Here is a 70,762-nt window from a genome sequence, read left to right as displayed (position 1 = left end):
GGATCAGAGGAGCATCAGAGGAGCATCAGAGGAGCATCAGAGGAGCATCAGAGGAGCATCAGAGGAGCATCAGAGGAGCATCAGAGTAGCATCAGAGTAGCATCAGAGGAGCATCAGAGGAGCATCAGAGGAGCATCAGAGGAGCATCAGAGGAGCATCAGAGGAGCATCAGAGGAGCATCAGAGGAGGATCAGAGGAGCATCAGAGAAGCATTAGAGGAGCATCAGAGGAGGATCACAGGAGCATCAGAGGAGCATCAGAGGAGCATCAGAGGAGCATCAGAGGAGCATCAGAGGAGCATCAGAGGAGCATCAGAGGAGCATCAGAGGAGCATCAGAGGAGCCTCTGAGGAGCATCAGAGGAGCATCAGAGGAGCATCAAAGGAGCATCAGAGGAGCATCAGAGGAGGATCAGAGGAGCATCAGAGGAGCATCAGAGGAGCATCAGAGGAGCATCAGAGGAGCATCAGAGGAGCATCAGAGGAGCATCAGAGTAGCATCAGAGTAGCATCAGAGGAGCATCAGAGGAGCATCAGAGGAGCATCAGAGGAGCATCAGAGGAGCATCAGAGGAGGATCAGAGGAGCATAAGAAGAGCATCAGAGGAGCATCAGTGGAGCATCAGAGGAGCATCAGAGGAGCATCAGAGGAGCATCAGAGGAGCATCAGAGGAGCATCAGAGGAGCATCAGACAGCATCAGAGGAGCATCAGAGGAGCATCAGAGGAGAATCAGAGGAGCATCAGATGAGCATCAGAAGAGCAGCAGAGGAGCATCAGAGGAGCATCACAGGAGCATCAGAGGAGCATCAGAGGAGCATCAGAGGAGCATCAGAGGAGCATCAGAGGAGCATCAGAGGAGCCTCAGAGGAGCATCAGAGGAGCATCACAGGAGCATCAGAGGAGCATCAGAGGAGCATCAGAGGAGCATCAGAGGAGCATCAGAGGAGCATCAGAGGAGCATCAGAGGAGCATCAGAGGAGAATCAGATGAGCATCAGAGGAGCAGCAGAGGAGCATCAGAGGAGCATCACAGGAGCATCAGAGGATCATCAGAGGAGCATCAGAGGAGCATCAGAGGAGCATCAGAGGAGCCTCAGAGGAGCATCAGAGGAGCCTCAGAGGAGCCTCAGAGGAGCCTCAGAGGAGCATCAGAGGAGCATCAGAGGAGCATCAGAGGAGCATCAGAGGAGCATCATAGGAGGATCAGAGGAAGATCAGAAGAGCATCAGAGGAGCATCAGAGGAGCATCAGAGGAGCATCAGAGGAGCATCAGAGGAGCATCAGAGGAGCATCACAGGAGCATCAGTGGAGCATCATTGGAGCATCATTGGAGCATCAGAGGAGCATCAGAGGAGCATCAGAGGAGCAACAGAGGAGCATCAGAGGAGCATCAGAGGAGCATCAGAGGAGCATCAGAGGAGCATCAGAGGTGCATCAGAGGAGCATCTGAGGAGCATCAGAGGAGCATCATAGGAGCATCAGAGGAGCATCAGAGGTGCATCAGAGGAGCATCTGAGGAGCATCAGTGGAGCATCAGAGGAGCATCAGAGGAGCATCAGAGGTGCATCAGAGGAGCATCGAGCAGGAGCAGGAGCATCAGAGGTGCAGGAGCAGGAGCCGGAGCAGGAGCCGGAGCAGGAGCCGGAGCAGGAGCAGGAGCAGGAGCAGGAGCAGGAGCAGGAGCAGGAGCAGGGGCAGGAGCAGGAGCAGGAGCAGGAGCAGGAGCAGGAGCAGGAGCAGGAGCAGGAGCAGGAGCAGGAGCAGGAGCAGGAGCAGGAGCAGGAGCAGGAGCAGGAGCAGGAGCAGGAGCATCAGAGGAGCATCAGAGGAGCATCAGAGGAACATCAGAGGAGCATCAGAGGAGCATCAGAGGAGCATCAGAGGAGCATCAGAGGAGCATCAGAGGAGCATCAGAGGAGCATCAGAGGAGAATCAGAGGAGCATTACAGGAGCATCACAGGAGCATCAGAGGAGCATCAGTGGAACATCAGAGGAGGATCAGAGGATCATCAGAGGAGCATCAGAGGAGCATCAGAGGAGCATCAGCGGAGCATCAGAGGAGAATCAGAGGAGCATCAGAGGAGCATCACAGAGGCATCAGAGGAGCATCAGAGGAGCATCAGAGGAGCATCAGAGGAGCATCTAAGGAGCATCAGAGGAGTATCAGAGGAGCATCAGAGGAGCATCAGAGGTGCATCAGAGGAGCATCAGAGGTGCAGGAGCAGGAGCAGCAGCAGGAGCAGGAACAGGAGCAGGAGCAGGAGCAGGAGCAGGAGCAGGAGCAGGAGCAGGAGCAGGAGCAGGAGCAGGAGCAGGAGCAGGAGCAGGAGCAGGAGCAGGAGCAGGAGCAGGAGCAGGAGCAGGAGCAGGAGCAGGAGCATCAGAGGAGCATCAGAGGAGCATCAGAGGAGCATCAGAGGAGCATCAGAGGAGCATCAGAGGAGCATCAGAGGAGCATCAGAGGAGCATCAGAGGAGCATCATAGGAGCATCAGAGGAGCATCAGAGGAGCATCAGAGGAGCATCAGAGGAGGATCAGAGGAGCATCAGAGGAGCATCAGAGGAGCCTCAAGAGGAGCATCAGAGGAGCATCAGAGGAGCATCAGAGGAGCATCAGAGGAACAGCAGAGGAACAGCAGAGGAACATCACAGGAGCATCAGAGGAGCATCACAGGAGCATCAGAGGAGCATCAGAGGAGCATCAGAGGAGCATCAGAAGAGAATCAGAGGAGCCTCAGAGGTGCCTCAGAGGAGCATCAGAGGAGCATCAGAGGAGCATCAGAGGAGCATCAGAGGAGCATCAGAGGAGGATCACAGGAGCATCAGAGGAGCATCAGAGGAGCATCAGAGGAGCATCAGAGGAGCATCAGAGGAGCATCAGAGGAGCATCAGAGGAGCATCAGAGGAGCCTCAGAGGAGCATCAGAGGAGCATCAGAGGAGCATCAGAGGAGCATCAGAGGAGCATCAGAGGAGAATCAGAGGAGCATCAGATGAGCATCAGAGGAGCAGCAGAGGAGCATCAGAGGAGCATCACAGGAGCATCAGAGGAGCATCAGAGGAGCATCAGAGGAGCATCAGAGGAGCATCAGAGGAGCATCAGAGGAGCCTCAGAGGAGCATCAGAGGAGCATCAGAGGAGCATCAGAGGAGCATCAGAGGAGGATCAGAGGAGCATCAGAGGAGCATCAGAGGAGCATCAGAGGAGCATCAGAGGAGCATCAGAGGAGCATCAGAGGAGGATCAGAGGAGCATCAGAGGAGCATCAGAGGAGCCTCAGAGGAGCATCAGAGGAGCATCAGAGGAGCATCAGAGGAGCATCAGAGGAGGATCAGAGGAGGATCAGAGGAGCATCAGAGCAGCATCAGAGGAGCATCAGAGGAGCATCAGAGGAGCATCAGAGGAGCATCACAGGAGCATCACAGGAGCATCACAGGAGCATCAGAGGTGCATCATTGGAGCATCAGAGGAGCATCAGAGGAGCATCAGAGGAGCATCAGAGGAGCATCAGAGGAGCATCAGAGGAGCATCAGAGGAGCATCAGAGGAGCATCAGTGGAGCATCAGAGGAGCATCAGAGGAGCATCAGAGGAGCATCAGAGGAGCATCAGAGGAGCAGGAGCAGGAGCAGGAGCAGGAGCAGGAGCAGGAGCAGGTGCAGGAGCAGGAGCATCAGAGGAGCATCAGAGGAGCAGGAGCAGGAGCAGGAGCAGGAGCAGGAGCAGGAGCAGGAGCAGGAGCAGGTGGAGCAGGAGCATCAGAGGAGCATCAGAGGAGCAGGAGCAGGAGCAGGAGCAGGAGCAGGAGCAGGAGCAGGAGCAGGAGCAGGAGCAGGAGCAGGAGCATCAGAGGAGCATCAGAGGAGCATCAGAGGAACATCAGAGGAGCATCAGAGGAGCATCAGAGGAGCATCAGAGGAGCATCAGAGGAGCATCAGAGGAGCATCAGAGGAGCATCAGAGGAGAATCAGAGGAGCATTACAGGAGCATCACAGGAGCATCAGAGGAGCATCAGTGGAACATCAGAGGAGGATCAGAGGATCATCAGAGGAGCATCAGAGGAGCATCAGAGGAGCATCAGCGGAGCATCAGAGGAGAATCAGAGGAGCATCAGAGGAGCATCACAGAGGCATCAGAGGAGCATCAGAGGAGCATCAGAGGAGCATTAGAGGAGCATCTAAGGAGCATCAGAGGAGTATCAGAGGAGCATCAGAGGAGCATCAGAGGTGCATCAGAGGAGCATCAGAGGTGCAGGAGCAGGAGCAGCAGCAGGAGCAGGAACAGGAGCAGGAGCAGGAGCAGGAGCAGGAGCAGGAGCAGGAGCAGGAGCAGGAGCAGGAGCAGGAGCAGGAGCAGGAGCAGGAGCAGGAGCAGGAGCAGGAGCAGGAGCAGGAGCAGGAGCAGGAGCAGGAGCATCAGAGGAGCATCAGAGGAGCATCAGAGGAGCATCAGAGGAGCATCAGAGGAGCATCAGAGGAGCATCAGAGGAGCATCAGAGGAGCATCAGAGGAGCATCATAGGAGCATCAGAGGAGCATCAGAGGAGCATCAGAGGAGCATCAGAGGAGGATCAGAGGAGCATCAGAGGAGCATCAGAGGAGCCTCAAGAGGAGCATCAGAGGAGCATCAGAGGAGCATCAGAGGAGCATCAGAGGAACAGCAGAGGAACAGCAGAGGAACATCACAGGAGCATCAGAGGAGCATCACAGGAGCATCAGAGGAGCATCAGAGGAGCATCAGAGGAGCATCAGAAGAGAATCAGAGGAGCCTCAGAGGTGCCTCAGAGGAGCATCAGAGGAGCATCAGAGGAGCATCAGAGGAGCATCAGAGGAGCATCAGAGGAGGATCACAGGAGCATCAGAGGAGCATCAGAGGAGCATCAGAGGAGCATCAGAGGAGCATCAGAGGAGCAGCAGAGGAGCATCAGAGGAGCATCACAGGAGCATCAGAGGAGCATCAGAGGAGCATCAGAGGAGCATCAGAGGAGCATCAGAGGAGCATCAGAGGAGCCTCAGAGGAGCATCAGAGGAGCATCAGAGGAGCATCAGAGGAGCATCAGAGGAGGATCAGAGGAGCATCAGAGGAGCATCAGAGGAGCATCAGAGGAGCATCAGAGGAGCATCAGAGGAGCATCAGAGGAGGATCAGAGGAGCATCAGAGGAGCATCAGAGGAGCCTCAGAGGAGCATCAGAGGAGCATCAGAGGAGCATCAGAGGAGCATCAGAGGAGGATCAGAGGAGGATCAGAGGAGCATCAGAGCAGCATCAGAGGAGCATCAGAGGAGCATCAGAGGAGCATCAGAGGAGCATCACAGGAGCATCACAGGAGCATCACAGGAGCATCAGAGGTGCATCATTGGAGCATCAGAGGAGCATCAGAGGAGCATCAGAGGAGCATCAGAGGAGCATCAGAGGAGCATCAGAGGAGCATCAGAGGAGCATCAGAGGAGCATCAGAGGAGCATCAGAGGAGCATCAGTGGAGCATCAGAGGAGCATCAGAGGAGCATCAGAGGAGCATCAGAGGAGCATCAGAGGAGCAGGAGCAGGAGCAGGAGCAGGAGCAGGAGCAGGAGCAGGTGCAGGAGCAGGAGCATCAGAGGAGCATCAGAGGAGCAGGAGCAGGAGCAGGAGCAGGAGCAGGAGCAGGAGCAGGAGCAGGAGCAGGTGGAGCAGGAGCATCAGAGGAGCATCAGAGGAGCAGGAGCAGGAGCAGGAGCAGGAGCAGGAGCAGGAGCAGGAGCAGGAGCAGGAGCAGGAGCATCAGATGTCATCAGAGGAGCATCAGAGGAGCAGGAGTAGGAGAAGGAGCATCAGAGGAGCATCAGAGGAGCATCAGAGGAGCATCAGAGGAGCATCAGAGGAGCATCAGAGGAGCATCAGAGGAGCATCAGAGGAGCATCAGAGGAGCATCAGTGGAGCATCAGAGGAGCATCAGTGGAGCATCAGAGGAGCATCAGAGGAGCATCAGAGGAGCATCAGAGTAGCATCAGAGGAGCATCAGAGGAGCATCAGAGGAGCATCAGAGGAGGATCAGAGGAGAATCAGTGGAGCATCAGAGGAGCATCAGAGGAGCATCAGAGGAGCATCAGAGGAGCATCAGAGGGGGATAAGAGGAGCATCAGAGGAGCATTAGAGGAGCATCAGAGGAGCATCAGAGGAGGATCAGAGGAGCATAAGAAGAGCATAAGAGGAGCATCAGAGGAGCATCAGAGGAGCATCAGAGGAGCATCAGATGAGCATCAGAGGAGCAGCAGAGGAGCATCAGTGGAGCATCAGAGGAGCATCAGAGGAGCATCAGAGGAGCATCAGAGGAGCATCAGAGGAGCATCAGAGGAGGATCAGAGGAGCATCAGACAGCATCAGAGGAGCATCAGAGGAGCATCAGAGGAGAATCAGAGGAGCATCAGATGAGCATCAGAGGAGCAGCAGAGGAGCATCAGAGGAGCATCACAGGAGCATCAGAGGAGCATCAGAGGAGCATCAGAGGAGCATCAGAGGAGCATCAGAGGAGCATCAGAGGAGCCTCAGAGGAGCATCAGAGGAGCATCAGAGGAGCATCAGAGGAGCATCAGAGGAGCATCAGAGGAGCATCAGAGGAGCATCAGAGGAGGATCAGAGGAGTATCAGAGGAGCATCAGAGGAGCATCAGAGGAGCATCAGAGGAGAATCAGATGAGCATCAGAGGAGCAGCAGAGGAGCATCAGAGGAGAATCACAGGAACATCAGAGGAGCCTCAGAGGAGCCTCAGAGGAGCCTCAGAGGAGCATCAGAGGAGCATCAGAGGAGCATCAGAGGAGCATCAGAGGAGGATCAGAGGAGGATCAGAAGAGCATCAGAGGAGCATCAGAGGAGCATCAGAGGAGCATCAGAGGAGCATCAGAGGAGCATCAGAGGAGCATCACAGGAGCATCAGTGGAGCATCATTGGAGCATCATTGGAGCATCAGAGGAGCATCAGAGGAGCATCAAAGGAGCAACAGAGGAGCATCAGAGGAGCATCAGAGGAGCATCAGAGGAGCATCAGAGGAGCATCAGAGGTGCATCAGAGGAGCATCTGAGGAGCATCAGAGGAGCATCATAGGAGCATCAGAGGAGCATCAGAGGTGCATCAGAGGAGCATCTGAGGAGCATCAGTGGAGCATCAGAGGAGCATCAGAGGAGCATCAGAGGTGCATCAGAGGAGCATCGAGCAGGAGCAGGAGCATCAGAGGTGCAGGAGCAGGAGCCGGAGCAGGAGCCGGAGCAGGAGCCGGAGCAGGAGCAGGAGCAGGAGCAGGAGCAGGAGCAGGAGCAGGAGCAGGGGCAGGAGCAGGAGCAGGAGCAGGAGCAGGAGCAGGAGCAGGAGCAGGAGCAGGAGCAGGAGCAGGAGCAGGAGCAGGAGCAGGAGCAGGAGCAGGAGCAGGAGCAGGAGCATCAGAGGAGCATCAGAGGAGCATCAGAGGAACATCAGAGGAGCATCAGAGGAGCATCAGAGGAGCATCAGAGGAGCATCAGAGGAGCATCAGAGGAGCATCAGAGGAGCATCAGAGGAGAATCAGAGGAGCATTACAGGAGCATCACAGGAGCATCAGAGGAGCATCAGTGGAACATCAGAGGAGGATCAGAGGATCATCAGAGGAGCATCAGAGGAGCATCAGAGGAGCATCAGCGGAGCATCAGAGGAGAATCAGAGGAGCATCAGAGGAGCATCACAGAGGCATCAGAGGAGCATCAGAGGAGCATCAGAGGAGCATCAGAGGAGCATCTAAGGAGCATCAGAGGAGTATCAGAGGAGCATCAGAGGAGCATCAGAGGTGCATCAGAGGAGCATCAGAGGTGCAGGAGCAGGAGCAGCAGCAGGAGCAGGAACAGGAGCAGGAGCAGGAGCAGGAGCAGGAGCAGGAGCAGGAGCAGGAGCAGGAGCAGGAGCAGGAGCAGGAGCAGGAGCAGGAGCAGGAGCAGGAGCAGGAGCAGGAGCAGGAGCATCAGAGGAGCATCAGAGGAGCATCAGAGGAGCATCATAGGAGCATCAGAGGAGCATCAGAGGAGCATCAGAGGAGCATCAGAGGAGGATCAGAGGAGCATCAGAGGAGCATCAGAGGAGCATCAGAGGAGCATCAGAGGAGCATCAGAGGAGCATCAGAGGAGCATCAGAGGAGCATCAGAGGAGCATCATAGGAGCATCAGAGGAGCATCAGAGGAGCATCAGAGGAGCATCAGAGGAGGATCAGAGGAGTATCAGAGGAGCATCAGAGGAGCCTCAAGAGGAGCATCAGAGGAGCATCAGAGGAGCATCAGAGGAGCATCAGAGGAACAGCAGAGGAACAGCAGAGGAGCATCACAGGAGCATCAGAGGAGCATCACAGGAGCATCAGAGGAGCATCAGAGGAGCATCAGAGGAGCATCAGAAGAGAATCAGAGGAGCCTCAGAGGTGCCTCAGAGGAGCATCAGAGGAGCATCAGAGGAGCATCAGAGGAGCATCAGAGGAGAATCAGAGGAGCATCAGATGAGCATCAGAGGAGCAGCAGAGGAGCATCAGAGGAGCATCAGAGGAGCATCAGAGGAGCATCAGAGGAGCATCAGAGGAGCATCAGAGGAGCATCAGAGGAGCATCAGAGGAGCATCAGAGGAGCATCAGAGGAGCATCAGAGGAGCATCAGAGGAGAATCAGAGGAGCATCAGATGAGCATCAGAGGAGCAGCAGAGGAGCATCAGAGGAGCATCAGAGGAGCATCAGAGGAGCATCAGAGGAGCATCAGAGGAGCATCAGAGGAGCATCAGAGGAGCATCAGAGGAGCATCAGAGGAGCATCAGAGGAGCATCAGAGGAGCATCAGAGGAGCATCAGAGGAGCATCAGAGGAGCATCAGAGGAGGATCAGAGGAGCATCAGAGGAGCATCAGAGGAGCATCAGAGGAGCATCAGAGGAGCATCAGAGGAGCATCAGAGGAGCATCAGAGGAGCATCATAGGAGCATCAGAGGAGCATCAGAGGAGCATCAGAGGAGGATCAGAGGAGCATCAGAGGAGCATCAGAGGAGCCTCAAGAGGAGCATCAGAGGAGCATCAGAGGAGCATCAGAGGAGCATCAGAGGAACAGCAGAGGAACAGCAGAGGAGCATCACAGGAGCATCAGAGGAGCATCACAGGAGCATCAGAGGAGCATCAGAGGAGCATCAGAGGAGCATCAGAAGAGAATCAGAGGAGCCTCAGAGGTGCCTCAGAGGAGCATCAGAGGAGCATCAGAGGAGCATCAGAGGAGCATCAGAGGAGAATCAGAGGAGCATCAGATGAGCATCAGAGGAGCAGCAGAGGAGCATCAGAGGAGCATCACAGGAGCATCAGAGGAGCATCAGAGGAGCATCAGAGGAGCATCAGAGGAGCATCAGAGGAGCATCAGAGGAGCCTCAGAGGAGCATCAGAGGAGCATCAGAGGAGCATCAGAGGAGCATCAGAGGAGGATCAGAGGAGCATCAGAGGAGCATCAGAGGAGCATCAGAGGAGCATCAGAGGAGCATCAGAGGAGCATCAGAGGAGCATCAGAGGAGGATCAGAGGAGCATCAGAGGAGCATCAGAGGAGAATCAGAGGAGCATCAGATGAGCATCAGAGGAGCAGCAGAGGAGCATCAGAGGAGCATCACAGGAGCATCAGAGGAGCATCAGAGGAGCATCAGAGGAGCATCAGAGGAGTATCAGAGGAGCATCAGAGGAGCCTCAGAGGAGCATCAGAGGAGCATCAGAGGAGCATCAGAGGAGGATCAGAGGAGCATCAGAGGAGCATCAGAGGAGCATCAGAGGAGCATCAGAGGAGCATCAGAGGAGCATCAGAGGAGCATCAGAGGAGGATCAGAGGTGCAGGAGCAGGAGCAGCAGCAGGAGCAGGAACAGGAGCAGGAGCAGGAGCAGGAGCAGGAGCAGGAGCAGGAGCAGGAGCAGGAGCAGGAGCAGGAGCAGGAGCAGGAGCAGGAGCAGGAGCAGGAGCAGGAGCAGGAGCAGGAGCAGGAGCATCAGAGGAGCATCAGAGGAGCATCAGAGGAGGATCAGAGGAGCATCAGAGGAGCATCAGAGGAGCATCAGAGGAGCATCAGAGGAGGATCAGAGGAGCATCAGAGGAGCATCAGAGGAGCATCAGAGGAGCATCAGAGGAGCATCAGAGGAGCATCAGAGGAGCATCAGAGGAGCATCATAGGAGCATCAGAGGAGCATCAGAGGAGCATCAGAGGAGCATCAGAGGAGGATCAGAGGAGCATCAGAGGAGCATCAGAGGAGCCTCAAGAGGAGCATCAGAGGAGCATCAGAGGATCATCAGAGGAGCATCAGAGGAACAGCAGAGGAACAGCAGAGGAGCATCACAGGAGCATCACAGGAGCATCACAGGAGCATCAGAGGAGCATCAGAGGAGCATCAGAGGAGCATCAGAAGAGAATCAGAGGAGCCTCAGAGGTGCCTCAGAGGAGCATCAGAGGAGCATCAGAGGAGCATCAGAGGAGCATCAGAGGAGAATCAGAGGAGCATCAGATGAGCATCAGAGGAGCAGCAGAGGAGCATCAGAGGAGGATCAGAGGAGCATCAGAGGAGCATCAGAGGAGCATCAGAGGAGCATCAGAGGAGCATCAGAGGAGCATCAGAGGAGCATCAGAGGAGCATCAGAGGAGCATCAGAGGAGCATCAGAGGAGAATCAGAGGAGCATCAGATGAGCATCAGAGGAGCAGCAGAGGAGCATCAGAGGAGCATCAGAGGAGCATCAGAGGAGCATCAGAGGAGCATCAGAGGAGCATCAGAGGAGCATCAGAGGAGCCTCAGAGGAGCATCAGAGGAGCATCAGAGGAGCATCAGAGGAGCATCAGAGGAGCATCAGAGGAGCATCAGAGGAGCATCAGAGGAGGTTCAGAGGAGCATCAGAGGAGCATCATAGGAGCATCAGAGGAGCATCAGAGGAGCATCAGAGGAGCATCAGAGGAGGATCAGAGGAGCATCAGAGGAGCATCAGAGGAGCCTCAAGAGGAGCATCAGAGGAGCATCAGAGGAGCATCAGAGGAGCATCAGAGGAACAGCAGAGGAACAGCAGAGGAGCATCACAGGAGCATCAGAGGAGCATCACAGGAGCATCAGAGGAGCATCAGAGGAGCATCAGAGGAGCATCAGAAGAGAATCAGAGGAGCCTCAGAGGTGCCTCAGAGGAGCATCAGAGGAGCATCAGAGGAGCATCAGAGGAGCATCAGAGGAGAATCAGAGGAGCATCAGATGAGCATCAGAGGAGCAGCAGAGGAGCATCAGAGGAGCATCAGAGGAGCATCAGAGGAGCATCAGAGGAGCCTCAGAGGAGCATCAGAGGAGCATCAGAGGAGCATCAGAGGAGCATCAGAGGAGCAGCAGAGGAGCCTCAGAGGAGGATCACAGGAGCATCAGAGGAGCATCACAGGATCATCGGAGGAGCATCAGAGGAGCATCAGAGGAGCATCAGAGGAGCATCAGAGGAGCATCAGAGGAGCATCAGAGGAGCATCAGAGGAGCATCAGAGGAGGATCAGAGGAGCATCAGAGGAGCATCAGAGGAGCATCAGAGGAGCATCAGAGGAGCATCAGAGGAGCATCAGAGGAGCATCAGAGGAGCATCATAGGAGCATCAGAGGAGCATCAGAGGAGCATCAGAGGAGCATCAGAGGAGGATCAGAGGAGTATCAGAGGAGCATCAGAGGAGCCTCAAGAGGAGCATCAGAGGAGCATCAGAGGAGCATCAGAGGAGCATCAGAGGAACAGCAGAGGAACAGCAGAGGAGCATCACAGGAGCATCAGAGGAGCATCACAGGAGCATCAGAGGAGCATCAGAGGAGCATCAGAGGAGCATCAGAAGAGAATCAGAGGAGCCTCAGAGGTGCCTCAGAGGAGCATCAGAGGAGAATCAGAGGAGCATCAGAGGAGCATCAGAGGAGAATCAGAGGAGCATCAGATGAGCATCAGAGGAGCAGCAGAGGAGCATCAGAGGAGCATCAGAGGAGCATCAGAGGAGCATCAGAGGAGCATCAGAGGAGCATCAGAGGAGCATCAGAGGAGCATCAGAGGAGCATCAGAGGAGCATCAGAGGAGCATCAGAGGAGCATCAGAGGAGCATCAGAGGAGCATCAGAGGAGAATCAGAGGAGCATCAGATCAGCATCAGAGGAGCAGCAGAGGAGCATCAGAGGAGCATCAGAGGAGCATCAGAGGAGCATCAGAGGAGCATCAGAGGAGCATCAGAGGAGCATCAGAGGAGCATCAGAGGAGCCTCAGAGGAGCCTCAGAGGAGCATCAGAGGAGCATCAGAGGAGCATCAGAGGAGCATCAGAGGAGCATCAGAGGAGCATCAGAGGAGGATCAGAGGAGCATCAGAGGAGCATCAGAGGAGCATCAGAGGAGCATCAGAGGAGCATCAGAGGAGCATCAGAGGAGCATCAGAGGAGCATCATAGGAGCATCAGAGGAGCATCAGAGGAGCATCAGAGGAGCATCAGAGGAGGATCAGAGGAGCATCAGAGGAGCATCAGAGGAGCCTCAAGAGGAGCATCAGAGGAGCATCAGAGGAGCATCAGAGGAACAGCAGAGGAACAGCAGAGGAGCATCACAGGAGCATCAGAGGAGCATCACAGGAGCATCAGAGGAGCATCAGAGGAGCATCAGAGGAGCATCAGAAGAGAATCAGAGGAGCCTCAGAGGTGCCTCAGAGGAGCATCAGAGGAGCATCAGAGGAGCATCAGAGGAGCATCAGAGGAGAATCAGAGGAGCATCAGATGAGCATCAGAGGAGCAGCAGAGGAGCATCAGAGGAGCATCACAGGAGCATCAGAGGAGCATCAGAGGAGCATCAGAGGAGCATCAGAGGAGCATCAGAGGAGCATCAGAGGAGCCTCAGAGGAGCATCAGAGGAGCATCAGAGGAGCATCAGAGGAGCATCAGAGGAGGATCAGAGGAGCATCAGAGGAGCATCAGAGGAGCATCAGAGGAGCATCAGAGGAGCATCAGAGGAGCATCAGAGGAGCATCAGAGGAGTATCAGAGGAGCATCAGAGGAGCATCAGAGGAGAATCAGAGGAGCATCAGATGAGCATCAGAGGAGCAGCAGAGGAGCATCAGAGGAGCATCACAGGAGCATCAGAGGAGCATCAGAGGAGCATCAGAGGAGCATCAGAGGAGTATCAGAGGAGCATCAGAGGAGCCTCAGAGGAGCATCAGAGGAGCATCAGAGGAGCATCAGAGGAGGATCAGAGGAGCATCAGAGGAGCATCAGAGGAGCATCAGAGGAGCATCAGAGGAGCATCAGAGGAGCATCAGAGGAGCATCAGAGGAGGATCAGAGGTGCAGGAGCAGGAGCAGCAGCAGGAGCAGGAACAGGAGCAGGAGCAGGAGCAGGAGCAGGAGCAGGAGCAGGAGCAGGAGCAGGAGCAGGAGCAGGAGCAGGAGCAGGAGCAGGAGCAGGAGCAGGAGCAGGAGCAGGAGCAGGAGCATCAGAGGAGCATCAGAGGAGCATCAGAGGAGGATCAGAGGAGCATCAGAGGAGCATCAGAGGAGCATCAGAGGAGCATCAGAGGAGGATCAGAGGAGCATCAGAGGAGCATCAGAGGAGCATCAGAGGAGCATCAGAGGAGCATCAGAGGAGCATCAGAGGAGCATCAGAGGAGCATCATAGGAGCATCAGAGGAGCATCAGAGGAGCATCAGAGGAGCATCAGAGGAGGATCAGAGGAGCATCAGAGGAGCATCAGAGGAGCCTCAAGAGGAGCATCAGAGGAGCATCAGAGGAGCATCAGAGGAGCATCAGAGGAACAGCAGAGGAACAGCAGAGGAGCATCACAGGAGCATCAGAGGAGCATCACAGGAGCATCAGAGGAGCATCAGTGGAGCATCAGAGGAGCATCAGAAGAGAATCAGAGGAGCCTCAGAGGTGCCTCAGAGGAGCATCAGAGGAGCATCAGAGGAGCATCAGAGGAGCATCAGAGGAGAATCAGAGGAGCATCAGATGAGCATCAGAGGAGCAGAAGAGGAGCATCAGAGGAGGATCAGAGGAGCATCAGAGGAGCATCAGAGGAGCATCAGAGGAGCATCAGAGGAGCATCAGAGGAGCATCAGAGGAGCATCAGAGGAGCATCAGAGGAGCATCAGAGGAGCATCAGAGGAGCATCAGAGGAGCATCAGAGGAGAATCAGAGGAGCATCAGATGAGCATCAGAGGAGCAGCAGAGGAGCATCAGAGGAGCATCACAGGAGCATCAGAGGAGCATCAGAGGAGCATCAGAGGAGCATCAGAGGAGAATCAGAGGAGCCTCAGAGGAGCATCAGAGGAGCATCAGAGGAGCATCAGAGGAGCATCAGAGGAGCATCAGAGGAGCATCAGAGGAGCATCAGAGGAGCATCAGAGGAGGATCAGAGGAGCATCAGAGGAGCATCATAGGAGCATCAGAGGAGCATCAGAGGAGCATCAGAGGAGCATCAGAGGAGGATCAGAGGAGCATCAGAGGAGCATCAGAGGAGCCTCAAGAGGAGCATCAGAGGAGCATCAGAGGAGCATCAGAGGAGCATCAGAGGAACAGCAGAGGAACAGCAGAGGAGCATCACAGGAGCATCAGAGGAGCATCACAGGAGCATCAGAGGAGCATCAGAGGAGCATCAGAGGAGCATCAGAAGAGAATCAGAGGAGCCTCAGAGGTGCCTCAGAGGAGCATCAGAGGAGCATCAGAGGAGCATCAGAGGAGCATCAGAGGAGAATCAGAGGAGCATCAGATGAGCATCAGAGGAGCAGCAGAGGAGCATCAGAGGAGCATCGGAGGAGCATCAGAGGAGCATCAGAGGAGCATCAGAGGAGCCTCAGAGGAGCATCAGAGGAGCATCAGAGGAGCATCAGAGGAGCATCAGAGGAGGATCAGAGGAGCATCAGAGGAGCATCAGAGGAGCATCAGAGGAGCATCAGAGGAGCATCAGAGGAGCATCAGAGGAGCATCAGAGGAGGATCAGAGGAGCATCAGAGGAGCATCAGAGGAGCCTCAGAGGAGCATCAGAGGAGCATCAGAGGAGCATCAGAGGAGCATCAGAGGAGCAGCAGAGGAGCCTCAGAGGAGGATCACAGGAGCATCAGAGGAGCATCACAGGATCATCGGAGGAGCATCAGAGGAGCATCAGAGGAGCATCAGAGGAGCATCAGAGGAGCCTCAGAGGAGCATCAGAGGAGCATCAGAGGAGCATCAGAAGAGCATCAGAGGAGCATCAGAGGAGGATCAGAGGAGCATCAGAGGAGCATCAGAGGAGCATCAGAGGAGCATCAGAGGAGCATCAGAGGAGCATCAGAGGAGCAGCAGAGGAGCATCAGAGGAGCATCAGAGGAGCATCAGAGGAGCATCAGAGGAGCCTCAGAGGAGAATCAGAGGAGCATCAGAGGAGCCTCAGAGGTGCCTCAGAGGAGCCTCAGAGGAGCCTCAGAGGAGCATCAGAGGAGCATCAGAGGAGCATCAGAGGAGCATCAGAGGAGCATCAGAGGAGCATCAGAGGAGGATCAGAGGAGGATCAGAGGAGCATCAGAGCAGCATCAGAGGAGCATCAGAGGAGCATCAGAGGAGCATCAGTGGAGCATCAGAGGAGCATCAGAGGAGCCTCAAGAGGAGCATCAGAGGAGCATCAGAGGAGCATCAGAGGAGCATCAGAGGATCAGCAGAGGAACAGCAGAGGAGCATCACAGGAGCATCAGAGGAGCATCACAGGAGCATCAGAGGAGCATCAGAGGAGCATCAGAGGAGCATCAGAAGAGAATCAGAGGAGCCTCAGAGGTGCCTCAGAGGAGCATCAGAGGAGCATCACAGGAGCATCAGAGGAGCATCAGAGGAGCCTCAGAGGAGCATCAGAGGAGCATCAGAGGAGCATCAGAGGAGCCTCAGAGGAGCATCAGAGGAGCATCAGAGGAGCATCAGAGGAGCATCAGAGGAGCATCAGAGGAGAATCAGAGGAGCATCAGGTGAGCATCAGAGGAGCAGCAGAGGAGCATCAGAGGAGCATCACAGGAGCATCAGAGGAGCATCAGAGGAGCATCAGAGGAGCATCAGAGGAGCATCAGAGGAGCATCAGAGGAGCCTCAGAGGAGCATCAGAGGAGCATCAGAGGAGCATCAGAGGAGCATCAGAGGAGGATCAGAGGAGCATCAGAGGAGCATCAGAGGAGCATCAGAGGAGCATCAGAGGAGCATCAGAGGAGCATCAGAGGAGCATCAGAGGAGGATCAGAGGAGCATCAGAGGAGCATCAGAGGAGCCTCAGAGGAGCATCAGAGGAGCATCAGAGGAGCATCAGAGGAGCATCAGAGGAGCAGCAGAGGAGCCTCAGAGGATAATCACAGGAGCATCAGAGGAGCATCACAGGATCATCAGAGGAGCATCAGAGGAGCATCAGAGGAGCATCAGAGGAGCATCAGAGGAGCCTCAGAGGAGCATCAGAGGAGCATCAGAGGAGCATCAGAAGAGCATCAGAGGAGCATCAGAGGAGGATCAGAGGAGCATCAGAGGAGCATCAGAGGAGCATCAGAGGAGCATCAGAGGAGCATCAGAGGAGGATCAGAGGAGTATCAGAGGAGCATCAGAGGAGCATCAGAGGAGCATCAGAGGAGAATCAGATGAGCATCAGAGGAGCAGCAGAGGAGCATCAGAGGAGAATCACAGGAACATCAGAGGAGCCTCAGAGGAGCCTCAGAGGAGCCTCAGAGGAGCATCAGAGGAGCATCAGAGGAGCATCAGAGGAGCATCAGAGGAGGATCAGAGGAGGATCAGAAGAGCATCAGAGGAGCATCAGAGGAGCATCAGAGGAGCATCAGAGGAGCATCAGAGGAGCATCAGAGGAGCATCACAGGAGCATCAGTGGAGCATCATTGGAGCATCATTGGAGCATCAGAGGAGCATCAGAGGAGCATCAAAGGAGCAACAGAGGAGCATCAGAGGAGCATCAGAGGAGCATCAGAGGAGCATCAGAGGAGCATCAGAGGTGCATCAGAGGAGCATCTGAGGAGCATCAGAGGAGCATCATAGGAGCATCAGAGGAGCATCAGAGGTGCATCAGAGGAGCATCTGAGGAGCATCAGTGGAGCATCAGAGGAGCATCAGAGGAGCATCAGAGGTGCATCAGAGGAGCATCGAGCAGGAGCAGGAGCATCAGAGGTGCAGGAGCAGGAGCCGGAGCAGGAGCCGGAGCAGGAGCCGGAGCAGGAGCAGGAGCAGGAGCAGGAGCAGGAGCAGGAGCAGGAGCAGGGGCAGGAGCAGGAGCAGGAGCAGGAGCAGGAGCAGGAGCAGGAGCAGGAGCAGGAGCAGGAGCAGGAGCAGGAGCAGGAGCAGGAGCAGGAGCAGGAGCAGGAGCAGGAGCATCAGAGGAGCATCAGAGGAGCATCAGAGGAACATCAGAGGAGCATCAGAGGAGCATCAGAGGAGCATCAGAGGAGCATCAGAGGAGCATCAGAGGAGCATCAGAGGAGCATCAGAGGAGAATCAGAGGAGCATTACAGGAGCATCACAGGAGCATCAGAGGAGCATCAGTGGAACATCAGAGGAGGATCAGAGGATCATCAGAGGAGCATCAGAGGAGCATCAGAGGAGCATCAGCGGAGCATCAGAGGAGAATCAGAGGAGCATCAGAGGAGCATCACAGAGGCATCAGAGGAGCATCAGAGGAGCATCAGAGGAGCATCAGAGGAGCATCTAAGGAGCATCAGAGGAGTATCAGAGGAGCATCAGAGGAGCATCAGAGGTGCATCAGAGGAGCATCAGAGGTGCAGGAGCAGGAGCAGCAGCAGGAGCAGGAACAGGAGCAGGAGCAGGAGCAGGAGCAGGAGCAGGAGCAGGAGCAGGAGCAGGAGCAGGAGCAGGAGCAGGAGCAGGAGCAGGAGCAGGAGCAGGAGCAGGAGCAGGAGCAGGAGCAGGAGCAGGAGCATCAGAGGAGCATCAGAGGAGCATCAGAGGAGCATCAGAGGAGCATCAGAGGAGCATCAGAGGAGCATCAGAGGAGCATCAGAGGAGGATCAGAGGAGCATCAGAGGAGCATCAGAGGAGCATCAGAGGAGCATCAGAGGAGCATCAGAGGAGCATCAGAGGAGCATCAGAGGAGCATCAGAGGAGCATCATAGGAGCATCAGAGGAGCATCAGAGGAGCATCAGAGGAGCATCAGAGGAGGATCAGAGGAGTATCAGAGGAGCATCAGAGGAGCCTCAAGAGGAGCATCAGAGGAGCATCAGAGGAGCATCAGAGGAGCATCAGAGGAACAGCAGAGGAACAGCAGAGGAGCATCACAGGAGCATCAGAGGAGCATCACAGGAGCATCAGAGGAGCATCAGAGGAGCATCAGAGGAGCATCAGAAGAGAATCAGAGGAGCCTCAGAGGTGCCTCAGAGGAGCATCAGAGGAGCATCAGAGGAGCATCAGAGGAGCATCAGAGGAGAATCAGAGGAGCATCAGATGAGCATCAGAGGAGCAGCAGAGGAGCATCAGAGGAGCATCAGAGGAGCATCAGAGGAGCATCAGAGGAGCATCAGAGGAGCATCAGAGGAGCATCAGAGGAGCATCAGAGGAGCATCAGAGGAGCATCAGAGGAGCATCAGAGGAGCATCAGAGGAGAATCAGAGGAGCATCAGATGAGCATCAGAGGAGCAGCAGAGGAGCATCAGAGGAGCATCAGAGGAGCATCAGAGGAGCATCAGAGGAGCATCAGAGGAGCATCAGAGGAGCATCAGAGGAGCATCAGAGGAGCATCAGAGGAGCATCAGAGGAGCATCAGAGGAGCATCAGAGGAGCATCAGAGGAGCATCAGAGGAGCATCAGAGGAGCATCAGAGGAGGATCAGAGGAGCATCAGAGGAGCATCAGAGGAGCATCAGAGGAGCATCAGAGGAGCATCAGAGGAGCATCAGAGGAGCATCAGAGGAGCATCATAGGAGCATCAGAGGAGCATCAGAGGAGCATCAGAGGAGGATCAGAGGAGCATCAGAGGAGCATCAGAGGAGCCTCAAGAGGAGCATCAGAGGAGCATCAGAGGAGCATCAGAGGAGCATCAGAGGAACAGCAGAGGAACAGCAGAGGAGCATCACAGGAGCATCAGAGGAGCATCACAGGAGCATCAGAGGAGCATCAGAGGAGCATCAGAGGAGCATCAGAAGAGAATCAGAGGAGCCTCAGAGGTGCCTCAGAGGAGCATCAGAGGAGCATCAGAGGAGCATCAGAGGAGCATCAGAGGAGAATCAGAGGAGCATCAGATGAGCATCAGAGGAGCAGCAGAGGAGCATCAGAGGAGCATCACAGGAGCATCAGAGGAGCATCAGAGGAGCATCAGAGGAGCATCAGAGGAGCATCAGAGGAGCATCAGAGGAGCCTCAGAGGAGCATCAGAGGAGCATCAGAGGAGCATCAGAGGAGCATCAGAGGAGGATCAGAGGAGCATCAGAGGAGCATCAGAGGAGCATCAGAGGAGCATCAGAGGAGCATCAGAGGAGCATCAGAGGAGCATCAGAGGAGGATCAGAGGAGCATCAGAGGAGCATCAGAGGAGAATCAGAGGAGCATCAGATGAGCATCAGAGGAGCAGCAGAGGAGCATCAGAGGAGCATCACAGGAGCATCAGAGGAGCATCAGAGGAGCATCAGAGGAGCATCAGAGGAGTATCAGAGGAGCATCAGAGGAGCCTCAGAGGAGCATCAGAGGAGCATCAGAGGAGCATCAGAGGAGGATCAGAGGAGCATCAGAGGAGCATCAGAGGAGCATCAGAGGAGCATCAGAGGAGCATCAGAGGAGCATCAGAGGAGCATCAGAGGAGGATCAGAGGTGCAGGAGCAGGAGCAGCAGCAGGAGCAGGAACAGGAGCAGGAGCAGGAGCAGGAGCAGGAGCAGGAGCAGGAGCAGGAGCAGGAGCAGGAGCAGGAGCAGGAGCAGGAGCAGGAGCAGGAGCAGGAGCAGGAGCAGGAGCAGGAGCAGGAGCATCAGAGGAGCATCAGAGGAGCATCAGAGGAGGATCAGAGGAGCATCAGAGGAGCATCAGAGGAGCATCAGAGGAGCATCAGAGGAGGATCAGAGGAGCATCAGAGGAGCATCAGAGGAGCATCAGAGGAGCATCAGAGGAGCATCAGAGGAGCATCAGAGGAGCATCAGAGGAGCATCATAGGAGCATCAGAGGAGCATCAGAGGAGCATCAGAGGAGCATCAGAGGAGGATCAGAGGAGCATCAGAGGAGCATCAGAGGAGCCTCAAGAGGAGCATCAGAGGAGCATCAGAGGATCATCAGAGGAGCATCAGAGGAACAGCAGAGGAACAGCAGAGGAGCATCACAGGAGCATCACAGGAGCATCACAGGAGCATCAGAGGAGCATCAGAGGAGCATCAGAGGAGCATCAGAAGAGAATCAGAGGAGCCTCAGAGGTGCCTCAGAGGAGCATCAGAGGAGCATCAGAGGAGCATCAGAGGAGCATCAGAGGAGAATCAGAGGAGCATCAGATGAGCATCAGAGGAGCAGCAGAGGAGCATCAGAGGAGGATCAGAGGAGCATCAGAGGAGCATCAGAGGAGCATCAGAGGAGCATCAGAGGAGCATCAGAGGAGCATCAGAGGAGCATCAGAGGAGCATCAGAGGAGCATCAGAGGAGCATCAGAGGAGCATCAGAGGAGAATCAGAGGAGCATCAGATGAGCATCAGAGGAGCAGCAGAGGAGCATCAGAGGAGCATCAGAGGAGCATCAGAGGAGCATCAGAGGAGCATCAGAGGAGCATCAGAGGAGCATCAGAGGAGCATCAGAGGAGCATCAGAGGAGCATCAGAGGAGCATCAGAGGAGCATCAGAGGAGCATCAGAGGAGCATCAGAGGAGGTTCAGAGGAGCATCAGAGGAGCATCATAGGAGCATCAGAGGAGCATCAGAGGAGCATCAGAGGAGCATCAGAGGAGGATCAGAGGAGCATCAGAGGAGCATCAGAGGAGCCTCAAGAGGAGCATCAGAGGAGCATCAGAGGAGCATCAGAGGAGCATCAGAGGAACAGCAGAGGAGCATCAGAGGAGCATCAGAGGAGCATCAGAGGAGCATCAGAGGAGCATCAGAGGAGCATCAGAGGAGCATCAGAGGAGCATCAGAGGAGCATCATAGGAGCATCAGAGGAGCATCAGAGGAGCATCAGAGGAGCATCAGAGGAGGATCAGAGGAGTATCAGAGGAGCATCAGAGGAGCCTCAAGAGGAGCATCAGAGGAGCATCAGAGGAGCATCAGAGGAGCATCAGAGGAACAGCAGAGGAACAGCAGAGGAGCATCACAGGAGCATCAGAGGAGCATCACAGGAGCATCAGAGGAGCATCAGAGGAGCATCAGAGGAGCATCAGAAGAGAATCAGAGGAGCCTCAGAGGTGCCTCAGAGGAGCATCAGAGGAGCATCAGAGGAGCATCAGAGGAGCATCAGAGGAGAATCAGAGGAGCATCAGATGAGCATCAGAGGAGCAGCAGAGGAGCATCAGAGGAGCATCAGAGGAGCATCAGAGGAGCATCAGAGGAGCATCAGAGGAGCATCAGAGGAGCATCAGAGGAGCATCAGAGGAGCATCAGAGGAGCATCAGAGGAGCATCAGAGGAGCATCAGAGGAGAATCAGAGGAGCATCAGATGAGCATCAGAGGAGCAGCAGAGGAGCATCAGAGGAGCATCAGAGGAGCATCAGAGGAGCATCAGAGGAGCATCAGAGGAGCATCAGAGGAGCATCAGAGGAGCATCAGAGGAGCATCAGAGGAGCATCAGAGGAGCATCAGAGGAGCATCAGAGGAGCATCAGAGGAGCATCAGAGGAGCATCAGAGGAGCATCAGAGGAGGATCAGAGGAGCATCAGAGGAGCATCAGAGGAGCATCAGAGGAGCATCAGAGGAGCATCAGAGGAGCATCAGAGGAGCATCAGAGGAGCATCATAGGAGCATCAGAGGAGCATCAGAGGAGCATCAGAGGAGGATCAGAGGAGCATCAGAGGAGCATCAGAGGAGCCTCAAGAGGAGCATCAGAGGAGCATCAGAGGAGCATCAGAGGAGCATCAGAGGAACAGCAGAGGAACAGCAGAGGAGCATCACAGGAGCATCAGAGGAGCATCACAGGAGCATCAGAGGAGCATCAGAGGAGCATCAGAGGAGCATCAGAAGAGAATCAGAGGAGCCTCAGAGGTGCCTCAGAGGAGCATCAGAGGAGCATCAGAGGAGCATCAGAGGAGCATCAGAGGAGAATCAGAGGAGCATCAGATGAGCATCAGAGGAGCAGCAGAGGAGCATCAGAGGAGCATCACAGGAGCATCAGAGGAGCATCAGAGGAGCATCAGAGGAGCATCAGAGGAGCATCAGAGGAGCATCAGAGGAGCCTCAGAGGAGCATCAGAGGAGCATCAGAGGAGCATCAGAGGAGCATCAGAGGAGGATCAGAGGAGCATCAGAGGAGCATCAGAGGAGCATCAGAGGAGCATCAGAGGAGCATCAGAGGAGCATCAGAGGAGCATCAGAGGAGGATCAGAGGAGCATCAGAGGAGCATCAGAGGAGAATCAGAGGAGCATCAGATGAGCATCAGAGGAGCAGCAGAGGAGCATCAGAGGAGCATCACAGGAGCATCAGAGGAGCATCAGAGGAGCATCAGAGGAGCATCAGAGGAGTATCAGAGGAGCATCAGAGGAGCCTCAGAGGAGCATCAGAGGAGCATCAGAGGAGCATCAGAGGAGGATCAGAGGAGCATCAGAGGAGCATCAGAGGAGCATCAGAGGAGCATCAGAGGAGCATCAGAGGAGCATCAGAGGAGCATCAGAGGAGGATCAGAGGTGCAGGAGCAGGAGCAGCAGCAGGAGCAGGAACAGGAGCAGGAGCAGGAGCAGGAGCAGGAGCAGGAGCAGGAGCAGGAGCAGGAGCAGGAGCAGGAGCAGGAGCAGGAGCAGGAGCAGGAGCAGGAGCAGGAGCAGGAGCAGGAGCAGGAGCATCAGAGGAGCATCAGAGGAGCATCAGAGGAGGATCAGAGGAGCATCAGAGGAGCATCAGAGGAGCATCAGAGGAGCATCAGAGGAGGATCAGAGGAGCATCAGAGGAGCATCAGAGGAGCATCAGAGGAGCATCAGAGGAGCATCAGAGGAGCATCAGAGGAGCATCAGAGGAGCATCATAGGAGCATCAGAGGAGCATCAGAGGAGCATCAGAGGAGCATCAGAGGAGGATCAGAGGAGCATCAGAGGAGCATCAGAGGAGCCTCAAGAGGAGCATCAGAGGAGCATCAGAGGATCATCAGAGGAGCATCAGAGGAACAGCAGAGGAACAGCAGAGGAGCATCACAGGAGCATCACAGGAGCATCACAGGAGCATCAGAGGAGCATCAGAGGAGCATCAGAGGAGCATCAGAAGAGAATCAGAGGAGCCTCAGAGGTGCCTCAGAGGAGCATCAGAGGAGCATCAGAGGAGCATCAGAGGAGCATCAGAGGAGAATCAGAGGAGCATCAGATGAGCATCAGAGGAGCAGCAGAGGAGCATCAGAGGAGGATCAGAGGAGCATCAGAGGAGCATCAGAGGAGCATCAGAGGAGCATCAGAGGAGCATCAGAGGAGCATCAGAGGAGCATCAGAGGAGCATCAGAGGAGCATCAGAGGAGCATCAGAGGAGCATCAGAGGAGAATCAGAGGAGCATCAGATGAGCATCAGAGGAGCAGCAGAGGAGCATCAGAGGAGCATCAGAGGAGCATCAGAGGAGCATCAGAGGAGCATCAGAGGAGCATCAGAGGAGCATCAGAGGAGCATCAGAGGAGCATCAGAGGAGCATCAGAGGAGCATCAGAGGAGCATCAGAGGAGCATCAGAGGAGCATCAGAGGAGGTTCAGAGGAGCATCAGAGGAGCATCATAGGAGCATCAGAGGAGCATCAGAGGAGCATCAGAGGAGCATCAGAGGAGGATCAGAGGAGCATCAGAGGAGCATCAGAGGAGCCTCAAGAGGAGCATCAGAGGAGCATCAGAGGAGCATCAGAGGAGCATCAGAGGAACAGCAGAGGAACAGCAGAGGAGCATCACAGGAGCATCAGAGGAGAATCACAGGAGCATCAGAGGAGCATCAGAGGAGCATCAGAGGAGCATCAGAAGAGAATCAGAGGAGCCTCAGAGGTGCCTCAGAGGAGCATCAGAGGAGCATCAGAGGAGCATCAGAGGAGCATCAGAGGAGAATCAGAGGAGCATCAGATGAGCATCAGAGGAGCAGCAGAGGAGCATCAGAGGAGCATCAGAGGAGCATCAGAGGAGCATCAGAGGAGCCTCAGAGGAGCATCAGAGGAGCATCAGAGGAGCATCAGAGGAGCATCAGAGGAGCAGCAGAGGAGCCTCAGAGGAGGATCACAGGAGCATCAGAGGAGCATCACAGGATCATCGGAGGAGCATCAGAGGAGCATCAGAGGAGCATCAGAGGAGCATCAGAGGAGCATCAGAGGAGCATCAGAGGAGCATCAGAGGAGCATCAGAGGAGGATCAGAGGAGCATCAGAGGAGCATCAGAGGAGCATCAGAGGAGCATCAGAGGAGCATCAGAGGAGCATCAGAGGAGCATCAGAGGAGCATCATAGGAGCATCAGAGGAGCATCAGAGGAGCATCAGAGGAGCATCAGAGGAGGATCAGAGGAGTATCAGAGGAGCATCAGAGGAGCCTCAAGAGGAGCATCAGAGGAGCATCAGAGGAGCATCAGAGGAGCATCAGAGGAACAGCAGAGGAACAGCAGAGGAGCATCACAGGAGCATCAGAGGAGCATCACAGGAGCATCAGAGGAGCATCAGAGGAGCATCAGAGGAGCATCAGAAGAGAATCAGAGGAGCCTCAGAGGTGCCTCAGAGGAGCATCAGAGGAGAATCAGAGGAGCATCAGAGGAGCATCAGAGGAGAATCAGAGGAGCATCAGATGAGCATCAGAGGAGCAGCAGAGGAGCATCAGAGGAGCATCAGAGGAGCATCAGAGGAGCATCAGAGGAGCATCAGAGGAGCATCAGAGGAGCATCAGAGGAGCATCAGAGGAGCATCAGAGGAGCATCAGAGGAGCATCAGAGGAGCATCAGAGGAGCATCAGAGGAGCATCAGAGGAGAATCAGAGGAGCATCAGATCAGCATCAGAGGAGCAGCAGAGGAGCATCAGAGGAGCATCAGAGGAGCATCAGAGGAGCATCAGAGGAGCATCAGAGGAGCATCAGAGGAGCATCAGAGGAGCATCAGAGGAGCCTCAGAGGAGCCTCAGAGGAGCATCAGAGGAGCATCAGAGGAGCATCAGAGGAGCATCAGAGGAGCATCAGAGGAGCATCAGAGGAGCATCAGAGGAGGATCAGAGGAGCATCAGAGGAGCATCAGAGGAGCATCAGAGGAGCATCAGAGGAGCATCAGAGGAGCATCAGAGGAGCATCAGAGGAGCATCATAGGAGCATCAGAGGAGCATCAGAGGAGCATCAGAGGAGCATCAGAGGAGGATCAGAGGAGCATCAGAGGAGCATCAGAGGAGCCTCAAGAGGAGCATCAGAGGAGCATCAGAGGAGCATCAGAGGAACAGCAGAGGAACAGCAGAGGAGCATCACAGGAGCATCAGAGGAGCATCACAGGAGCATCAGAGGAGCATCAGAGGAGCATCAGAGGAGCATCAGAAGAGAATCAGAGGAGCCTCAGAGGTGCCTCAGAGGAGCATCAGAGGAGCATCAGAGGAGCATCAGAGGAGCATCAGAGGAGAATCAGAGGAGCATCAGATGAGCATCAGAGGAGCAGCAGAGGAGCATCAGAGGAGCATCACAGGAGCATCAGAGGAGCATCAGAGGAGCATCAGAGGAGCATCAGAGGAGCATCAGAGGAGCATCAGAGGAGCCTCAGAGGAGCATCAGAGGAGCATCAGAGGAGCATCAGAGGAGCATCAGAGGAGGATCAGAGGAGCATCAGAGGAGCATCAGAGGAGCATCAGAGGAGCATCAGAGGAGCATCAGAGGAGCATCAGAGGAGCATCAGAGGAGTATCAGAGGAGCATCAGAGGAGCATCAGAGGAGAATCAGAGGAGCATCAGATGAGCATCAGAGGAGCAGCAGAGGAGCATCAGAGGAGCATCACAGGAGCATCAGAGGAGCATCAGAGGAGCATCAGAGGAGCATCAGAGGAGTATCAGAGGAGCATCAGAGGAGCCTCAGAGGAGCATCAGAGGAGCATCAGAGGAGCATCAGAGGAGGATCAGAGGAGCATCAGAGGAGCATCAGAGGAGCATCAGAGGAGCATCAGAGGAGCATCAGAGGAGCATCAGAGGAGCATCAGAGGAGGATCAGAGGTGCAGGAGCAGGAGCAGCAGCAGGAGCAGGAACAGGAGCAGGAGCAGGAGCAGGAGCAGGAGCAGGAGCAGGAGCAGGAGCAGGAGCAGGAGCAGGAGCAGGAGCAGGAGCAGGAGCAGGAGCAGGAGCAGGAGCAGGAGCAGGAGCATCAGAGGAGCATCAGAGGAGCATCAGAGGAGGATCAGAGGAGCATCAGAGGAGCATCAGAGGAGCATCAGAGGAGCATCAGAGGAGGATCAGAGGAGCATCAGAGGAGCATCAGAGGAGCATCAGAGGAGCATCAGAGGAGCATCAGAGGAGCATCAGAGGAGCATCAGAGGAGCATCATAGGAGCATCAGAGGAGCATCAGAGGAGCATCAGAGGAGCATCAGAGGAGGATCAGAGGAGCATCAGAGGAGCATCAGAGGAGCCTCAAGAGGAGCATCAGAGGAGCATCAGAGGAGCATCAGAGGAGCATCAGAGGAACAGCAGAGGAACAGCAGAGGAGCATCACAGGAGCATCAGAGGAGCATCACAGGAGCATCAGAGGAGCATCAGTGGAGCATCAGAGGAGCATCAGAAGAGAATCAGAGGAGCCTCAGAGGTGCCTCAGAGGAGCATCAGAGGAGCATCAGAGGAGCATCAGAGGAGCATCAGAGGAGAATCAGAGGAGCATCAGATGAGCATCAGAGGAGCAGAAGAGGAGCATCAGAGGAGGATCAGAGGAGCATCAGAGGAGCATCAGAGGAGCATCAGAGGAGCATCAGAGGAGCATCAGAGGAGCATCAGAGGAGCATCAGAGGAGCATCAGAGGAGCATCAGAGGAGCATCAGAGGAGCATCAGAGGAGCATCAGAGGAGAATCAGAGGAGCATCAGATGAGCATCAGAAGAGCAGCAGAGGAGCATCAGAGGAGCATCACAGGAGCATCAGAGGAGCATCAGAGGAGCATCAGAGGAGCATCAGAGGAGAATCAGAGGAGCCTCAGAGGAGCATCAGAGGAGCATCAGAGGAGCATCAGAGGAGCATCAGAGGAGCATCAGAGGAGCATCAGAGGAGCATCAGAGGAGCATCAGAGGAGGATCAGAGGAGCATCAGAGGAGCATCATAGGAGCATCAGAGGAGCATCAGAGGAGCATCAGAGGAGCATCAGAGGAGGATCAGAGGAGCATCAGAGGAGCATCAGAGGAGCCTCAAGAGGAGCATCAGAGGAGCATCAGAGGAGCATCAGAGGAGCATCAGAGGAACAGCAGAGGAACAGCAGAGGAGCATCACAGGAGCATCAGAGGAGCATCACAGGAGCATCAGAGGAGCATCAGAGGAGCATCAGAGGAGCATCAGAAGAGAATCAGAGGAGCCTCAGAGGTGCCTCAGAGGAGCATCAGAGGAGCATCAGAGGAGCATCAGAGGAGCATCAGAGGAGAATCAGAGGAGCATCAGATGAGCATCAGAGGAGCAGCAGAGGAGCATCAGAGGAGCATCGGAGGAGCATCAGAGGAGCATCAGAGGAGCATCAGAGGAGCCTCAGAGGAGCATCAGAGGAGCATCAGAGGAGCATCAGAGGAGCATCAGAGGAGGATCAGAGGAGCATCAGAGGAGCATCAGAGGAGCATCAGAGGAGCATCAGAGGAGCATCAGAGGAGCATCAGAGGAGCATCAGAGGAGGATCAGAGGAGCATCAGAGGAGCATCAGAGGAGCCTCAGAGGAGCATCAGAGGAGCATCAGAGGAGCATCAGAGGAGCATCAGAGGAGCAGCAGAGGAGCCTCAGAGGAGGATCACAGGAGCATCAGAGGAGCATCACAGGATCATCGGAGGAGCATCAGAGGAGCATCAGAGGAGCATCAGAGGAGCATCAGAGGAGCCTCAGAGGAGCATCAGAGGAGCATCAGAGGAGCATCAGAAGAGCATCAGAGGAGCATCAGAGGAGGATCAGAGGAGCATCAGAGGAGCATCAGAGGAGCATCAGAGGAGCATCAGAGGAGCATCAGAGGAGCATCAGAGGAGCAGCAGAGGAGCATCAGAGGAGCATCAGAGGAGCATCAGAGGAGCATCAGAGGAGCCTCAGAGGAGAATCAGAGGAGCATCAGAGGAGCCTCAGAGGTGCCTCAGAGGAGCCTCAGAGGAGCCTCAGAGGAGCATCAGAGGAGCATCAGAGGAGCATCAGAGGAGCATCAGAGGAGCATCAGAGGAGCATCAGAGGAGGATCAGAGGAGGATCAGAGGAGCATCAGAGCAGCATCAGAGGAGCATCAGAGGAGCATCAGAGGAGCATCAGTGGAGCATCAGAGGAGCATCAGAGGAGCCTCAAGAGGAGCATCAGAGGAGCATCAGAGGAGCATCAGAGGAGCATCAGAGGAACAGCAGAGGAACAGCAGAGGAGCATCACAGGAGCATCAGAGGAGCATCACAGGAGCATCAGAGGAGCATCAGAGGAGCATCAGAGGAGCATCAGAAGAGAATCAGAGGAGCCTCAGAGGTGCCTCAGAGGAGCATCAGAGGAGCATCACAGGAGCATCAGAGGAGCATCAGAGGAGCCTCAGAGGAGCATCAGAGGAGCATCAGAGGAGCATCAGAGGAGCCTCAGAGGAGCATCAGAGGAGCATCAGAGGAGCATCAGAGGAGCATCAGAGGAGCATCAGAGGAGAATCAGAGGAGCATCAGGTGAGCATCAGAGGAGCAGCAGAGGAGCATCAGAGGAGCATCACAGGAGCATCAGAGGAGCATCAGAGGAGCATCAGAGGAGCATCAGAGGAGCATCAGAGGAGCATCAGAGGAGCCTCAGAGGAGCATCAGAGGAGCATCAGAGGAGCATCAGAGGAGCATCAGAGGAGGATCAGAGGAGCATCAGAGGAGCATCAGAGGAGCATCAGAGGAGCATCAGAGGAGCATCAGAGGAGCATCAGAGGAGCATCAGAGGAGGATCAGAGGAGCATCAGAGGAGCATCAGAGGAGCCTCAGAGGAGCATCAGAGGAGCATCAGAGGAGCATCAGAGGAGCATCAGAGGAGCAGCAGAGGAGCCTCAGAGGAGGATCACAGGAGCATCAGAGGAGCATCACAGGATCATCAGAGGAGCATCAGAGGAGCATCAGAGGAGCATCAGAGGAGCATCAGAGGAGCCTCAGAGGAGCATCAGAGGAGCATCAGAGGAGCATCAGAAGAGCATCAGAGGAGCATCAGAGGAGGATCAGAGGAGCATCAGAGGAGCATCAGAGGAGCATCAGAGGAGCATCAGAGGAGCATCAGAGGAGCATCAGAGGAGCATCAGAGGAGCATCAGAGGAGCATCAGAGGAGCATCAGAGGAGCATCAGAGGAGCATCAGAGGAGCATCAGAGGAGCAGCAGAGGAGCATCAGAGGAGCATCACAGGAGCATCAGAGGAGCATCAGAGGAGCATCAGAGGAGCCTCAGAGGAGAATCAGAGGAGCATCAGAGGAGCATCAGAGGAGCCTCAGAGGAGCAGGAGCAGGAGCAGGAGCAGGAGCAGGAGCAGGAGCAGGAGCAGGAGCAGGTGCAGGAGCAGGAGCATCAGAGGAGCATCAGAGGAGCAGGAGCAGGAGCAGGAGCAGGAGCAGGAGCAGGAGCAGGAGCAGGAGCAGGAGCAGGAGCAGGACCATCAGAGGAGCATCAGAGGAGCAGGAGCAGGAGCAGGAGCAGGAGCAGGAGCATCAGATGTCATCAGAGGAGCATCAGAGGAGCAGGAGTAGGAGAATGAGCATCAGAGGAGCATCAGAGGAGCATCAGAGGAGCATCAGAGGAGCATCAGAGGAGCATCAGAGGAGCATCAGAGGAGCATCAGAGGAGCATCAGTGGAGCATCAGAGGAGCATCAGTGGAGCATCAGAGGAGCATCAGAGGAGCATCAGAGGAGCATCAGAGGAGCATCAGAGGAGCATCAGAGGAGCATCAGAGGAGCATCAGAGGAGGATCAGAGGAGCATCAGTGGAGCATCAGAGGAGCATCAGAGGAGCATCAGAGGAGCATCAGAGGAGCATCAGAGGAGCATCAGAGGAGCATCAGAGGAGGATCAGAGGAGCATCAGAGGAGCATTAGAGGAGCATCAGAGGAGGATCACAGGAGCATCAGAGGAGCATCAGAGGAGCATCAGAGGAGCATCAGAGGAGCATCAGAGGAGCATCAGAGGAGCATCAGAGGAGCCTCTGAGGAGCATCAGAGGAGCATCAGAGGAGCATCAAAGGAGCATCAGAGGAGCATCAGAGGAGGATCAGAGGAGCATCAGAGGAGCATCAGAGGAGCATCAGAGGAGCATCAGAGGAGCATCAGAGGAGCATCAGAGGAGCATCAGAGGAGCATCAGAGTAGCATCAGAGTAGCATCAGAGGAGCATCAGAGGAGCATCAGAGGAGCATCAGAGGAGCATCAGAGGAGCATCAGAGGAGGATCAGAGGAGCATAAGAAGAGCATCAGAGGAGCATCAGAGGAGCATCAGATGAGCATCAGAGGAGCAGCAGAGGAGCATCAGTGGAGCATCAGAGGAGCATCAGAGGAGCATCAGAGGAGCATCAGAGGAGCATCAGAGTAGCATCAGAGGAGCATCAGAGGAGCATCAGAGGAGCATCAGAGGAGCATCAGAGGAGCATCAGAGGAGCATCAGAGAGGCATCAGAGGAGCATCAGAGGAGGATCAGAGGAGCATCAGAGGAGCATCAGAGGAGCATCAGAGGAGCATCAGAGGAGCATCAGAGGAGCATCAGAGGAGCATCAGAGGAGCAGCAGAGGAGCATCACAGGAGCATCACAGGAGCATCAGAGGAGCATCAGAGGAGCATCAGAGGAGCCTCAGAGGAGAATCAGAGGAGCATCAGAGGAGCATCAGAGGAGCCTCAGAGGAGCAGGAGCAGGAGCAGGAGCAGGAGCAGGAGCAGGTGCAGGAGCAGGAGCAGGTGCAGGAGCAGGAGCATCAGAGGAGCATCAGAGGAGCAGGAGCAGGAGCAGGAGCAGGAGCAGGAGCAGGAGCAGGAGCAGGAGCAGGAGCAGGTGCAGGAGCAGGAGCATCAGAGGAGCATCAGAGGAGCAGGAGCAGGAGCAGGAGCAGGAGCAGGAGCAGGAGCAGGAGCAGGAGCAGGACCATCAGAGGAGCATCAGAGGAGCAGGAGCAGGAGCAGGAGCAGGAGCAGGAGCATCAGATGTCATCAGAGGAGCATCAGAGGAGCAGGAGTAGGAGAATGAGCATCAGAGGAGCATCAGAGGAGCATCAGAGGAGCATCAGAGGAGCATCAGAGGAGCATCAGAGGAGCATCAGAGGAGCATCAGTGGAGCATCAGAGGAGCATCAGTGGAGCATCAGAGGAGCATCAGAGGAGCATCAGAGGAGCATCAGAGGAGCATCAGAGGAGCATCAGAGGAGCATCAGAGGAGCATCAGAGGAGGATCAGAGGAGCATCAGTGGAGCATCAGAGGAGCATCAGAGGAGCATCAGAGGAGCATTTGAGGAGCATCAGAGGAGCATCAGAGGAGCATCAGAGGAGGATCAGAGGAGCATCAGAGGAGCATTAGAGGAGCATCAGAGGAGGATCACAGGAGCATCAGAGGAGCATCAGAGGAGCATCAGAGGAGCATCAGAGGAGCATCAGAGGAGCATCAGAGGAGCATCAGAGGAGCATCAGAGGAGCCTCTGAGGAGCATCAGAGGAGCATCAGAGGAGCATCAAAGGAGCATCAGAGGAGCATCAGAGGAGGATCAGAGGAGCATCAGAGGAGCATCAGAGGAGCATCAGAGGAGCATCAGAGGAGCATCAGAGGAGCATCAGAGTAGCATCAGAGTAGCATCAGAGGAGCATCAGAGGAGCATCAGAGGAGCATCAGAGGAGCATCAGAGGAGCATCAGAGGAGGATCAGAGGAGCATAAGAAGAGCATCAGAGGAGCATCAGAGGAGCATCAGAGGAGCATCAGAGGAGCATCAGATGAGCATCAGAGGAGCAGCAGAGGAGCATCAGTGGAGCATCAGAGGAGCATCAGAGGAGCATCAGAGGAGCATCAGAGGAGCATCAGAGGAGCATCAGAGGAGGATCAGAGGAGCATCAGACAGCATCAGAGGAGCATCAGAGGAGCATCAGAGGAGAATCAGAGGAGCATCAGATGAGCATCAGAGGAGCAGCAGAGGAGCATCAGAGGAGCATCACAGGAGCATCAGAGGAGCATCAGAGGAGCATCAGAGGAGCATCAGAGGAGCATCAGAGGAGCATCAGAGGAGCCTCAGAGGAGCATCAGAGGAGCATCAGAGGAGCATCAGAGGAGCATCAGAGGAGCATCAGAGGAGCATCAGAGGAGCATCAGAGGAGGATCAGAGGAGCATCAGAGGAGCATCAGAGGAGCATCAGAGGAGCATCAGAGGAGAATCAGATGAGCATCAGAGGAGCATCAGAGGAGCATCAGAGGAGCATCAGAGGAGAATCAGATGAGCATCAGAGGAGCAGCAGAGGAGCATCAGAGGAGCATCACAGGAGCATCAGAGGAGCATCAGAGGAGCCTCAGAGGAGCCTCAGAGGAGCCTCAGAGGAGCCTCAGAGGAGCATCAGAGGAGCATCAGAGGAGCATCAGAGGAGCATCAGAGGAGCATCAGAGGAGGATCAGAGGAGGATCAGAGGAGCATCAGAGGAGCATCAGAGGAGCATCAGAGGAGCATCAGAGGAGCATCAGAGGAGCATCACAGGAGCATCAGTGGAGCATCATTGGAGCATCATTGGAGCATCAGAGGAGCATCAGAGGAGCATCAGAGGAGCAACAGAGGAGCATCAGAGGAGCATCAGAGGAGCATCAGAGGAGCATCAGAGGAGCATCAGAGGTGCATCAGAGGAGCATCTGAGGAGCATCAGAGGAGCATCATAGGAGCATCAGAGGAGCATCAGAGGTGCATCAGAGGAGCATCTGAGGAGCATCAGTGGAGCATCAGAAGAGCATCAGAGGAGCATCAGAGGTGCATCAGAGGAGCATCGAGCAGGAGCAGGAGCATCAGAGGTGCAGGAGCAGGAGCCTGAGCAGGAGCCGGGGCAGGAGCCGGAGCAGGAGCAGGAGCAGGAGCAGGAGCAGGAGCAGGAGCAGGAGCAGGGGCAGGAGCACGAGCAGGAGCAGGAGCAGGAGCAGGAGCAGGAGCAGGAGCAGGAGCAGGAGCAGGAGCAGGAGCAGGAGCAGGAGCAGGAGCAGGAGCATCAGAGGAGCATCAGAGGAGCATCAGAGGAACATCAGAGGAGTATCAGAGGAGCATCAGAGGAGCATCAGAGGAGCATCAGAGGAGCATCAGAGGAGCATCAGAGGAGAATCAGAGGAGCATTACAGGAGCATCACAGGAGCATCAGAGGAGCATCAGTGGAACATCAGAGGAGGATCAGAGGATCATCAGAGGAGCATCAGAGGAGCATCAGAGGAGCATCAGCGGAGCATCAGGGGAGAATCAGAGGAGCATCAGAGGAGCATCACAGAGGCATCAGAGGAGCATCAGAGGAGCATCAGAGGAGCATCTAAGGAGCATCAGAGGAGTATCAGAGGAGCATCAGAGGAGCATCAGAGGTGCATCAGAGGAGCATCAGAGGTGCAGGAGCAGGAGCAGCAGCAGGAGCAGGAACAGGAGCAGGAGCAGGAGCAGGAGCAGGAGCAGGAGCAGGAGCAGGAGCAGGAGCAGGAGCAGGAGCAGGAGCAGGAGCAGGAGCAGGAGCAGGAGCAGGAGCAGGAGCAGGAGCAGGAGCAGGAGCAGGAGCAGGAGCAGGAGCAGGAGCAGGAGCAGGAGCAGGAGCAGGAGCAGGAGCAGGAGCATCAGAGGAGCATCAGAGGAGCATCAGAGGAGCATCAGAGGAGCATCAGAGGAGCATCAGAGGAGCATCAGAGGAGGATCAGAGGAGCATCAGAGGAGCATCAGAGGAGCATCAGAGGAGCATCAGAGGAGCATCAGAGGAGCATCAGAGGAGCATCAGAGGAGCATCATAGGAGCATCAGAGGAGCATCAGAGGAGCATCAGAGGAGCATCAGAGGAGAATCAGAGGAGCATCAGAGGAGCATCAGAGGAGCCTCAAGAGGAGCATCAGAGGAGCATCAGAGGAGCATCAGAGGAGCATCAGAGGAACAGCAGAGGAACAGCAGAGGAGCATCACAGGAGCATCAGAGGAGCATCACAGGAGCATCAGAGGAGCATCAGAGGAGCATCAGAGGAGCATCAGAAGAGAATCAGAGGAGCCTCAGAGGTGCCTCAGAGGAGCATCAGAGGAGCATCAGAGGAGCATCAGAGGAGCATCAGAGGAGCATCAGAGGAGGATCAAAAGAGCATCAGAGGAGCATCAGAGGAGCATCAGAGGAGGATCACAGGAGCATCAGAGGAGCATCAGAGGAGCATCAGAGGAGCATCAGAGGAGCATCAGAGGAGCATCAGAGGAGCATCAGAGGAGCATCAGAGGAGCATCAGAGGAGCCTCAGAGGAGCATCAGAGGAGCATCAGAGGAGCATCAGAGGAGCATCAGAGGAGCATCAGAGGAGCAGCAGAGGAGGATCAGAGGAGCATCAGAGGAGGATCAGAGGAGCATCAGAGGAGCATCAGAGGAGCATCAGAGGAGCATCAGAGTAGCATCAGAGGAGCATCAGAGGAGCATCAGAGGAGCATCAGAGGAGCATCAGAGGAGGATCAGAGGAGCATAAGAGGAGCATCAGAGGAGCATCAGAGGAGCATCAGAGGAGAATCAGAGGAGAATCATATGAGCATCAGAGGAGCAGCAGAGGAGCAGCAGAGGAGCATCAGAGGAGCATCACAGGAGCATCAGATGAGCATCAGAGGAGCATCAGACGAGCATCAGAGGTGGATCAGAGGAGCATCAGAGGAGCATCAGAGGAGCATCAGAGGAGCATCAGAGGAGAATCAGAGGAGCATCAGATGAGCATCAGAGGAGCAGCAGAGGAGCATCACAGGAGCATCACAGGAGCATCAGAGGAGCATCAGAGGAGTATCAGAGGAGCATCAGAGGAGCATCAGAGGAGCATCAGAGGAGCATCAGAGGAGCATCAGAGGAGCCTCAGAGGAGCATCAGAGGAGCATCAGAGGAGCATCAGAGTAGCATCAGAGGAGGATCAGAGGAGCATCAGAGGAGCATCAGAGGAGCATCAGAGGAGCATCAGAGGAGCATCACAGGAGAATCAGATCAGCATCAGAGGAGCAGCAGAGGAGCATCAGAGGAGCATCACAGGAGCATCAGAGGAGCATCAGAGGAGCATCAGAGGAGCATCACAGGAGCATCAGAGGAGCATCAGAGGAGGATCAGAGGAGCATCAGAGGAGCATCCGAGGAGCCTCAGAGGAGCATCAGAGGAGCATCAGAGGAGCATCAGAGGAGCATCAGAGGAGGATCAGAGGAGCATCAGAGGAGCATCAGAGGAGCAGGAGCAGGAGCAGGAGCAGGAGCAGGAGCAGGAGCATGAGAGGTCATCAGAGGAGCATCAGAGGAGCAGGAGCAGGAGCAGGAGCATCAGAGGAGCATCAGAGGAGTTTCAGAGGAGCGTCAGAGGAGCATCAGAGGAGCATCAGAGGAGCATCAGAGGAGCATCAGAGGAGCATCAGAGGAGCATCAGTGGAGCATCAGAGGAGCATCAGTGGAGCATCAGAGGAGGATCAGAGGAGCATCAGAGGAGCATCAGAGGAGCATCAGAGGAGCATCAGAGGAGCATCAGAGGAGCATCAGAGGAGCATCAGAGGAGCAGGAGCAGGAGCAGGAGCAGGAGCAGGAGCAGGAGCATCAGAGGAGCATCAGAGGAGCATCAGAGCAGCATCAGAGGAGCATCAGTGGAGCATCAGAGGAGGATCAGAGGAGCATCAGAGGAGCAACAGAGGAGCATCAGAGGAGCATCAGAGGAGCATCAGAGGAGCATCAGAGGAGCATCAGAGGAGCATCAGAGGAGGATCAGAGGAGCATCAGAGGAGCATTAGAGGAGCATCAGAGGAGCATCAGAGGAGCATCAGAGGAGCATCAGAGGAGCATCAGAGGAGCATCAGAGGAGCATCAGAGGAGCCTCAGAGGAGCATCAGAGGAGCATCAGAGGAGCATCAGAGGAGCATCAGAGGAACAGCAGAGGAGCATCAGAGGAGCATCACAGGAGCATCAGAGGAGCATCAGAGGAGCATCAGAGGAGCATCAGATGAGCATCAGAGGAGCATCAGAGGAGAATCAGAGGAGCATCAGAGGAGACTCAGAGGAGCCTCAGAGGAGCCTCAGAGGAGCATCAGAGGAGCATAAGAGGAGCATCAGAGGAGCATCAGAGGAGCATCAGAGGAGCATCAGAGGAGGATTAGAGGAGCATCAGAGGAGCATCAGAGGAGCATCAGAGGAGCATCATAGGAGCATCAGAGGAGCATCAGAGGAGCATCAGAGAAGCATCAGAGGAGCATCAGAGGAGCATCAGAGGAGCATCAGAGGAGGATCAGAGGAGGATCAGAGGAGCATCAGAGGAGCCTCAGAGGAGCATCAGAGGAGCATCAGAGGAGCATCAGAGGAGCATCAGAGGAGCAGCACAGGAGCATCAGAGGAGGATCACAGGAGCATCAGAGGAGCATCAGAGGAGAATCAGAGGAGCATCAGTGGAGCATCAGAGGAGCATCAGAGGAGCCTCAGAGGAGCATCAGAGGAGTATCAGAAGAGCATCAGATGAGCATCAGAGGAGCATCAGAGGAGCATCAGAGGAGGATCAGAGGAGCATCAGAGGAGCGTCAGAGGAGCATCAGAGGAGCATCAGAGGAGCATCAGAGGAGCATCAGAGGAGCATCAGAGGAGCATCAGAGGAGCATCAGAGGAGCCTCAGAGGAGCATCAGAGGAGCATCAGAGGAGCATCAGAGGAGCATCAGAGGAGCCTCAGAGGAGCCTCAGAGGAGACTCAGAGGAGCATCAGAGGAGCATCAGAGGAGCATCAGAGGAGCATCAGAGGAGCATCAGAGGAGCATCAGAGGAGCATCAGAGGAGAATCAGAGGAGCATTACAGGAGCATCACAGGAGCATCAGAGGAGCATCAGTGGAACATCAGAGGAGGATCAGAGGATCATCAGAGGAGCATCAGAGGAGCATCAGAGGAGCATCAGCGGAGCATCAGGGGAGAATCAGAGGAGCATCAGAGGAGCATCACAGAGGCATCAGAGGAGCATCAGAGGAGCATCAGAGGAGCATCTAAGGAGCATCAGAGGAGTATCAGAGGAGCATCAGAGGTGCATCAGAGGAGCATCAGAGGTGCAGGAGCAGGAGCAGCAGCAGGAGCAGGAACAGGAGCAGGAGCAGGAGCAGGAGCAGGAGCAGGAGCAGGAGCAGGAGCAGGAGCAGGAGCAGGAGCAGGAGCAGGAGCAGGAGCAGGAGCAGGAGCAGGAGCAGGAGCAGGAGCAGGAGCAGGAGCAGGAGCAGGAGCAGGAGCAGGAGCAGGAGCAGGAGCAGGAGCAGGAGCAGGAGCAGGAGCAGGAGCAGGAGCAGGAGCATCAGAGGAGCATCAGAGGAGCATCAGAGGAGCATCAGAGGAGCATCAGAGGAGCATCAGAGGAGCATCAGAGGAGGATCAGAGGAGCATCAGAGGAGCATCAGAGGAGCATCAGAGGAGCATCAGAGGAGCATCAGAGGAGCATCAGAGGAGCATCAGAGGAGCATCATAGGAGCATCAGAGGAGCATCAGAGGAGCATCAGAGGAGCATCAGAGGAGCATCAGAGGAACAGCAGAGGAACAGCAGAGGAGCATCACAGGAGCATCAGAGGAGCATCACAGGAGCATCAGAGGAGCATCAGAGGAGCATCAGAGGAGCATCAGAAGAGAATCAGAGGAGCCTCAGAGGTGCCTCAGAGGAGCATCAGAGGAGCATCAGAGGAGCATCAGAGGAGCATCAGAGGAGCATCAGAGGAGGATCAAAAGAGCATCAGAGGAGCATCAGAGGAGCATCAGAGGAGGATCACAGGAGCATCAGAGGAGCATCAGAGGAGCATCAGAGGAGCATCAGAGGAGCATCAGAGGAGCATCAGAGGAGCATCAGAGGAGCATCAGAGGAGCATCAGAGGAGCCTCAGAGGAGCATCAGAGGAGCATCAGAGGAGCATCAGAGGAGCATCAGAGGAGCATCAGAGGAGCAGCAGAGGAGGATCAGAGGAGCATCAGAGGAGGATCAGAGGAGCATCAGAGGAGCATCAGAGGAGCATCAGAGGAGCATCAGAGTAGCATCAGAGGAGCATCAGAGGAGCATCAGAGGAGCATCAGAGGAGCATCAGAGGAGGATCAGAGGAGCATAAGAGGAGCATCAGAGGAGCATCAGAGGAGCATCAGAGGAGAATCAGAGGAGAATCATATGAGCATCAGAGGAGCAGCAGAGGAGCAGCAGAGGAGCATCAGAGGAGCATCACAGGAGCATCAGATGAGCATCAGAGGAGCATCAGACGAGCATCAGAGGTGGATCAGAGGAGCATCAGAGGAGCATCAGAGGAGCATCAGAGGAGCATCAGAGGAGAATCAGAGGAGCATCAGATGAGCATCAGAGGAGCAGCAGAGGAGCATCACAGGAGCATCACAGGAGCATCAGAGGAGCATCAGAGGAGTATCAGAGGAGCATCAGAGGAGCATCAGAGGAGCATCAGAGGAGCATCAGAGGAGCATCAGAGGAGCCTCAGAGGAGCATCAGAGGAGCATCAGAGGAGCATCAGAGTAGCATCAGAGGAGGATCAGAGGAGCATCAGAGGAGCATCAGAGGAGCATCAGAGGAGCATCAGAGGAGCATCACAGGAGAATCAGATCAGCATCAGAGGAGCAGCAGAGGAGCATCAGAGGAGCATCACAGGAGCATCAGAGGAGCATCAGAGGAGCATCAGAGGAGCATCACAGGAGCATCAGAGGAGCATCAGAGGAGGATCAGAGGAGCATCAGAGGAGCATCCGAGGAGCCTCAGAGGAGCATCAGAGGAGCATCAGAGGAGCATCAGAGGAGCATCAGAGGAGGATCAGAGGAGCATCAGAGGAGCATCAGAGGAGCAGGAGCAGGAGCAGGAGCAGGAGCAGGAGCAGGAGCATGAGAGGTCATCAGAGGAGCATCAGAGGAGCAGGAGCAGGAGCAGGAGCATCAGAGGAGCATCAGAGGAGTTTCAGAGGAGCGTCAGAGGAGCATCAGAGGAGCATCAGAGGAGCATCAGAGGAGCATCAGAGGAGCATCAGAGGAGCATCAGTGGAGCATCAGAGGAGCATCAGTGGAGCATCAGAGGAGGATCAGAGGAGCATCAGAGGAGCATCAGAGGAGCATCAGAGGAGCATCAGAGGAGCATCAGAGGAGCATCAGAGGAGCATCAGAGGAGCAGGAGCAGGAGCAGGAGCAGGAGCAGGAGCAGGAGCATCAGAGGAGCATCAGAGGAGCATCAGAGCAGCATCAGAGGAGCATCAGTGGAGCATCAGAGGAGGATCAGAGGAGCATCAGAGGAGCAACAGAGGAGCATCAGAGGAGCATCAGAGGAGCATCAGAGGAGCATCAGAGGAGCATCAGAGGAGCATCAGAGGAGGATCAGAGGAGCATCAGAGGAGCATTAGAGGAGCATCAGAGGAGCATCAGAGGAGCATCAGAGGAGCATCAGAGGAGCATCAGAGGAGCATCAGAGGAGCATCAGAGGAGCATCAGAGGAGCCTCAGAGGAGCATCAGAGGAGCATCAGAGGAGCATCAGAGGAGCATCAGAGGAACAGCAGAGGAGCATCAGAGGAGCATCACAGGAGCATCAGAGGAGCATCAGAGGAGCATCAGAGGAGCATCAGATGAGCATCAGAGGAGCATCAGAGGAGAATCAGAGGAGCATCAGAGGAGACTCAGAGGAGCCTCAGAGGAGCCTCAGAGGAGCATCAGAGGAGCATAAGAGGAGCATCAGAGGAGCATCAGAGGAGCATCAGAGGAGCATCAGAGGAGGATTAGAGGAGCATCAGAGGAGCATCAGAGGAGCATCAGAGGAGCATCATAGGAGCATCAGAGGAGCATCAGAGGAGCATCAGAGAAGCATCAGAGGAGCATCAGAGGAGCATCAGAGGAGCATCAGAGGAGGATCAGAGGAGGATCAGAGGAGCATCAGAGGAGCCTCAGAGGAGCATCAGAGGAGCATCAGAGGAGCATCAGAGGAGCATCAGAGGAGCAGCACAGGAGCATCAGAGGAGGATCACAGGAGCATCAGAGGAGCATCAGAGGAGAATCAGAGGAGCATCAGTGGAGCATCAGAGGAGCATCAGAGGAGCCTCAGAGGAGCATCAGAGGAGTATCAGAAGAGCATCAGATGAGCATCAGAGGAGCATCAGAGGAGCATCAGAGGAGGATCAGAGGAGCATCAGAGGAGCGTCAGAGGAGCATCAGAGGAGCATCAGAGGAGCATCAGAGGAGCATCAGAGGAGCCTCAGAGGAGCCTCAGAGGAGACTCAGAGGAGCATCAGAGGAGCATCAGAGGAGCATCAGAGGAGCATCAGAGGAGCATCCGAAGAGCATCAGTGGAGCATCAGAGGAGCATCAGAGGAGCATCAGGGGAGCATCAGAGGAGCAACAGAGGAGCATCAGAGGAGCATCAGAGGAGCATCAGAGGAGCATCAGAGGAGCATCAGAGGAGCATCAGAGGAGCATCAGTGGAGCATCAGAGGAGCATCAGAGGAACATCAGAGGAGCATCAAAGGAGCATCAGAGGAGCATCAGAGGAGCAGGAGCAGGAGCAGGAGCAGGAGCAGGAGCAGGAGCAGGAGCAGGAGCAGGAGCAGGAGCATCAGAGGAGCATCACATGAGCAGGAGCAGGAGCAGGAGCAGGAGCAGGATCATCAGAGGAGTATCAGAGGAGCATCAGTGGAGCAGGAGCAGGAGCAGGAGCATCAGAGGAGCCTCAGAGGAGCATCAGAGGAGCATCAGAGGAGCATCAGAGGAGCATCAGAGGAGCATCAGAGGAGCATCAGAGGAGCCTCAGAGGAGCATCAGAGGAGCATCAGAGGAGCATCAGAGGAGCATCAGAGGAGCATCAGAGGAGCATCAGAGGAGCATCAGAGGATCATCAGAGGAGCAACAGAGGAGCATTAGAGGAGCATCAGAGGAGCATCAGAGGAGCATCAGAGGAGGATCAGAAGAGCATCAGAGGAGCATCAGAGGAGCATCAGAGGAGCATCAGAGGAGCATCAGAGGAGGATCAGAGGAGGATCAGAGGAGCATGAGAGGAGCATCAGAGGAGCATCAGAGGAGCATCAGAGGAGCATCAGAGGAGCATCAGAGGAGCATCAAAGGAGCATCAGAGGAGCATCACAGGAGCATCAGAGGAGCATCATTGGAGCATCATTGGAGCATCAGAGGAGCATCAGAGGAGCATCAGAGGAGCATCAGAGGAGCAACAGAGGAGCATCAGAGGAGCATCAGAGGAGCATCAGAGGAGCATCAGAGGTGCATCAGAGGAGCATCTGAGGAGCATCAGTGGAGCATCAGAGGAGCATCAGAGGAGCATCAGAGGTGCATCAGAGGAGCATCTGAGGAGCATCAGAGGAGCATCAGAGGAGCATCAGAGGAGCATCCGAGCTGCATCAGAGGAGCATCGAGCAGGAGCAGGAGCATCAGAGGTGCAGGAGCAGGAGCCGGAGCAGGAGCAGGAGCAGGAGCAGGAGCAGGAGCAGGAGCAGTAGCAGGAGCAGGAGCAGGGGCAGGAGCAGGAGCAGGAGCAGGAGCAGGAGCAGGAGCAGGAGCAGGAGCAGGAGCAGGAGCAGGAGCAGGAGCAGGAGCAGGAGCAGGAGCAGGAGCAGGAGCAGGAGCAGGAGCAGGAGCATCAGAGGAGCATCACAGGAGCATCAGAGGAACATCAGAGGAGCATCAGAGGAGCATCAGAGGAGCATCAGAGGAGCATCAGAGGAGCATCAGAGGAGCATCAGAGGAGCATCAGAGGAGAATCAGAGAAGCATCACAGGAGCATCACAGGAGCATCACAGGAGCATCAGTGGAGCATCAGAGGAGGATCAGAGGATCATCAGAGGAGCATCAGAGGAGCATCAGAGGAGCATCAGCGGAGCATCAGAGGAGAATCAGAGGAGCATCAGAGGAGCATCACAGAGGCATCAGATTAGCAACAGAGGAGCATTAGAGGAGCATCAGAGGAGCATCTAAGGAGCATCAGAGGAGTATCAGAGGAGCATCAGAGGAGCATCAGACGTGCATCAGAGGAGCATCAGAGGTGCAGGAGCAGGAGCAGGAGCAGGAGCAGGAACAGGAGCAGGAGCAGGAGCAGGAGCAGGAGCAGGAGCAGGAAAAGGAGCAGGAGCAGGAGCAGGAGCAGGAGCAGGAGCAGGAGCAGGAGCAGGAGCAGGAGCAGGAGCAGGAGCAGGAGCAGGAGCATCAGAGGAGCATCAGAGGAGCATCAGAGGAGCATGAGAGGAGCATCAGAGGAGCATCAGAGGAGCATCAGAGGAGCATCAGAGGAGGATCAGAGGAGCATCAGAGGAGGATCAGAGGAGCATCAGAGGAGCATCAGAGGAGCATCAGAGGAGCATCAGAGGAGCATCAGAGGAGCATCAGAGGAGCATCATAGGAGCATCAGAGGAGCATCAGATGAGGATCAGAGGAGCATCAGAGGAGCATCAGAGGAGCCTCAGAGGAGCATCAGAGGAGCATCAGAGGAGCATCAGAGGAACAGCAGAGGAACAGCAGAGGAGCATCACAGGAGCATCAGAGGAGCATCACAGGAGCATCACAGGAGCATCAGAGGAGCATCAGAGGAGCATCAGAGGAGCATCAGAAGAGAATCAGAGGAGCCTCAGAGGAGCATCAGAGGAGCATCAGAGGAGCATCAGAGGAGCATCAGAGGAGCATCAGAGGAGCATCAGAGGAGCATCAGAGGAGGATCAGAGGAGCATCAGAGGAGCATCAGAGGAGCATCAGTGGAGGATCACAGGAGCATCAGAGGAGCATCACAGGAGCATCAGAGGAGCATCAGAGGAGCATCAGAGGAGCATCAGAGGAGCATCAGAGGAGCCTCAGAGGAGCATCAGAGGAGCATCAGAGGAGCATCAGAGGAGCATCAGAGGAGCCTCAGAGGAGCATCAGAGGAGCATCAGAGGAGCCTCAGAGGAGCCTCAGAGGAGCCTCAGAGGAGCCTCAGAGGAGCATCAGAGGAGCATCAGAGGAGCATCAGAGGAGCATCAGAGGAGCATCAGAGGAGCCTCAGAGGAGCCTCAGAGGAGCCTCAGAGGAGCCTCAGAGGAGCATCAGAGGAGCATCAGAGGAGCATCAGAGGAGCATCAGAGGAGCATCAGAAGAGAATCAGTGGAGCATCAGAGGAGCATCAGAGGAGCATCAGGGGAGCATCAGAGGAGCAACAGAGGAGCATCAGAGGAGCATCAGAGGAGCATCAGAGGAGCATCAGAGGAGCATCAGAGGAGCATCAGAGGAGCATCAGTGGAGCATCAGAGGAGCATCAGAGGAACATCAGAGGAGCATCAGAGGAGCATCAGAGGAACATCAGAGGAGCAGGAGCAGGAGCAGGAGCAGGAGCAGGAGCAGGAGCAGGAGCAGGAGCAGGAGCAGGAGCAGGAGCAGGAGCAGGAGCAGGAGCAGGAGCATCAGAGGAGCATCAGATGAGCAGGAGCAGGAGCAGGAGCATCAGAGGAGTATCAGAGGAGCATCAGTGGAGCAGGAGCAGGAGCAGGAGCATCAGAGGAGCATCAGAGGAGCATCAGAGGAGCATCAGGGGAGCATCAGAGGAGCATCAGAGGAGCATCAGAGGAGCATCAGCGGAGCATCAGAGGAGCATCAGAGGAGCCTCAGAGGAGCATCAGAGGAGCATCAGAGGAGCATCAGAGGAGCATCAGAGGAGCATCAGAGGATCATCAGAGGAGCATCACAGGAGCATCAGAGGAGCATCATTGGAGCATCATTGGAGCATCAGAGGAGCATCAGAGGAGCATCAGAGGAGCATCAGAGGAGCATCAGAGGAGCATCAGAGGAGCATCAGAGGAGCATCAGAGGAGCATCAGAGGAGTATCAGAGGAGCATCAGAGGAGCATCAGAGGTGCATCAGAGGAGCATCTGAGGAGCATCAGAGGAGCATCAGAGGAGCATCAGAGGAGCATCAGAGGTGCATCAGAGGAGCATCTGAGGAGCATCAGAGGAGCATCAGAGGAGCATCAGAGGAGCATCAGAGGTGCATCAGAGAAGCATCGAGCAGGAGCAGGAGCATCAGAGGTGCAGGAGCAGGAGCCGGAGCAGGAGCAGGAGCAGGAGCAGGAGCAGGAGCAGGAGCAGTAGCAGGAGCAGGGGCAGGGGCAGGAGCAGGAGCTGGAGCAGGAGCAGGAGCAGGAGCAGGAGCAGGAGCAGGAGCAGGAGCAGGAGCAGGAGCAGGAGCAGGAGCAGGAGCAGGAGCAGGAGCAGGAGCAGGAGTAGGAGCAGGAGCAGGAGCAGGAGCATCAGAGGAGCATCAGAGGAACATCAGAGGAGCATCAGAGGAGCATCAGAGGAGCATCAGAGGAGCATCAGAGGAGCATCAGAGGAGCATCAGAGGAGAATCAGAGAAGCATCACAGGAGCATCACAGGAGCATCAGAGGAGCATCAGCGGAGCATCAGAGGAGAATCAGAGGAGCATCAGAGGAGCATCAGAGGAGCATCAGCGGAGCATCAGAGGAGAATCAGAGGAGCATCAGAGGAGCATCACAGAGGCATCAGAGGAGCAACAGAGGAGCATCAGAGGAGCATCAGAGGAGCATCTAAGGAGCATCAGAGGAGTATCAGAGGAGCATCAGAGGAGCATCTGAGGTGCATCAGAGGAGCATCAGAGGTGCAGGAGCAGGAGCAGGAGCAGGAGCAGGAACAGGAGCAGGAGCAGGAGCAGGAGCAGGAGCAGGAGCAGGAGCAGGAGCAGGAGCAGGAGCAGGAGCAGGAGCAGGAGCAGGAGCAGGAGCAGGAGCAGGAGCAGGAGCAGGAGCAGGAGCAGGAGCAGGAGCAGGAGCAGGAGCAGGAGCAGGAGCATCAGAGGAGCATCAGAGGAGCATCAGAGGAGGATCAGAGGAGGATCAGAGGAGCATCAGAGGAGCATCAGAGGAGCATCAGAGGAGCATCAGAGGAGCATCAGAGGAGCATCAGAGGAGCATCAGAGGAGCATCAGATGAGGATCAGAGGAGCATCAGAGGAGCATCAGAGGAGCCTCAGAGGAGCATCAGAGGAGCATCAGAGGAGCATCAGAGGAACAGCAGAGGAACAGCAGAGGAGCATCACAGGAGCATCAGAGGAGCATCACAGGAGCATCACAGGAGCATCAGAGGAGCATCAGAGGAGCATCAGAGGAGCATCAGAAGAGAATCAGAGGAGCCTCAGAGGAGCCTCAGAGGAGCATCAGAGGAGCATCAGAGGAGCATCAGAGGAGCATCAGAGGAGCATCAGAGGAGCATCAGAGGAGGATCAGAGGAGCATCAGAGGAGCATCAGAGGAGCATCAGAGGAGGATCAGAGGAGCATCAGAGGAGCATCAGAGGAGCATCAGAGGAGCATCAGAGGAGCATCAGAGGAGCATCAGAGGAGCATCAGAGGAGCCTCAGAGGAGCATCAGAGGAGCATCAGAGGAGCATCAGAGGATCATCAGAGGAGCATCAGAGGAGCATCAGAGGAGGATCAGAGGAGCATCAGAGGAGCATCAGAGGAGCATCAGAGGAGCATCAGAGGAGCATCAGAGGAGCATCAGAGGAGCATCAGAGTAGCATCAGAGTAGCATCAGAGGAGCATCAGAGGAGCATCAGAGGAGCATCAGAGGAGCATCAGAGGAGCATCAGATGAGCATCAGAGGAGGATCAGAGGAGCATAAGAGGAGCATCAGAGGAGCATCAGAGGAGCATCAGAGGAGAATCAGAGGAGCATCAGATGAGCATCAGAGGAGCAGCAGAGGAGCATCAGAGGAGCATCACAGGAGCATCAGAGGAGCATCAGAGGAGCATCAGAGGAGCATCAGAGGAGCATCAGAGGTGGATCAGAGGAGCATCAGAGGAGCATCAGAGGAGCATCAGAGGAGAATCAGAGGAGCATCAGATGAGCATCAGAGGAGCAGCAGAGGAGCATCAGAGGAGCATCACAGGAGCATCAGAGGAGCATCAGAGGAGTATCAGAGGAGCATCAGAGGAGCATCAGAGGAGCATCAGAGGAGCATCAGCGGAGCATCAGAGGAGCATCAGAGGAGCATCAGAGGAGCATCAGAGGAGAATCAGATCAGCATCAGAGGAGCAGCAGAGGAGCATCAGAGGAGCATCACAGGAGCATCAGAGGAGCATCAGAGGAGCATCAGAGGAGCATCACAGGAGCATCAGAGGAGCATCAGAGGAGCATCAGAGGAGCATCAGAGGAGCCTCAGAGGAGCCTCAGAGGAGCCTCAGAGGAGCATCAGAGGAGCATCAGAGGAGCATCAGAGGAGCATCAGAGGAGCATCAGAGGAGGATCAGAGGAGCATCAGAGGAGCATCAGAGGAGCATCAGAGGAGCATCAGAGGAGCATCAGAGGAGGATCAGAGGAGGATCAGAGGAGCATCAGAGGAGCATCAGAGGACCATCAGAGGAGCATCAGAGGAGCATCAGTGGAGCATCAGAGGAGCATCAGAGGAGCATCAGAGGAGCAGGAGCAGGAGCAGGAGCAGGAGCAGGAGCAGGAGCATCAGAGGTCATCAGAGGAGCATCAGAGGAGCAGGAGCAGGAGCAGGAGCATCAGAGGAGCATCAGAGGAGCATCAGTGGAGCATCAGAGGAGCATCAGAGGAGCATCAGAGGAGCATCAGAGGAGCATCAGTGGAGCATCAGAGGAGCATCAGTGGAGCATCAGAGGAGGATCAGAGGAGCATCAGAGGAGCATCAGAGGAGCATCAGAGGAGCATCAGAGGAGCATCAGAGGAGCATCAGAGGAGCATCAGAGGAGCATCAGAGGAGCATCAGAGGAGCATCAGAGGAGCCTCAGAGGAGCATCAGAGGAGCCTCAGAGGAGCATCAGAGGAGCATCAGAGGAGCATCAGAGGAGCATCAGAGGAGCATCAGAGGAGGATCAGAGGAGCATCAGAGGAGCATCAGAGGAGCAGGAGTAGGAGCATGAGCATCAGAGGAGCATCAGAGGAGCATCAGAGGAGCATCAGAGGAGCATCAGAGGAGCATCAGAGGAGCATCTGAGGAGCATCAGAGGAGTATCAGAGGAGCATCAGAGGAGCATCAGAGGCTCCTCAGAGGAGCATCAGAGGAGCATCAGAGGAGCATCAGAGGAGCATCAGAGGAGCATCTGAGGAGCATCAGAGGAGTATCAGAGGAGCATCAGAGGAGCATCAGAGGTGCATCAGAGGAGCATCAGAGGAGCATCAGAGGAGCATCTGAGGAGCATCAGAGGAGTATCAGAGGTGCATCAGAGGAGCATCAGAGGTGCAGGAGCAGGAGCAGGAGCAGGAACAGGAGCAGGAGCAGGAGCAGGAGCAGGAGCAGGAGCAGGAGCAGGAGCAGGAGCAGGAGCAGGAGCAGGAGCAGGAGCAGGAGCAGGAGCAGGAGCAGGAGCAGGAGCAGGAGCAGGAGCATCAGAGGAGCATAGGAGGAGCATCAGAGGAGCATCAGAGGAGCATCAGAGGAGTATCAGAGGTGCATCAGAGGAGCATCAGAGGTGCAGAAGCAGGAGCAGGATCAGGAACAGGAGCAGGAGCAGGAGCAGGAGCAGGAGCAGGAGCAGGAGCAGGAGCAGGAGCAGGAGCAGGAGCAGGAGCAGGAGCATCAGAGGAGCATAAGAGGAGCATCAGAGTTGGGGAATCAGAGGCGGGGAATCAGATATGGGGAAACAGAGGCGGGGAATCAGAGGCCGGGAATCAGATATGGGGAAACAGAGGCGGGGAATCCGAGGCGGGGAAACAGAGGCGGGGAATCAGATATGGGGAATCAGAGGTGGGGAATCAGAGGTTGGGAATCAGAGGCAGGGAATCAGAGGCTTGGAATCAGATGCAGGGAATCAGATGCGGGGAATCAGAGGCGGGGAATCAGAGATGGGGAATCAGAGGTGGGGAATCAGATTTGGGGAATCAGAGGCGGGGACTTAGATATTGGGAAACAGAGGCGGGGAATCAGAGGCGGGGAAACCCAGGCGGGGAATCAGATATGGGGAATCAGAGGTGGGGAATCAGAGGCAAGGAATCAGATGTGCGGAATCAGAGATGGGGAATCAGAGGCAGGGAATCAGAATCAGAAGCAGGGAATCAGAGGCCGGGAATCAGAGGCCGGAATCAAATGCTGGGAATCAGAGGCCTGGAATCAGAGGCGGGGAATCAGAGGCAGGGAATCAGATGCGGGGAATCAGAGGCGGGGAATCAGAGCTGGGGAATCAGAGGCGGGGTATTAGAGTTGGGGAATCAGAGGCGGGGAATCAGATATTGGGAAACAGAGGTGGGGAATCAGAGGCGGGGAAACAGAGGCAGGGAATCAGATATGGGGAATCAGAGGCGGAGAATCAGAGGTGGGGAATCATAGGCAGGGAATCGGATGTGCGGAATCAGAGATGGGGAATCAGAGGCCGGGAATCAGAGGTGGTGAATCAGAGATGGGGAATCAGAGGCGGGGAATCAGAGGCAGGGAATCAGACGCGGGGAATCAGAGGTGGGCAATCAGAGGCGGGGAATCAGATATGGGGAATCAGAGGCGGGGAATCAGAGGCGGGGAAACAGAGGCGGGGAATCAGATATGGGGAATCAGAGGTGGGGCATCAGAGGTTGTGAATCACAGATGGGGAATCAGAGGCGGGGAATCAGAGGCAGGGAATCAGACGCGGGGAATCAGAGGCGGGGATTCAGAGCTGGGGAATCAGAGGCAGGGAATCAGACACGGGGAATCAGAGGCGGGGAATCAGAGGCGGGGAATCAGAGGCGGGGAATCAGAGGCAGGGAATCGGATGCCGGGAATCAGAGGCGGGAAATCAGAGCTGGGGAATCAGAGGCGGGGAATCAGAGTTGGGGAATCAGAGGCGGCGAAGCAGATATGGGGAAATAGAGGCGGGGAATCAGATATGGGGAATCAGAGGCGGGGAATCAGATATGGGGAATCAGAGGCTGGGAATCAGAGGGGGGGAAACAGAGGCGGGGAATAATATATGGGGAATCAGATGTGGGGAATCAGGGGCGGGGAATCAGTGGCAGGGAATCAGAGGCGGGGAATCAGAGGCGGGGAATCAAAGGAAGGGAATCAGACACGGGGAATCAGAGGTGGGGAATCAGAGATGGGGAATCAGAGGCGGGGAATCACAGGCAGGGAATCAGACGCGGGGAATCAGAGGCGGGGAATCAGAGCTGGGGAATCAGAGGCGGCGAAGCAGATATGGGGAAATAGAGGCGGGGAATCAGATATGGGGAATCAGAGGCGGGGAATCAGATATGGGGAATCAGAGGCTGGGAATCAGAGGGGGGGAAACAGAGGCGGGGAATAAGATATGGGGAATCAGATGTGGGGAATCAGGGGCGGGGAATCAGTGGCAGGGAATCAGAGGCGGGGAATCAGAGGCGGGGAATCAGAGTTGGGGAATCAGAGGTGGGGAATCAGAGTCGGGGAATCAGAGGCAGGGAATCGGTTGTGCGGAATCAGAGATGGGGAATCAGATGTGGGGAATCAGAGTCAGTGAATCAGAGATGGGGAATCAGAGGCGGGGAATCAGAGGCAAGAAATCAGATGGGGATTCAGAGGCTGGGAATCAGACGGGGGGAATCAAAGGCGGGGAATCAGAGCTGGTGAATCAGAGGCAGGGAATCAGAGTTGGGGATTCAGAGGCGGGGAATCAGATATGGGGAAACAGAGGCGGGGAATGAGAGGCGGGCAAGCAGAGGCGGGGAATTAGATATGGGGAATCAGAGGTGGGGAATCAGAGGTGGTGATTCAGAGATGGGGAATCACAGGCGGGGAATCAGAGGCAGCGAATAGAACGCGGTGAATCAGAGGCAGGGAATCAGAGCTGGGGAATCAGAGGCGGGGAATCAGATATGGGGAAACAGAGGCGGGGAATCAGAGGCGGGGAAACAGAGGCGGGGAATCAGACATGGGGAATCGGATGCGGGGAATCAGAGGCGGGGAATCAGAGCTGGGAGCATCAGAGGTGGGGAATTAGATATGGGGAAACAGAGGCGGGGAATCAGAGGTGGGGAAACAGAGGCGGGGAATCAGATATGGGGAATCAGAGGTGGGGAATCAGAGGCAGGGAATCAGATGTGCGGAATCAGAGATGGGGAATCAGAGGCAGGGAATCAGAATCAGAAGCGGGGAATCAGAGGCCGGGAATCAGAGGCCGGGAATCAGATGCTGGGAATAAGAAGCCGGGAATCAGAGGTGGGTTATCAGAGTCCGGGAATCAGAGATGGGGATTCAGAGGCGGGGAATGAGATATGGAGAATCAGAGGCGGGGAATCAGAGGCGGGGAAACAGAGGTGGGGAATCAGATATGGGGAATCAGAGGTGGCGAATCAAAGGCGGTAAATCAGAGATGGGGAATCAGAGGCGGGGAATCAGAGGCAGGGAATCAGATGCGGGGATTCAGAGGCGGGGAATCAGAGCTGGCGAATCAGAGGCGGGGAATCAGAGGTGGGCAATCAGAGCCGGGGAATCAGATATGGGGAATCAGAGGCGGGGAATCAGAGGCGGGGAAACAGAGGCGGGGAATCAGATATGGGGAATCAGAGGTGGGGAATCAGAGGTTGTGAATCAGAGGGAGGGAATCAGACGCGGGGAATCAGAGGCGGGGATTCAGAGCTGGGGAATCAGAGGCGGGGAATCAGAGTTGTGGAATCAGAGGCAGGGAATCAGATATGGGGAATCAGAGCCGGGGAATCAGAGGCGGAGAAACAGAGGCGGGGAATCAGATATGGGGAATCAGAGGTGGGGAATCAGGGGCAGGGAATCAGTGGCAGGGAATCAGAGGCGGGGAATCTGAGGCGGGGAATCAGAGGCAGGGAATCAGACACGGGGAATCAGAGGCGGGGAATCAGAGATGGCGAATCAGAGGCGGGGAATCAGAGGCAGGGAATCGGACGCCGGGAATCAGAGGCGGGGAATCAGAGCTGGGGAATCAGAGGCGGGGAATCAGAGTTGGGGAATCAGAGGCGGGGAATCAGATATGGGGAAATAGAGGCGGGGAATCAGATATGGGGAATCAGAGGTGTGGAATCAGAGGTTGGGAATCAGAGGCAGGGAATCAGAGGCGGGGAAACAGAGGCGGGGAATCAGATATGGGGAATCAGAGGTGGCGAATCAAAGGCGGTGAAACAGAGATGGGGAATCAGGACAGGGAATCAGAGGCAGGGAATCAGAGCTGGGGAAACAGAGGCGGGGAATCAGATATGGGGAATCAGAGGAGGGGAATCAGGGGCGGGGAATCAGTGGCAGGGAATCAGAGCTGGGGAATCAGAGGTGGGGAATCAGAGCTGGGGAAACAGAGGCGGGGAATCAGATATGGGGAATCAGAGGTGGGGAATCAGGGGCGGGGAATCAGTGGCAGGGAATCAGAGGCCGGGAATAAAAGGCGGGGAATCAGAGCTGGGGAATCAGAGGCGGGGAATCAGAGTTGGGGAATCAGAGGAGGGGAATCAGATATGGGGAAACAGAGGCCGGGAATCAGAGGCAGGGAAACAGAGGCGGGGAATCAGATATGGGGAATCAGAGGTGGGGAATTAGAGGTTGCGTATCAGAGGCGGGGTATCAGAGGCGGGGAATCAGAGGCAGGGAATCGGATGTGCGGAATCAGAGATGGGGAATCAGAGGTGGGGATTCAGAGGTGGTGAATCAGAGAAGGGGAATCAGAGGCTGGGAATCAGAGGCAGGGAATCAGACGCAGGGAATCAGAGGCGGGGAATCATAGCTTGCGAATTAGAGGAGGGGAATCAGAGTTGGGGAATCAGAGATGGGGATTCAGAGGCGGGGAATGAGATATGGAGAATCAGAGGCGGGGAATCAGAGGCAGGGAAACAGAGGTGGGGAATCAGATATGGGGAATCAGAGGTGGCGAATCAAAGGCGGTGAATCAGAGATGGGGAATCAGAGGCGGGGAATCAGAGGCAGGGAATCAGATGCGGGGATTCAGAGGCGGGGAATCAGAGCTGGCGAATCAGAGGCGGGGAATCAGAGGTGGGCAATCAGAGCCGGGGAATCAGATATGGGGAATCAGAGGCGGGGAATCAGAGGCGGGGAAACAGAGGCGGGGAATCAGATATGGGGAATCAGAGGTGGGGAATCAGAGGTTGTGAATCAGAGGGAGGGAATCAGACGCGGGGAATCAGAGGCGGGGAAACAGAGGCGGGGAATCAGACATGGGGAATCGGATGCGGGGAATCAGAGGCGGGGAATCAGAGCTGGGAGCATCAGAGGTGGGGAATTAGATATGGGGAAACAGAGGCGGGGAATCAGAGGCGGGGAAACAGAGGCGGGGAATCAGATATGGGGAATCAGAGGTGTGGAATCAGAGGCAGGGAATCAGATGTGCGGAATCAGAGATGGGGAATCAGAGGCAGGGAATCAGAATCAGAAGCGGGGAATCAGAGGCCGGGAATCAGAGGTGGGTTATCAGAGTCCGGGAATCAGAGATGGGGATTCAGAGGCGGGGAATGAGATATGGAGAATCAGAGGCGGGGAATCAGAGGCGGGGAAACAGAGGTGGGGAATCAGATATGGGGAATCAGAGGTGGCGAATCAAAGGCGGTAAATCAGAGATGGGGAATCAGAGGCGGGGAATCAGAGGCGGGGAATCAGAGCTGGGGAATCAGAGGCGGCGAAGCAGATATGGGGAAATAGAGGCGGGGAATCAGATATGGGGAATCAGAGGCGGGGAATCAGATATGGGGAATCAGAGGCTGGGAATCAGAGGGGGGGAAACAGAGGCGGGGAATAAGATATGGGGAATCAGATGTGGGGAATCAGGGGCGGGGAATCAGTGGCAGGGAATCAGAGGCGGGGAATCAGAGGCGGGGAATCAGAGTTGGGGAATCAGAGGTGGGGAATCAGAGTCGGGGAATCAGAGGCAGGGAATCGGTTGTGCGGAATCAGAGATGGGGAATCAGATGTGGGGAATCAGAGTCAGTGAATCAGAGATGGGGAATCAGAGGCGGGGAATCAGAGGCAAGAAATCAGACGGGGATTCAGAGGCTGGGAATCAGACGGGGGGAATCAAAGGCGGGGAATCAGAGCTGGTGAATCAGAGGCAGGGAATCAGAGTTGGGGATTCAGAGGCGGGGAATCAGATATGGGGAAACAGAGGCGGGGAATGAGAGGCGGGCAAGCAGAGGCGGGGAATTAGATATGGGGAATCAGAGGTGGGGAATCAGAGGTGGTGATTCAGAGATGGGGAATCACAGGCGGGGAATCAGAGGCAGCGAATAGAACGCGGTGAATCAGAGGCAGGGAATCAGAGCTGGGGAATCAGAGGCGGGGAATCAGATATGGGGAAACAGAGGCGGGGAATCAGAGGCGGGGAAACAGAGGCGGGGAATCAGACATGGGGAATCGGATGCGGGGAATCAGAGGCGGGGAATCAGAGCTGGGAGCATCAGAGGTGGGGAATTAGATATGGGGAAACAGAGGCTGGGAATCAGAGGTGGGGAAACAGAGGCGGGGAATCAGATATGGGGAATCAGAGGTGGGGAATCAGAGGCAGGGAATCAGATGTGCGGAATCAGAGATGGGGAATCAGAGGCAGGGAATCAGAATCAGAAGCGGGGAATCAGAGGCCGGGAATCAGATGCTGGGAATAAGAAGCCGGGAATCAGAGGTGGGTTATCAGAGTCCGGGAATCAGAGATGGGGATTCAGAGGCGGGGAATGAGATATGGAGAATCAGAGGCGGGGAATCAGAGGCGGGGAAACAGAGGTGGGGAATCAGATATGGGGAATCAGAGGTGGCGAATCAAAGGCGGTAAATCAGAGATGGGGAATCAGAGGCGGGGAATCAGAGGCAGGGAATCAGATGCGGGGATTCAGAGGCGGGGAATCAGAGCTGGCGAATCAGAGGCGGGGAATCAGAGGTGGGCAATCAGAGCCGGGGAATCAGATATGGGGAATCAGAGGCGGGGAATCAGAGGCGGGGAAACAGAGGCGGGGAATCAGATATGGGGAATCAGAGGTGGGGAATCAGAGGTTGTGAATCAGAGGGAGGGAATCAGACGCGGGGAATCAGAGGCGGGGATTCAAAGCTGGGGAATCAGAGGCGGGGAATCAGAGTTGTGGAATCAGAGGCAGGGAATCAGATATGGGGAATCAGAGCCGGGGAATCAGAGGCGGAGAAACAGAGGCGGGGAATCAGATATGGGGAATCAGAGGTGGGGAATCAGGGGCAGGGAATCAGTGGCAGGGAATCAGAGGCGGGGAATCTGAGGCGGGGAATCAGAGGCAGGGAATCAGACACGGGGAATCAGAGGCGGGGAATCAGAGATGGCGAATCAGAGGCGGGGAATCAGAGGCAGGGAATCGGACGCCGGGAATCAGAGGCGGGGAATCAGAGCTGGGGAATCAGAGGCGGGGAATCAGAGTTGGGGAATCAGAGGCGGGGAATCAGATATGGGGAAATAGAGGCGGGGAATCAGATATGGGGAATCAGAGGTGTGGAATCAGAGGTTGGGAATCAGAGGCAGGGAATCAGAGGCGGGGAAACAGAGGCGGGGAATCAGATATGGGGAATCAGAGGTGGCGAATCAAAGGCGGTGAAACAGAGATGGGGAATCAGGACAGGGAATCAGAGGCAGGGAATCAGAGCTGGGGAAACAGAGGCGGGGAATCAGATATGGGGAATCAGAGGAGGGGAATCAGGGGCGGGGAATCAGTGGCAGGGAATCAGAGCTGGGGAATCAGAGGTGGGGAATCAGAGCTGGGGAAACAGAGGCGGGGAATCAGATATGGGGAATCAGAGGTGGGGAATCAGGGGCGGGGAATCAGTGGCAGGGAATCAGAGGCCGGGAATAAAAGGCGGGGAATCAGAGCTGGGGAATCAGAGGCTGGGAATCAGAGTTGGGGAATCAGAGGAGGGGAATCAGATATGGGGAAACAGAGGCCGGGAATCAGAGGCAGGGAAACAGAGGCGGGGAATCAGATATGGGGAATCAGAGGTGGGGAATTAGAGGTTGCGTATCAGAGGCGGGGTATCAGAGGCGGGGAATCAGAGGCAGGGAATCGGATGTGCGGAATCAGAGATGGGGAATCAGAGGTGGGGATTCAGAGGTGGTGAATCAGAGAAGGGGAATCAGAGGCTGGGAATCAGAGGCAGGGAATCAGACGCAGGGAATCAGAGGCGGGGAATCATAGCTTGCGAATTAGAGGAGGGGAATCAGAGTTGGGGAATCAGAGATGGGGATTCAGAGGCGGGGAATGAGATATGGAGAATCAGAGGCGGGGAATCAGAGGCAGGGAAACAGAGGTGGGGAATCAGATATGGGGAATCAGAGGTGGCGAATCAAAGGCGGTGAATCAGAGATGGGGAATCAGAGGCGGGGAATCAGAGGCAGGGAATCAGATGCGGGGATTAAGAGGCGGGGAATCAGAGCTGGCGAATCAGAGGCGGGGAATCAGAGGTGGGCAATCAGAGCCGGGGAATCAGATATGGGGAATCAGAGGCGGGGAATCAGAGGCGGGGAAACAGAGGCGGGGAATCAGATATGGGGAATCAGAGGTGGGGAATCAGAGGTTGTGAATCAGAGGGAGGGAATCAGACGCGGGGAATCAGAGGCGGGGAAACAGAGGCGGGGAATCAGACATGGGGAATCGGATGCGTGGAATCAGAGGCGGGGAATCAGAGCTGGGAGCATCAGAGGTGGGGAATTAGATATGGGGAAACAGAGGCGGGGAATCAGAGGCGGGGAAACAGAGGCGGGGAATCAGATATGGGGAATCAGAGGTGGGGAATCAGAGGCAGGGAATCAGATGTGCGGAATCAGAGATGGGGAATCAGAGGCAGGGAATCAGAATCAGAAGCGGGGAATCAGAGGCCGGGAATCAGAGGCCGGGAATCAGATGCTGGGAATAAGAGGCCGGGAATCAGAGGTGGGTTATCAGTGTCCGGGAATCAGAGATGGGGATTCAGAGGCGGGGAATGAGATATGGAGAATCAGAGGCGGGGAATCAGAGGCGGGGAAACAGAGGTGGGGAATCAGATATGGGGAATCAGAGGTGGCGAATCAAAGGCGGTAAATCAGAGATGGGGAATCAGAGGCGGGGAATCAGAGGCGGGGAATCAGAGCTGGGGAATCAGAGGCGGCGAAGCAGATATGGGGAAATAGAGGCGGGGAATCAGATATGGGGAATCAGAGGCGGGGAATCAGATATGGGGAATCAGAGGCTGGGAATCAGAGGGGGGGAAACAGAGGCGGGGAATAAGATATGGGGAATCAGATGTGGGGAATCAGGGGCGGGGAATCAGTGGCAGGGAATCAGAGGCGGGGAATCAGAGGCGGGGAATCAGAGTTGGGGAATCAGAGGTGGGGAATCAGAGTCGGGGAATCAGAGGCAGGGAATCGGTTGTGCGGAATCAGAGATGGGGAATCAGATGTGGGGAATCAGAGTCAGTGAATCAGAGATGGGGAATCAGAGGCGGGGAATCAGAGGCAAGAAATCAGACGGGGATTCAGAGGCTGGGAATCAGACGGGGGGAATCAAAGGCGGGGAATCAGAGCTGGTGAATCAGAGGCAGGGAATCAGAGTTGGGGATTCAGAGGCGGGGAATCAGATATGGGGAAACAGAGGCGGGGAATGAGAGGCGGGCAAGCAGAGGCGGGGAATTAGATATGGGGAATCAGAGGTGGGGAATCAGAGGTGGTGAATCAGAGATGGGGAATCACAGGCGGGGAATCAGAGGCAGCGAATAGAACGCGGTGAATCAGAGGCAGGGAATCAGAGCTGGGGAATCAGAGGCGGGGAATCAGATATGGGGAAACAGAGGCGGGGAATCAGAGGCGGGGAAACAGAGGCGGGGAATCAGACATGGGGAATCGGATGCGGGGAATCAGAGGCGGGGAATCAGAGCTGGGAGCATCAGAGGTGGGGAATTAGATATGGGGAAACAGAGGCGGGGAATCAGAGGCGGGGAAACAGAGGCGGGGAATCAGATATGGGGAATCAGAGGTGGGGAATCAGAGGCAGGGAATCAGATGTGCGGAATCAGAGATGGGGAATCAGAGGCAGGGAATCAGAATCAGAAGCGGGGAATCAGAGGCCGGGAATCAGAGGCCGGGAATCAGATGCTGGGAATAAGAAGCCGGGAATCAGAGGTGGGTTATCAGAGTCCGGGAATCAGAGATGGGGATTCAGAGGCGGGGAATGAGATATGGAGAATCAGAGGCGGGGAATCAGAGGCGGGGAAACAGAGGTGGGGAATCAGATATGGGGAATCAGAGGTGGCGAATCAAAGGCGGTAAATCAGAGATGGGGAATCAGAGGCGGGGAATCAGAGGCAGGGAATCAGATGCGGGGATTCAGAGGCGGGGAATCAGAGGTGGGCAATCAGAGCCGGGGAATCAGATATGGGGAATCAGAGGCGGGGAATCAGAGGCGGGGAAACAGAGGCGGGGAATCAGATATGGGGAATCAGAGGTGGGGAATCAGAGGTTGTGAATCAGAGGGAGGGAATCAGACGCGGGGAATCAGAGGCGGGGATTCAGAGCTGGGGAATCAGAGGCGGGGAATCAGAGTTGTGGAATCAGAGGCAGGGAATCAGATATGGGGAATCAGAGGCGGGGAATCAGAGGCGGAGAAACAGAGGCGGGGAATCAGATATGGGGAATCAGAGGTGGGGAATCAGGGGCAGGGAATCAGTGGCAGGGAATCAGAGGCGGGGAATCTGAGGCGGGGAATCAGAGGCAGGGAATCAGACACGGGGAATCAGAGGCGGGGAATCAGAGATGGCGAATCAGAGGCGGGGAATCAGAGGCAGGGAATCGGACGCCGGGAATCAGAGGCGGGGAATCAGAGCTGGGGAATCAGAGGCGGGGAATCAGAGTTGGGGAATCAGAGGCGGGGAATCAGATATGGGGAAATAGAGGCGGGGAATCAGATATGGGGAATCAGAGGTGTGGAATCAGAGGTTGGGAATCAGAGGCAGGGAATCAGAGGCGGGGAAACAGAGGCGGGGAATCAGATATGGGGAATCAGAGGTGGCGAATCAAAGGCGGTGAAACAGAGATGGGGAATCAGGACAGGGAATCAGAGGCAGGGAATCAGAGCTGGGGAAACAGAGGCGGGGAATCAGATATGGGGAATCAGAGGAGGGGAATCAGGGGCGGGGAATCAGTGGCAGGGAATCAGAGCTGGGGAATCAGAGGTGGGGAATCAGAGCTGGGGAAACAGAGGCGGGGAATCAGATATGGGGAATCAGAGGTGGGGAATCAGGGGCGGGGAATCAGTGGCAGGGAATCAGAGGCCGGGAATAAAAGGCGGGGAATCAGAGCTGGGGAATCAGAGGCGGGGAATCAGAGTTGGGGAATCAGAGGAGGGGAATCAGATATGGGGAAACAGAGGCCGGGAATCAGAGGCAGGGAAACAGAGGCGGGGAATCAGATATGGGGAATCAGAGGTGGGGAATTAGAGGTTGCGTATCAGAGGCGGGGTATCAGAGGCGGGGAATCAGAGGCAGGGAATCGGATGTGCGGAATCAGAGATGGGGAATCAGAGGTGGGGATTCAGAGGTGGTGAATCAGAGAAGGGGAATCAGAGGCTGGGAATCAGAGGCAGGGAATCAGACGCAGGGAATCAGAGGCGGGGAATCATAGCTTGCGAATTAGAGGAGGGGAATCAGAGGTGGGGAATTAGATATGGGGAAACAGAGGCGGGGAATCAGAGGCGGGGAAACAGAGGCGGGGAATCAGATATGGGGAATCAGAGGTGGGGAATCAGAGGCAGGGAATCAGATGTGCGGAATCAGAGATGGGGAATCAGAGGCAGGGAATCAGAATCAGAAGCGGGGAATCAGAGGCCGGGAATCAGAGGCCGGGAATCAGATGCTGGGAATAAGAGGCCGGGAATCAGAGGTGGGTTATCAGAGTCCGGGAATCAGAGATGGGGATTCAGAGGCGGGGAATGAGATATGGAGAATCAGAGGCGGGGAATCAGAGGCGGGGAAACAGAGGTGGGGAATCAGATATGGGGAATCAGAGGTGGCGAATCAAAGGCGGTAAATCAGAGATGGGGAATCAGAGGCGGGGAATCAGAGGCGGGGAATCAGAGCTGGGGAATCAGAGGCGGCGAAGCAGATATGGGGAAATAGAGGCGGGGAATCAGATATGGGGAATCAGAGGCGGGGAATCAGATATGGGGAATCAGAGGCTGGGAATCAGAGGGGGGGAAACAGAGGCGGGGAATAAGATATGGGGAATCAGATGTGGGGAATCAGGGGCGGGGAATCAGTGGCAGGGAATCAGAGGCGGGGAATCAGAGGCGGGGAATCAGAGTTGGGGAATCAGAGGTGGGGAATCAGAGTCGGGGAATCAGAGGCAGGGAATCGGTTGTGCGGAATCAGAGATGGGGAATCAGATGTGGGGAATCAGAGTCAGTGAATCAGAGATGGGGAATCAGAGGCGGGGAATCAGAGGCAAGAAATCAGACGGGGATTCAGAGGCTGGGAATCAGACGGGGGGAATCAAAGGCGGGGAATCAGAGCTGGTGAATCAGAGGCAGGGAATCAGAGTTGGGGATTCAGAGGCGGGGAATCAGATATGGGGAAACAGAGGCGGGGAATGAGAGGCGGGCAAGCAGAGGCGGGGAATTAGATATGGGGAATCAGAGGTGGGGAATCAGAGGTGGTGAATCAGAGATGGGGAATCACAGGCGGGGAATCAGAGGCAGCGAATAGAACGCGGTGAATCAGAGGCAGGGAATCAGAGCTGGGGAATCAGAGGCGGGGAATCAGATATGGGGAAACAGAGGCGGGGAATCAGAGGCGGGGAAACAGAGGCGGGGAATCAGACATGGGGAATCGGATGCGGGGAATCAGAGGCGGGGAATCAGAGCTGGGAGCATCAGAGGTGGGGTATTAGATATGGGGAAACAGAGGCGGGGAATCAGAGGCGGGGAAACAGAGGCGGGGAATCAGATATGGGGAATCAGAGGTGGGGAATCAGAGGCAGGGAATCAGATGTGCGGAATCAGAGATGGGGAATCAGAGGCAGGGAATCAGAATCAGAAGCGGGGAATCAGAGGCCGGGAATCAGAGGCCGGGAATCAGATGCTGGGAATAAGAAGCCGGGAATCAGAGGTGGGTTATCAGAGTCCGGGAATCAGAGATGGGGATTCAGAGGCGGGGAATGAGATATGGAGAATCAGAGGCGGGGAATCAGAGGCGGGGAAACAGAGGTGGGGAATCAGATATGGGGAATCAGAGGTGGCGAATCAAAGGCGGTAAATCAGAGATGGGGAATCAGAGGCGGGGAATCAGAGGCAGGGAATCAGATGCGGGGATTCAGAGGCGGGGAATCAGAGCTGGCGAATCAGAGGCGGGGAATCAGAGGTGGGCAATCAGAGCCGGGGAATCAGATATGGGGAATCAGAGGCGGGGAATCAGAGGCGGGGAAACAGAGGCGGGGAATCAGATATGGGGAATCAGAGGTGGGGAATCAGAGGTTGTGAATCAGAGGGAGGGAATCAGACGCGGGGAATCAGAGGCGGGGATTCAGAGCTGGGGAATCAGAGGCGGGGAATCAGAGTTGTGGAATCAGAGGCAGGGAATCAGATATGGGGAATCAGAGGCGGGGAATCAGAGGCGGAGAAACAGAGGCGGGGAATCAGATATGGGGAATCAGAGGTGGGGAATCAGGGGCAGGGAATCAGTGGCAGGGAATCAGAGGCGGGGAATCTGAGGCGGGGAATCAGAGGCAGGGAATCAGACACGGGGAATCAGAGGCGGGGAATCAGAGATGGCGAATCAGAGGCGGGGAATCAGAGGCAGGGAATCGGACGCCGGGAATCAGAGGCGGGGAATCAGAGCTGGGGAATCAGAGGCGGGGAATCAGAGTTGGGGAATCAGAGGCGGGGAATCAGATATGGGGAAATAGAGGCGGGGAATCAGATATGGGGAATCAGAGGTGTGGAATCAGAGGTTGGGAATCAGAGGCAGGGAATCAGAGGCGGGGAAACAGAGGCGGGGAATCAGATATGGGGAATCAGAGGTGGCGAATCAAAGGCGGTGAAACAGAGATGGGGAATCAGGACAGGGAATCAGAGGCAGGGAATCAGAGCTGGGGAAACAGAGGCGGGGAATCAGATATGGGGAATCAGAGGAGGGGAAACAGGGGCGGGGAATCAGTGGCAGGGAATCAGAGCTGGGGAATCAGAGGTGGGGAATCAGAGCTGGGGAAACAGAGGCGGGGAAACAGATATGGGGAATCAGAGGTGGGGAATCAGGGGCGGGGAATCAGTGGCAGGGAATCAGAGGCCGGGAATAAAAGGCGGGGAATCAGAGCTGGGGAATCAGAGGCGGGGAATCAGAGTTGGGGAATCAGAGGAGGGGAATCAGATATGGGGAAACAGAGGCCGGGAATCAGAGGCAGGGAAACAGAGGCGGGGAATCAGATATGGGGAATCAGAGGTGGGGAATTAGAGGTTGCGTATCAGAGGCGGGGTATCAGAGGCGGGGAATCAGAGGCAGGGAATCGGATGTGCGGAATCAGAGATGGGGAATCAGAGGTGGGGATTCAGAGGTGGTGAATCAGAGAAGGGGAATCAGAGGCTGGGAATCAGAGGCAGGGAATCAGACGCAGGGAATCAGAGGCGGGGAATCATAGCTTGCGAATTAGAGGAGGGGAATCAGAGTTGGGGAATCAGAGATGGGGATTCAGAGGCGGGGAATGAGATATGGAGAATCAGAGGCGGGGAATCAGAGGCAGGGAAACAGAGGTGGGGAATCAGATATGGGGAATCAGAGGTGGCGAATCAAAGGCGGTGAATCAGAGATGGGGAATCAGAGGCGGGGAATCAGAGGCAGGGAATCAGATGCGGGGATTCAGAGGCGGCGAATCAGAGCTGGCGAATCAGAGGCGGGGAATCAGAGGTGGGCAATCAGAGCCGGGGAATCAGATATGGGGAATCAGAGGCGGGGAATCAGAGGCGGGGAAACAGAGGCGGGGAATCAGATATGGGGAATCAGAGGTGGGGAATCAGAGGTTGTGAATCAGAGGGAGGGAATCAGACGCGGGGAATCAGAGGCGGGGAAACAGAGGCGGGGAATCAGACATGGGGAATCGGATGCGGGGAATCAGAGGCGGGGAATCAGAGCTGGGAGCATCAGAGGTGGGGAATTAGATATGGGGAAACAGAGGCGGGGAATCAGAGGCGGGGAAACAGAGGCGGGGAATCAGATATGGGGAATCAGAGGTGGGGAATCAGAGGCAGGGAATCAGATGTGCGGAATCAGAGATGGGGAATCAGAGGCAGGGAATCAGAATCAGAAGCGGGGAATCAGAGGCCGGGAATCAGAGGCCGGGAATCAGATGCTGGGAATAAGAGGCCGGGAATCAGAGGTGGGTTATCAGAGTCCGGGAATCAGAGATGGGGATTCAGAGGCGGGGAATGAGATATGGAGAATCAGAGGCGGGGAATCAGAGGCGGGGAAACAGAGGTGGGGAATCAGATATGGGGAATCAGAGGTGGCGAATCAAAGGCGGTAAATCAGAGATGGGGAATCAGAGGCGGGGAATCAGAGGCGGGGAATCAGAGCTGGGGAATCAGAGGCGGCGAAGCAGATATGGGGAAATAGAGGCGGGGAATCAGATGTGGGGAATCAGAGGCGGGGAATCAGATATGGGGAATCAGAGGCTGGGAATCAGAGGGGGGGAAACAGAGGCGGGGAATAAGATATGGGGAATCAGATGTGGGGAATCAGGGGCGGGGAATCAGTGGCAGGGAATCAGAGGCGGGGAATCAGAGGCGGGGAATCAGAGTTGGGGAATCAGGGGTGGGGAATCAGAGTCGGGGAATCAGAGGCAGGGAATCGGTTGTGCGGAATCAGAGATGGGGAATCAGATGTGGGGAATCAGAGTCAGTGAATCAGAGATGGGGAATCAGAGGCGGGGAATCAGAGGCAAGAAATCAGACGGGGATTCAGAGGCTGGGAATCAGACGGGGGGAATCAAAGGCGGGGAATCAGAGCTGGTGAATCAGAGGCAGGGAATCAGAGTTGGGGATTCAGAGGCGGGGAATCAGATATGGGGAAACAGAGGCGGGGAATGAGAGGCGGGCAAGCAGAGGCGGGGAATTAGATATGGGGAATCAGAGGTGGGGAATCAGAGGTGGTGAATCAGAGATGGGGAATCACAGGCGGGGAATCAGAGGCAGCGAATAGAACGCGGTGAATCAGAGGCAGGGAATCAGAGCTGGGGAATCAGAGGCGGGGAATCAGATATGGGGAAACAGAGGCGGGGAATCAGAGGCGGGGAAACAGAGGCGGGGAATCAGACATGGGGAATCGGATGCGGGGAATCAGAGGCGGGGAATCAGAGCTGGGAGCATCAGAGGTGGGGAATTAGATATGGGGAAACAGAGGCGGGGAATCAGAGGCGGGGAAACAGAGGCGGGGAATCAGATATGGGGAATCAGAGGTGGGGAATCAGAGGCAGGGAATCAGATGTGCGGAATCAGAGATGGGGAATCAGAGGCAGGGAATCAGAATCAGAAGCGGGGAATCAGAGGCCGGGAATCAGAGGCCGGGAATCAGATGCTGGGAATAAGAAGCCGGGAATCAGAGGTGGGTTATCAGAGTCCGGGAATCAGAGATGGGGATTCAGAGGCGGGGAATGAGATATGGAGAATCAGAGGCGGGGAATCAGAGGCGGGGAAACAGAGGTGGGGAATCAGATATGGGGAATCAGAGGTGGCGAATCAAAGGCGGTAAATCAGAGATGGGGAATCAGAGGCGGGGAATCAGAGGCAGGGAATCAGATGCGGGGATTCAGAGGCGGGGAATCAGAGCTGGCGAATCAGAGGCGGGGAATCAGAGGTGGGCAATCAGAGCCGGGGAATCAGATATGGGGAATCAGAGGCGGGGAATCAGAGGCGGGGAAACAGAGGCGGGGAATCAGATATGGGGAATCAGAGGTGGGGAATCAGAGGTTGTGAATCAGAGGGAGGGAATCAGACGCGGGGAATCAGAGGCGGGGATTCAGAGCTGGGGAATCAGAGGCGGGGAATCAGAGTTGTGGAATCAGAGGCAGGGAATCAGATATGGGGAATCAGAGGCGGGGAATCAGAGGCGGAGAAACAGAGGCGGGGAATCAGATATGGGGAATCAGAGGTGGGGAATCAGGGGCAGGGAATCAGTGGCAGGGAATCAGAGGCGGGGAATCTGAGGCGGGGAATCAGAGGCAGGGAATCAGACACGGGGAATCAGAGGCGGGGAATCAGAGATGGCGAATCAGAGGCGGGGAATCAGAGGCAGGGAATCGGACGCCGGGAATCAGAGGCGGGGAATCAGAGCTGGGGAATCAGAGGCGGGGAATCAGAGTTGGGGAATCAGAGGCGGGGAATCAGATATGGGGAAATAGAGGCGGGGAATAAGATATGGGGAATCAGAGGTGTGGAATCAGAGGTTGGGAATCAGAGGCAGGGAATCAGAGGCGGGGAAACAGAGGCGGGGAATCAGATATGGGGAATCAGAGGTGGCGAATCAAAGGCGGTGAAACAGAGATGGGGAATCAGGACAGGGAATCAGAGGCAGGGAATCAGAGCTGGGGAAACAGAGGCGGGGAATCAGATATGGGGAATCAGAGGAGGGGAATCAGGGGCGGGGAATCAGTGGCAGGGAATCAGAGCTGGGGAATCAGAGGTGGGGAATCAGAGCTGGGGAAACAGAGGCGGGGAATCAGATATGGGGAATCAGAGGTGGGGAATCAGGGGCGGGGAATCAGTGGCAGGGAATCAGAGGCCGGGAATAAAAGGCGGGGAATCAGAGCTGGGGAATCAGAGGCGGGGAATCAGAGTTGGGGAATCAGAGGAGGGGAATCAGATATGGGGAAACAGAGGCCGGGAATCAGAGGCAGGGAAACAGAGGCGGGGAATCAGATATGGGGAATCAGAGGTGGGGAATTAGAGGTTGCGTATCAGAGGCGGGGTATCAGAGGCGGGGAATCAGAGGCAGGGAATCGGATGTGCGGAATCAGAGATGGGGAATCAGAGGTGGGGATTCAGAGGTGGTGAATCAGAGAAGGGGAATCAGAGGCTGGGAATCAGAGGCAGGGAATCAGACGCAGGGAATCAGAGGCGGGGAATCATAGCTTGCGAATTAGAGGAGGGGAATCAGAGTTGGGGAATCAGAGATGGGGATTCAGAGGCGGGGAATGAGATATGGAGAATCAGAGGCGGGGAATCAGAGGCAGGGAAACAGAGGTGGGGAATCAGATATGGGGAATCAGAGGTGGCGAATCAAAGGCGGTGAATCAGAGATGGGGAATCAGAGGCGGGGAATCAGAGGCAGGGAATCAGATGCGGGGATTCAGAGGCGGGGAATCAGAGCTGGCGAATCAGAGGCGGGGAATCAGAGGTGGGCAATCAGAGCCGCGGAATCAGATATGGGGAATCAGAGGCGGGGAATCAGAGGCGGGGAAACAGAGGCGGGGAATCAGATATGGGGAATCAGAGGTGGGGAATCAGAGGTTGTGAATCAGAGGGAGGGAATCAGACGCGGGGAATCAGAGGCGGGGAAACAGAGGCGGGGAATCAGACATGGGGAATCGGATGCGGGGAATCAGAGGCGGGGAATCAGAGCTGGGAGCATCAGAGGTGGGGAATTAGATATGGGGAAACAGAGGCGGGGAATCAGAGGCGGGGAAACAGAGGCGGGGAATCAGATATGGGGAATCAGAGGTGGGGAATCAGAGGCAGGGAATCAGATGTGCGGAATCAGAGATGGGGAATCAGAGGCAGGGAATCAGAATCAGAAGCGGGGAATCAGAGGCCGGGAATCAGAGGCCGGGAATCAGATGCTGGGAATAAGAGGCCGGGAATCAGAGGTGGGTTATCAGAGTCCGGGAATCAGAGATGGGGATTCAGAGGCGGGGAATGAGATATGGAGAATCAGAGGCGGGGAATCAGAGGCGGGGAAACAGAGGTGGGGAATCAGATATGGGGAATCAGAGGTGGCGAATCAAAGGCGGTAAATCAGAGATGGGGAATCAGAGGCGGGGAATCAGAGGCAGGGAATCAGATGCGGGGATTCAGAGGCGGGGAATCAGAGCTGGCGAATCAGAGGCGGGAATCAGAGGTGGGCAATCAGAGCCGGGGAATCAGATATGGGGAATCAGAGGCGGGGAATCAGAGGCGGGGAAACAGAGGCGGGGAATCAGATATGGGGAATCAGAGGTGGGGAATCAGAGGTTGTCAATCAGAGGGAGGGAATCAGACGCGGGGAATCAGAGGCGGGGATTCAGAGCTGGGGAATCAGAGGCGGGGAATCAGAGTTGTGGAATCAGAGGCAGGGAATCAGATATGGGGAATCAGAGGCGGGGAATCAGAGGCGGAGAAACAGAGGCGGGGAATCAGATATGGGGAATCAGAGGTGGGGAATCAGGGGCAGGGAATCAGTGGCAGGGAATCAGAGGCGGGGAATCTGAGGCGGGGAATCAGAGGCGTGGAATCAGACACGGGGAATCAGAGGCGGGGAATCAGAGATGGCGAATCAGAGGCGGGGAATCAGAGGCAGGGAATCGGACGCCAGGAATCAGAGGCGGGGAATCAGAGCTGGGAAATCAGAGGCGGGGAATCAGAGTTGGGGAATCAGAGGCGGGGTATCAGATATGGGGAAATAGAGGCGGGGAATCAGATATGGGGAATCAGAGGTGTGGAATCAGAGGTTGGGAATCAGAGGCAGGGAATCAGAGGCGGGGAAACAGAGGCGGGGAATCAGATATGGGGAATCAGAGGTGGCGAATCAAAGGCGGTGAAACAGAGATGGGGAATCAGGGCAGGGAATCAGAGGCAGGGAATCAGAGCTGGGGAAAAAGAGGCGGGGAATCAGATATGGGGAATCAGAGGAGGGGAATCAGGGGCGGGGAATCAGTGGCAGGGAATCAGAGCTGGGGAATCAGAGGTGGGGAATCAGAGCTGGGGAAACAGAGGCGGGGAATCAGATATGGGGAATCAGAGGTGGGGAATCAGGGGCGGGGAATCAGTGGCAGGGAATCAGAGGCCGGGAATAAAAGGCGGGGAATCAGAGCTGGGGAATCAGAGGCGGGGAATCAGAGTTGGGGAATCAGAGGAGGGGAATCAGATATGGGGAAACAGAGGCCGGGAATCAGAGGCAGGGAAACAGAGGCGGGGAATCAGATATGGGGAATCAGAGGTGGGGAATTAGAGGTTGCGTATCAGAGGCGGGGTATCAGAGGCGGGGAATCAGAGGCAGGGAATCGGATGTGCGGAATCAGAGATGGGGAATCAGAGGTGGGGATTCAGAGGTGGTGAATCAGAGAAGGGGAATCAGAGGCTGGGAATCAGAGGCAGGGAATCAGACGCAGGGAATCAGAGGCGGGGAATCATAGCTTGCGAATTAGAGGAGGGGAATCAGAGTTGGGGAATCAGAGATGGGGATTCAGAGGCGGGGAATGAGATATGGAGAATCAGAGGCGGGGAATCAGAGGCGGGGAAACAGAGGTGGGGAATCAGATATGGGGAATCAGAGGTGGCGAATCAAAGGCGGTGAATCAGAGATGGGGAATCAGAGGCGGGGAATCAGAGGCAGGGAATCAGATGCGGGGATTCAGAGGCGGGGAATCAGAGCTGGCGAATCAGAGGCGGGGAATCAGAGGTGGGCAATCAGAGCCAGGGAATCAGATATGGGGAATCAGAGGCGGGGAATCAGAGGCGGGGAAACAGAGGCGGGGAATCAGATATGGGGAATCAGAGGTGGGGAATCAGAGGTTGTGAATCAGAGGGAGGGAATCAGACGCGGGGAATCAGAGGCGGGGATTCAGAGCTGGGGAATCAGAGGCGGGGAATCAGAGTTGTGGAATCAGAGGCAGGGAATCAGATATGGGGAATCAGAGGCGGTGAATCAGAGGCGGAGAAACAGAGGCGGGGAATCAGATATGGGGAATCAGAGGTGGGGAATCAGGGGCAGGGAATCAGTGGCAGGGAATCAGAGGCGGGGAATCTGAGGCGGGGAATCAGAGGCAGGGAATCAGACACGGGGAATCAGAGGCGGGGAATCAGAGATGGCGAATCAGAGGCGGGGAATCAGAGGCAGGGAATCGGATGCCGCGAATCAGAGGCGGGGAATCAGAGCTGGGGAATCAGAGGCGGGGAATCAGAGTTGGGGAATCAGAGGCGGGGAATCAGATATGGGGAAATAGAGGCGGGGAATCAGATATGGGGAATCAGAGGTGTGGAATCAGAGGTTGGGAATCAGAGGCAGGGAATCAGAGGCGGGGAAACAGAGGCGGGGAATCAGATATGGGGAATCAGAGGTGGCGAATCAAAGGCGGTGAAACAGAGATGGGGAATCAGGGCAGGGAATCAGAGGCAGGGAATCAGAGCTGGGGAAACAGAGGCGGGGAATCAGATATGGGGAATCAGAGGTTGGGAATCAGGGGCGGGGAATCAGTGGCAGGGAATCAGAGCTGGGGAATCAGAGGTGGGGAATCAGAGCTGGGGAAACAGAGGCGGGGAATCAGATATGGGGAATCAGAGGTGGGGAATCAGGGGCGGGGAATCAGTGGCAGGGAATCAGAGGCCGGGAATAAAAGGCGGGGAATCAGAGCTGGGGAATCAGAGGCGGGGAATCAGAGTTGGGGAATCAGAGGAGGGGAATCAGATATGGGGAAACAGAGGCCGGGAATCAGAGGCAGGGAAACAGAGGCGGGGAATCAGATATGGGGAAACAGAGGCGGGGAATCAGAGGAGTGGAAACAGAGGCGGGGAATCAGATATGGGGAATCAGAGGTGGGGAATCAGAGGCAGGGAATCAGATGTGCGGAATCAGAGATGGGGAATCAGAGGCAGGGAATCAGAATCAGAAGCAGGGAATCAGTGGCAGGGAATCAGAGGCCGGGAATAAAAGGCGGGGAATCAGAGGCAGGGAATCGGATGTGCGGAATCAGAGATGGGGAATCAGAGGTGGGGATTCAGATGTGGTGAATCAGAGAAGGGGAATCAGAGGCTGGGAATCAGAGGCAGGGTATCAGATGCAGGGAATCAGAGGCGGGGAATCATAGCTGGCGAATTAGAGGAAGGGAATCAGAGTTGGGGAATCAGAGGCGGGGAATCAGATATGGGGAAACAGAGGCGGGGAATCAGAGGTGGGGAAAAAGAGGCGGGGAATCAGAGATGGGGAATCAGAGGTGGGGAATCAGGGGCAGGGAATCAGTGGCAGGGAATCAGACGCGGGGAATCAGAGGCGGGGAATCAGAGGCGGGGAATCAGAGGCGGGGAATCAGAGGCAGGGAATCGGATGTGCGGAATCAGAGATGAGGTATCAGAGGTGGGGATTCAGAGCTGGTGAATCAGAGAAGGGGAATCAGAGGCTGGGAATCAGAGGCAGGGAATCAGACGCAGGGAATAAGAGGCGGGGAATCATAGCTGGCGAATTAGAGGAGGGGAATCAGAGTTGGGGAATCAGAGGCGGGGAATCATATATGGGGAATCAGAATTGGGGTATCAGGGGCAGGGAATCAGTGGCAGGGAATCAGAGGCGGGGAATCATAGCTGGCGAATTAGAGGAAGGGAATCAGAGTTGGGGAAACAGAGGCGGGGAATCAGATATGGGGAATCAGAGGTGGGGAATCAGGGGCAGGGAATCAGTGGCAGGGAATCAGACGCGGGGAATCAGAGGCGGGGAATCAGAGGCAGGGAATCAGACACGGGGAATCAGAGGCGGGGAATCAGAGATGGGGAATCAGAGGCGGGGAATCAGAGGCAGGGAATCAGTGGCCGGGAATCAGATGCTGGGAATTAGAGGCCGGGAATCAGAGGTGGGGAAACAGAGGCGGGGAATCAGATATGGGGAATCAGAGGTGGGGAATCAGGGGCGGGGAATCAGTGGCAGGGAATCAGAGGCCGGGAATAAAAGACGGGGAATCAAAGCTGGGGAATCAGAGGCGGGGAATCAGAGTTGGGGAATCAGAGGAGGGGAATCAGATATGGGGAAACAGAGGCCGGGCATCAGAGGCAGGGAAACAGAGGCGGGGAATCAGATATGGGGAATCAGAGGTGGGGAATTAGAGGTTGTGAATCAGAGGCGGGGAATCAGAGGCGGGGAATCAGAGGCAGGGAATCGGATGTGCGGAATCAGAGATGGGGAATCAGAGGTGGGGATTCAGAGGTGGTGAATCAGAGAAGGGGAATCAGAGGCTGGGAATCAGAGGCATGGAATCAGACGCAGGGAATCAGAGGCGGGGAATCATAGCTGGCGAATTAGAGGAGGGGAATCAGATTTGGGGAATCAGAGGCGGGGAATCAGATATGGGGAAACAGAGGCGGGAAATCAGAGGCGGGGAAACAGAGGCGGGGAATCAGATATGGGGAATCAGAGGTAGGGAATCAGAGGCAGGGAATCAGATGTGCGGAATCAGAGATGGGGAATCAGAGGCAGGGAATCAGAATCAGAAGCAGGGAATCAGAGGCCGGGAATCAGAGGCCGGAATCAGAT

This window comes from Narcine bancroftii, chromosome 4 (assembly GCF_036971445.1).
Source record: "Narcine bancroftii isolate sNarBan1 chromosome 4, sNarBan1.hap1, whole genome shotgun sequence".
Classification (NCBI taxonomy): domain Eukaryota; kingdom Metazoa; phylum Chordata; class Chondrichthyes; order Torpediniformes; family Narcinidae; genus Narcine; species Narcine bancroftii.
Note: the sequence above shows the minus strand (reverse complement) of the source record.